The sequence below is a fragment of the Salvelinus sp. IW2-2015 genome, linkage group LG4q.1:29 (genome assembly GCF_002910315.2).
Source record: "Salvelinus sp. IW2-2015 linkage group LG4q.1:29, ASM291031v2, whole genome shotgun sequence".
NCBI classification, from domain to species: Eukaryota; Metazoa; Chordata; class Actinopteri; order Salmoniformes; family Salmonidae; genus Salvelinus; species Salvelinus sp. IW2-2015.
The window spans coordinates 75,413,022-75,484,767 of NC_036842.1; the positions used below are offsets into that span (position 1 = coordinate 75,413,022).

Genomic DNA, 71,746 nt, shown 5'->3' on the forward strand with positions numbered 1-71,746 from the left:
AATGGTCCACCCACACAGACAGCGTGGTGAAGAAGGCGCAGCAACAGCGAAGAAATTCGGCTTGTCACCTAAAACACTTACAAACTTTTACAGATGCACAATCGAGAGCATCCTGTCGGGCTGTATCACCGCCTGATACGGCAGCTGCTCCGCCCATAACCGTAAGGCTCTCCAGAGGGTAGTGAGGTTTGCACAACGCATCACCGGGGGCAAACTACCTGCCCTCCAGGACACCTACACCACCCGATGTCACAGGAACGCCAAAAAGATCATCAAGGACAACAACCACCCGAGCCACTGCCTGTTCACCCCGCTATCATCCAGAAGGCGAGGTCAGTACAGCTGCATCAAAGCGGGGACCGAGAGACTGAAAAACAGCTTCTATCTCAAGGCCATGAGACTGTTAAACAGCCATCACTAACATTGAGTGGCTGCTGCCAACATACTGACTCAACTCCAGCCACTTTAATAATGGAAATATTTATGTAATCAATTTACCACTAGCCACTTTATATTATATAATGTTTACTTACCCTACTCATCTCATATGTATATACTGTACGCTATACCATCTACTGCATCTTGCCATCTTGATGTAATTAAATGTATCACTAGCCACTTTAAATAATGTTCTCATACACTACATTACTCATCTCATATGTATATACTGTACTCTATACATCTACTGCATCTTGCCTATGCTGTTCGGCCATCACTCATTTATATATTTTTATGTACATATTCGTATTCATTCCTTTAAGGTAGTTGTTGTGAAATTGTTAGGTTATATGACTTGTTAGATATTACTGCATGGTCGGAACTAGAAGCACAAGCATTTCGCTACACTTGCATTAACGCCTGCTAACCATGTGTATGTGACAAATAAATTAGACTTGACCTTTGCATTGGATCATCGCAGATAGCCACTATAGCCACTCGGTAGCAGCTAGCTAACGCCCTTGTCTCGAAGCTAGCACCAGTTAGCCTCGAGCCAGGCGCATCTCCCGGATAGCAAACAAAATTTCTCCAGCTACAATACCTATTTTGCCAATTAGCCTGGACCCTTTGTCAACACGGAGCCCCGCCGATCCATCACGACTGGTCTGCCGACATAATTCCGTCCGTTGTGCCCTCAACCGGCCTTTGCCGGACGTCAATGAAGACACTTCTGCTAGCCCCGGCCTGCTATCTTTATGTACGCCGTGTCTCCCGCTTGCTAGCGTAGTAACGACTAACTAACGGCTTCCCTGTTTCATCTATTGCTGTTCACTGGACCCTATGATCACCTGGCTACATAACTGATGCCTGCTGGACTGTTCAATAATCACGGTACTCCATTTTGTTGATTTTGTTTATCTGTCTGCCCCAGCCTTGAACTCAGGCCCTGTGTGTAGTTAACTGACCCTCTCTGGCCATTCATCGCCATTTTACCCGTTGTTGTCTTAGCTAGCTCTCCCAATCAACCCCTGTGATTGCTTTATGCCTCGCTTTATGTCTCTCTAATGTCAATATGCCTTGTATACTGTTGTTTAGGGTAGTTATCATTGTTTTATTTTACAGCGGGGCCCCTAGCCCCATTCAACATGCCTTAGATACCTATTTTGTCCTACCTCCCACACATGCGGCGACCTCACCTAGCATAACTAGTGCCTACAGAGATGCAACCCCTCTCATCGTCACTCAATGCCTGGGTTTACCTCCACTGTACCCGCACCCTACCATGCCCCTGTCTGTACATTATGCCCTGAATCTATTCTACCATGCCCAGAAATCTGCTCCTTTTATTCTCTGTCCCCAACGCACTAGACGACCAGTTTTGATAGCCTTTAGCCGTACCCTCATCCTACTCTGTTCCTCGGGTGATGTGGAGGTTAACCCAGGCCCTGTGTGTCCCCAGGCGCTCTCATTTGTTGACTTCTGTAACCGTAAAAGCCTTGGTTTCACGCATGTTAACATCAGAAGCCTCCTCCCTAAGTTTGTTTTACTCACTGCTTTAGCACACTCCGCCAACCCTGATGTCCTTGCCATGTCTGAATCCTAGCTTAGGAAGGCCACCAAAAATTCTGAGATTTTCATCCCCTACTACAACATTTTCCATCAAGATAGAACTGCCAAAGGGGGAGGAGTTGCAATCTACTGCAGAGATAGCCTGCAAAGTTCTGTCATACTTTCCAGGTCTATGCCCAAACAGTTCAAGCTTCTAATTTTAAAAATGAATCTCTCCAGAAATAAGTCTCTCACTATTGCCGCCTGTTATAGACCCCCTCAGCTCCCTGCTGTGCCCTGGACACCATATGTGAATTGATTGCCGCCCATCTATCTTCAGAGTTCGTTCTGCTAGGTGACCTAAACTGGGATATGCTTAACACCCCGGCCGTCCTACAATCTAAGCTAGATGCCCTCAATCTCACACAAATTATCAAGGAACCCACCAGGTACAACTCTAAATCCGTAAACATGGGCACCCTCATAGATATCATCCTGACCACCTCTGCTGTCTTCAACCAGGATCTCAGCGATCACTGCCTCATTGCCTGCGTCCGTAATGGGTCCGCGGTCAAACGACCACCCCTCATCACTGAGCAGGCCTTTCTAATCGACCTGGCCCGAGTATCCTGGAAGGATATTGATATCATTCTGTCAGCAGAGGATGCCTGGTTATTCTTTAAAAGTGCTTTCCTCGCCATCTTAAATAAGCATGCCCCATTCAAAAATGTTAGAACTAAGAACAGATATAGCCCTTGGTTCACTTCAGACTTGACTGTGGCGTACTGCGTAAAACATCCTGTGGCGTACTGCATTAGCATCGAATAGCCCCCGCGATATGCAACTTTTCAGGGAAGTTAGGAACCAATATACACAGGCAGTTGGGAAAGCAAAGGCTAGCTTTTTCAAACAGAAATTTGCACCCTGTAGCTCAAACTCCCAAAAGTTCTGGGACACTGTAAAGTCCATGGAGAATAAGAGCACCTCCTCCCAGCGGCACTGAGGCTAGGAAACACTCACCACTGATAAATCTCCGATAATCGATCACATGACTAGAATTTGAAACATTGTGATTTGAGAGACACAAAGTAACAATAGCCTATTATCAAAGGGTTAGGCAATACTGGGCTCTCACCATCATCACAATCATTATTCACATCATTCCAATTTAATGAAGTCACAATTATCAGCTTTCGTATTGACATCAGTGAGCAGGCTATCTGGGTGAGGAAAGACATGGGTAGGCCTAACAAAAGAAAACATCTGAAAATGATGACATTTCAGACACAGAAATCCAATGTTTATATAAAATGCTTTCCCCCCTACATTTTAAACAGTCTAATAAGTCCATTTAATATAGGAAAACATCGGCAAATCCATTTGATCTATGTAATTTCATTTAGTCTCATTATGATACGGAAAATGTAGGCTATTTCATATTTTACCATTTGAGTTGACTCTATAGCCTATTATACAAAAAGATCTACCCAGCATCTTTTAAAACAATTTTTATATTCACCTCATGTCTAAATAATTATTAACTTGTGGTTCTCACCAACAGTGCAGAAGGCTACACATTGCACAAGACGAGTATAGGCTATTTTAAGAGATTTAAGAGAGAATGAATGCAAATGTATGCCACTAATGAACAATAACTAGGCCCAATCGATTACCTTTGAAACGATCCTCTTTGAACTACCAGATCTGAATAAATGGGTTAGATGGATGGCTTTGATAGTCCAGCAATCGAATTGCAAGTCGTTCATATGCTAATAGTAAAATTATTCTGCATTGCTACCCTCAGCATTCATTATTCTTAGAGGTCAGAACAAGCAACAGGGACTTCACCAGAGTTTCATAACCAGGAACGCAGCCCCGAAGACCAGGGGCTGACGGGGACATATACTGAGAAAAACATAGCCTTTTCTAAAATAATTACCTGAAATTATACATGACTGGATACATTACAATAATATTTTTTTATACCACACAAATGACCAAAATGACAAGACACTGCAAAATTAATCTGAGAAAAATGAGCACCTAGCCTACTTGGACACTTCTTCATGACACATCCATTTCAATAAAATGGATGTTGGTCTCAACGACAATCCGTATGAGACCAGAATGTTAAGCACATTCTTGAAAGATTTGGACCTGAACTAGTTTTTAATGGCGATTCATTGTCATGTAGCCTGGGTTATTTTAAAGAAAATGTTTTAGGCCCATTTCTTTTTTCCCCCCATATTTTTTTTGTATTTTGGTAAGCTTTTTTGTTGATTAAAGGTTTTATAGTGAATGGTTGATGTTAATGGACAGTGTAAAAAAAAAAAGATAAAACAAAAATACATTGTAGAAACTAGATATTGACATATGAACAAATCTATATAGGCCTGGGCTACAATACTTTGCCAATATGAAGGAATCTATGTACAATATTTGTAGCCATACATGATTTAATGAAAAGCAGTAAACATACACATTTAATAACAGACTCATAAACACAATCCTGCAATAGTCTACAGCTGGCTCCACAGCTTCCCGGTGAAACTCAACTTATGTAGCCTACGTATTGTGGCGGTGCAAGAGCAGCACTGAGTGTGAAAGACAGAGAGGAAGAGTAACAGAAAGACAGAATGTCTGTTTTAGACAGTGTGTGTGTGTGAGACCGTATGGTGTTTGGCCTCAAACTCATCAAGAATCTGATTTTAGAGTAGCAGTGTCTGTACTGTATGTCTCATATCACAGAGACTGAGGGAGGAAGATCTATCAGAAAGAATGCAGGCGTTTCTTGTCTGAGAGTAGCTGTGTGTGAAAGTCGAGGGGTTATTGACTCTTTCCACCCTAAATAACCGTGTGTATAATGTTGTGTTTTGGACTGCAAGTGGAACCCAACCACACCACTCACCTAAACTAAAGATAAACATTCTGTATTTGTGCTGGCTGCTGCTTGTGTGTGTGTGCGCGCCACACTCAAATAATTTCAGCACATTAAGCATTGACATTCAGAAGCCAGTATTGATGATTGACATATTTATTAGTTTGATATCTTAACGTACAGGCTAGGGTTTGACAACAGTAACATACCTATTACTTATACAGAAATGAACCACCAGCAGCCGCGCCCTTTACCAAATACTTCTGACCTCAGAAAGCACACACACACACACACGTATGGGTTAGATGCAGTGTGGTGTTGGGGTGAAGGTATGATGTAACCCTGTACACACAACTAGTTAGCTTTTCAGACCCTGACTCAGGGTGGATCCCTCTCCCAGTCCCAAATCTAGCCTATTTCATTGGTCTCTAGCCTTTACCACTTACACAACCCTTTTTAATCCCCTGGACACTTCTGAGGAAGAAGACTATCTCTTATAGGATTGAGACCCAGCCCACTCTGGAAGACACTTTGGCATCACGATCTGTGGATAAAAACCCATCATATAACATAGTTATTTAAAAATATTAATATGTCAAACAGATTCCTTTAAGTCAAACATCTCCTCAGCTGTGAGGAAAAACCTTGGTGGTTGTGACACCATCATGAAGTGCTTTAAAAACATAAAACCACATAACATTAAGGACATGCTCTGAGAGAAAGGAGGGAGAGAGAGAGAGAGCTCTTTTGATACTGATGGGATGATAGAGCATGATTGTAGCATAGATGCAGTAAAGAGATCAATCGAACTTGACCAAAATAATGGAATTGCCATGGAAATGCGTGGGGGAAAGATCACGAGTCTCTAAAAATCAGAGTATAATGCTGGTATGGATGTCAACCCCAACACATGTTCATGTCATCGTTCCCAATCAACTGCATTACAGTTAAAAACAAAATTTGACTACCTCTGATTTCTGTATGCTAGCCAGCTTATGTGAATGTGAGTTTGCTAAATCCTATCATCTGCGTCCCATGCAGCAAAATAACTCAAAATCGGACTTAAGCACCGACATTGTGGGCCTGTTACAATACAAAAATCATGATATTTGTAATTGATGAATATCCACTTCGTTAGATCAGATTTGTTGAATGTGCGCCAATCTGGTCAATGGAACATATGCATTCCATTAACTCCTTCACCAAAACTATGTGAAACTGTATGTATATGGAAGACATTTCCAATATATCAAACATGCGCACCCCCACACACACCCAGGTGAAAGCATGTAGCAGGGTTACAGGGTCTGATGCTGGGGTAAAAACCAAAACACAGCCGTCATTATTGCCTCATTTCAACACACACACAGCAAACCGCTTTCCGATACATCGGAATTGATACCAAAAATAGATAAGTGTTTATTTATATACTGTTTACATAATACGTTTACATTATACCACAACCTAATACAGGTTCAAATGTCACAATATTACATTTACACAGCTCTGTGGAGGGGTGATATGGAAGGGTGTGACTGTTTGTGTGTGTGCTCAGGTAGTGGTGTATGTCTGACGCTTTGTGTGTGTGTGTGTGTGTGTGTGTGTGTGCGCTCAGGTAGTGGTGTGTGTGTGTGTATGCCTCACGCTGTGTTTGTGTGTGTATATATAGTCTCATCTGTGTGTGTGTACTCATGCTGTGTGTTTGTGTGACGTCACACAGGTGTGCTTTCATCACATCCACAGGACTGCTCTTTTAACCTGAGAATATATCCCAAATCTCCCACACCCACACGCAAGCGAAGAGACAGCACAGACACAATCAATATCTTCACTACTTGTAATAGTCCACACAAAGAGAGAGAAAGATAGTGGTTGATTTTCATAATCATTCTGGATTTTCTATAATAAAATGATTGAGTCAAATAAATTAAACTAGGAACACATTTTGGCTTTGAGGATCTTACAGTCAGTACTGACTACCCATTCCCCTCCTCCCCAGGCCTCAGACTTTGCTCTGGGCTGAGGAAGACTACAGCGGGAGTAAAGTATCTCGTCTCTAAGTCTCAAGACTACATAAAGCTGGATCACCTGCGTGTGCTAGAGCTGCATGATAGCCCACAAAAATGAATAGCAATTTTTTTAAAGAATCCAACCAAATATTGCGATTTGACTCGTGATGAAGATCAAAACACTTGGGTGAACTGTTGGAATCATAGAAACACAATGACGTACAGTACCAGTCAAAAGTTTGGACATACCTACTCATTCAAGTGTTTTCACTATTTTCTACATTGTAGAATAACAGTGAAGACATCAAAACTATGAAATAACACATATGGAATCATGTAGTAACCAAAGAAGTGTTAAATCAAAATATATTTTAGATTCTTCAAAGTAGCCACCCTTTGCATTGATGACAGCGTTGCACACTCTTGGCATTCTCTCAACCAGCTTCATGGAGGTAGTCACTTGGAATACCTTTCCAACAATCTTGAAGGAGTACCCACATATGCGAAGCACCTGTTGGAGCTTTCCAGTGTAGAAAATAGTAAAAATAAAGAAAAACCCTTGAATGAGTAGGTATGTCCAAAATGTTGACTGGTACTGTATATTAGGAAGAAAAGTGGAAAGAAGCATCGTTCTTGTTTAGAACAATCTGTGGGCTGCATTTGACAGAGGAGGAGGAAATGCGCTGCTTGATTGACAGGGGTAGAGTCTTGGTGTGAGTGGGAATATGCCGCAAGAGGGACGACAGAGTAAACTATAAAAACTTTCCTTACGCGGCTTAGTGGCGTTTTAAAACTATTGTTGCAATTTTGGATGTTGAAACAAGGACATTACACATGTCAATATTGTGATGTGAATTTGATTAATTGTGTAGCACTAACGTACACACACACACACACACACACACACACACACACACACACACACACACACACACACACACACACACACACACACGTACGCCATGTCCCAGTGTGTAGTGTGGTGATAGGTGTGTAGGAGAGACTTTAGCAGAAGGGCAGGTACAAACATCACATTAATCTGTTTATTGGTTGTTGGTGTTTAGGAGCTGTGGTCTGGATTCTGAATGGGCTTTTCTCTTCTGCTTTTTGTCCCGCTCATCCACCATAGATGTCCTTGACACGGACCAATGACAGGGCAGCACTGCTCACAAATACAGGTTGTTGCATGGCATAGAGTGTTGTTGGGAAGTGGAGTGTGGTTGTGTTAGCTAGGGAATGGAGTGTGTATGTGTGTGAGTGTCGTGGTAGCGCAGTACTAGGCCGGTCCGTTTGCTGAGGAGGGTGTCTCTCTGTGGGGAGAGTGGAGGGGGTAGTGTCAGTGAAGAAGCAGGTACACAACACAGACAGACAGAAACACACTTACTTTGTGACGGTGGCAGGCCGATCTGTGAGAGGAGCAGCTGTGGCATTAAGCAGGTCTTCTCCACCCATCACCCTCTTTTTCTCCTTTTCCTTCTCTTTCATGTCAACCTCACTGTAAAAGTAGAAAGGCACAACTAAGAACATCTTGGTTGTGTCTCAAATAGCAGCCTATTTCTTGTACAGGGCACTATTATTAGACAGAGCACTATGTGGCAGGTCTATGTGGTTCTGGCCAAACGTAGTGCACTATTTGGGACTTTCTAGCCTTTTCAGATTTGCCCCTTGTAGACCTAGAGTAGAGAGGCATAGTAATAGGGTCAGAGAAGAACGGAGGGATGTCCAGCCAAAGGTCACACACACAAACAGTTAGTTATCATGCAGCTGCACACAACGTTCAATGCCTTTAATTAACCTGTGGCCAACACATACCATTGGTGTTTGGTCTGCAAAGTGTTGTACACTCTGTAACACACTCCCAACGCAACAAACTCCACAGGCAACACACTCAGTGGTTGGAGACCTCCTACACTACATAAGGAGGAGAGGGGAGGAAATGGGGGAGTGGAGGAAAGGGGAGTGGAATTGGAAGAGAGAGGAGACGAAATTAGAGTAGAGGAGAGAGGAGAGGAAGAGAATGAAAGGAAAAGAGGTGGGAGGGATGAGTATTGGGACAGTGGGAAGGAGAGAAGGTAAGATGAGATGAGATGAGTGGTGTAGACAGTAAGGCAGGGAGGGGAACATAGACCAGGCACCAGAACGAATCAGTTGGCAGGGGCCTTTGATTTCCATAGGAGGGCACGTTTTTTTTAACGGGACCTCCCATCTGTGCACGTGCATTCACAATTTTTTTGAATGGATGTAATAGTAAAGACCATAGGCAGCTGGTGAGTTTCAAGTCTGGGGAAGCTTACAATTTATCCTACCAATCTGCGAACCAGTTATGATTATTTTTACATGCGCATTTTTCGTGGAACAGTTTAATTTCGAAAATGTTTGTTTCTCAAAATCATTGTCACGTGGTTAATCATAAAAGTAAAATGATAAAAATCAGAAAATGTAAATGACACTATTGGGAGAGCACAAGCCTCTGCCATATTGACACATTGATACACTGTGATCCACTTGCGGCTAAAGAAATGAGAGCATAACTCAGATGCAGCAGTAGGCCTATAACTTCCATTGTCAATTAAGTCAAATACATAGGCCGACAAATAAAAAACAGCAGAAAATATCCTAATGAAAATTCTTGTTCTTTCAAATCACATTCATCTCTTTGTTCTGCCTCCCTTTCTATCTGTCTTGAACTATTGCTAGTGAAGTGCAACATTCTAGGAACCGAAAGGTTGCTGGTTCAAATCCCGAGCTGACTATGTGAAAAATCTGCCAATTGAGCAAGGCACTTATCCCTAACCGCAGAGTTGTGTGAGCTCGGGCAGGGACTGTAAGCTGTTTATGACGTTTCCACTTGGATCATCAGATCGTGATATTTAGCTCTTTCACGCGGCTTGGTGATAAGCGAGGCCAGGAGTGTTGGAAAGATATTTCAAATACTGAGGAACTATCATTCGCAATGGATGCTAAAAAACTTTGTTGACTTGTGTGAGGTGAAAAAATAAAATAAAGTGGTGCACATGGTGAGTTAAGACACTGCCAAATGAGTACTTTCCTACATACAGTGCATTTGGGAAGTATTCAGACCCCTTGACTTAACACATTTTGTTACAGCCTTATTCTAAATTGGATTCAATTATTCACCCCCCCCCCCCAATCAATCTACTCTTAAAAAAACAAATAAAAAACAGAAATACCTTACTTAATTATTCAGACCCTTTGCAATGAGACTAAATTGAGCTCAGGTGCATCCCGTTTCCATTGATCATCCTTGAGATGTGGTAAATTCAATTGATTGGGCATGATTTGGAAAGGTACACTCCTGTCTATATACAGTACAAGTCAGGTTTGGATACACCTACTCATTCAAGGGTTTTTCTTTAATTGTACTATTTTATACATCGTAGAATAATAGTGAAGACATCAAAACTATGAAATAACACATACGGAATCATGTAGTAACCAAAAAAGTGTTAAATCAAAATATGTTTTACATTTGAGATTCTTCTAAGTAGCCACCATTTGCCCTGACAGCTTTGCACACTCTTGGCACTCTCAACCTGCTTCACCTAGAATGCTTTTCCAACAGTCTTGAAGGAGTTCCCACATATGCTGAGCACCTGTTGGCTGCTTTTACTTCACTCTGCGGTCCAACTCCTCCCAAACCATCTCAATTGGGTTGAGGTTGGGTAATTGTGGAGGCCAGGTCATCTGATGCAGAACTCCATCACTCTCCTTCTTGGTCAAATAGCCATTACACAGCCTAGAGGTGTGTTGGGTCATTGTCCTGTTGAAAAACAAATTATAGTCCCACTACGCGCAAACCAGATGGGATGGCGTATAGCTGCAGAATGCTGTTGTAGCCATGCTGGTTAAGTGTGCCTTGAATTCTAAATAAATCACTGACAGTGTCACCAGCAAAGCACCCCCACACCATCTCACCACCTCCTCCATGCTTCACGGTGGGAACACACATGCAGAGATCATCCGTACACCTACTCTGCGTCTCACAAAGACATGGAGGTTGGAACCAAAAATCTCAAATTTGGACTCATCTGACCAAAGGACAGATTTCCACCAATCTAATGTCCATTGCTTGTGTTCCTTTGCCCAAGCAAGTCTCTTCTTATTGGTGTCCATTAGAAGTGGTTTCTTTGCAATGAAGGCCATGAAGGCCTGATTCATGCAGTCTCCTCTGAACAGTTGATGTTGAGATGTCTGAACATTTATTTGGGCTGCAATTTCTGAGGCTGGTAAGTCTAATGAACCTCTGCAGCAGAGGTAACTCTGGGTCTTCCTTTCCTGTGGCGGTCCTCATGAGAGCCAGTTTCATCATAAGCTTGATGGTTTTTATAACTGCACTTTAAGAAACTTTGAAAGTTCTTGACATTTTCTGGATTGACTGACCTTCATGTCTTAAAGTAATGGACTGTCATTTATCTTTGCTCATTTGAGCTGTTCTTGCCATAATATAGACCGGGTCTTTTACCAAATAGGGCTACCTTCTGTATATACGAACCCTACCTTGTTACAACACAAGTGATTGTCTCAAATGCATTGAGGAAAGAAATTCCACAATTGAACTTTTAACCGGTTGAGTTAACATGCACTAATGTGATTAGCATGACAATTGTAAGTAACAGCAAACTTTCCAGGACAGACCTGTCTTATATGGGCAGAAAGCTTAAATTCTTGTTAATCTAACTGCACTGTCCAATTTACAATAGAGAAAAAATACCATGCCATTGTTTGAGGAGAGTGCACAACAACAAAAATTATCACGCCAACTGGTTTGATACATTCACCTCTGAAGGTAAATAATGTACTTAAATTCAGTAATCTTGCTCTGATTTTTCATCCAGAGGGTCCCAGAGAGAAAATGTAGCATAGTTTTGTTTGATAAAATCCATTTTTATATTAAAACCTGTTGGGGACCAGGGGTGCTATTTTCACTTTTGGTGAAAATCGTATGATTTTTAAACGGCCTCGTACTCAATTCTTGCTAGTACAATATGCATGTTTTTAGTAGCATTGGATAGAAAACAACCTCTAGTTTCTAAAAACGTTTGAATTTTTTCTCTGAGTCCAACAGAAGTCATTTGGCAGCACTTTCCCTGAKCAGGAAGTAGAATGCAAGATGTCTATGCTCGCTTCAACGCTCTGCCTATACATGGTCATGCCACCTATGACCCGAAACACACCTCATACGCCTTCCTCTGTGTGTCAAGAGGACGTCAGAGGAGAAATTTTGTGTTTATCTTGTTCTGACGTGAAATAAGACCTATTTCTTTGACGTGACCGTCCATTTCCGGAAGTCTGAAGTGCGCGACTTTGAAGAGAGATTGTGTTTTGTTTTGCTGCCGTTTCGGATGTCAACTATCTCCGGCTCGGATTTGATTTGATAAATGAGACCATATCATCGTAATGTATGTTTTTTCAATATAGTTTAATCAGATTATTTGAATTTTTTCGGGAGTTTTGCCATGTTCCGTTGTGTGACTTTGTTTACTTGGAGAGATCCGTGCCACTCGACTAGTACCCATGCTAAATGAAGTGGGAAAGGTACCATTCTGAATGGAATGAACGACTCATCTGGACTAAGGACATCTTGATCAACATTCTGATGAAAGATCAGCCAAAGTAAGACCCAATTTATAATGTTATTTCATATATCGGTCGTGCATGTGAACTGGTCGTGGGCGCCCAGCTGGTTCTGGCTGGCGTGGCTATGCTAATTTAGCGCTACATTTTGTTTTCGCTATAAAACATTTAATAAATCTGAAATATTGTCTGGAATCACAAGAATCCTGTCTTTCAATTGCTGCACAGTATGTATTTCTCAGATATGTTTTATGATGAGTAATTAGTTATTTGACGTTGGTGTCTGTAAATGTTATGGCTGCTTTCGGTGCAATTTCTGATTGTAGCTGAAATGTAATTTATGATTTATACCATAAATATGCACATTTWWKAAAAKAAACATATGCTATACAATAAATATGTTATCAGACTGTCATCTTATGAAGTTGTTTCTTGGTTAGTGGCTATATATATATATCTTTATTTGGTCGAATTAGTGATAGCTAGTGACGGAGTAAAAAACTGGAGTTAGAAAAGTGCTCTCTTTTGCTGACGTGGTTAGCTAATAGATTTACATATTTTGTCTTCCCTGTAAAACATTTTAAAAATCGGACATGTTGGCTTGATTCACAAGATGTGTACCTTTCATATGCTGTATTGGACTTGTTAATGTGTGAAAGTTAAATATTTCTAAAAAACATTTTTTTGAATTTCGCGCTCTGCCTTTTCAGTGGAATGTGGGAGGAGTTCCGCTAGCGGAACGGGGGAGTGAGACAGGTTAAAATGTAGTAACTGGGTTCTACAGTTTGAACCCCTGCTGTCTCTGGCTCCACACCCACCCCACCCGGCCATCTAGGTGTGAGAAAGTTTGTGTATGAGCTAATGATCCATCATGTAGGACATTACCGGTAGTGTGTACACTTAAATGTTGTATTACCTTATCATTTTTGTATATTCTCTATAGTTATGTACTTGAAAATGTATCAATTGACCAATTCAGCACATTTGGGCAAACTTGATACAAAATATTGTCCAGTATTGCAATGCTTCACTGGATCAATCAGAAACTTTGCACACACTGCTGGCATCTAGTGGCCAAAATCTAAATTGTGCTTAAACTGCAATATTATGGCCTTTCTCGATGGAACAAAAACAATTTTGAAAACGCATGTTTTTTTGTTTGTATTATCTTTTACTAGATCTAATGTGTTATATTCTCCGACATTAATTTCACATTTCTAAACTTCAAAGGGTTTCCTTTCAAATGGTATCAAGAAAATACATATCCTTGCTTCAGGTTCTGAGCTGCAGGCAGTTAGATTTGAGTGTCATTTAAGGGGAAAATAAAAATATTTATTTTTATTTTTAAAAAGGGTCCGATCCTTAAGGGGTGTTAACAAGGCACACCTTTTATTTAAAATGCATTCCAGGTGACTACCTCATGAAGCTGGTTGAGAGAATGCCAAGAGTGTGCAAAGCACAAGAGTGTGCCAAGAGTGTGCAAAGGCAAAGGATGGCTACTTTGAAGAATATCAAATATATTTATAACACTTTTTTGGTTACTACATGATTCCATGTGTTATTTTATAGTTTTGATGTCTTCACTATTATTCTACAAATGAAGAAAATAGTCTAAATAAATAAAAAACCTGTGTCCAAACTTTTGACTGGTACTGTAGTTGACAGTGCATGTCAGAGCAAAAACCAAGTCATGAGGTCGAAGGAATTTTCTGTAGAGCTCCGAGACAAGATTGTGTCGAGGCACAGATCTGGGGAAGAGTACCAAAAAATGCCTGCAGCATTGAAGATCTGCAACAATGTGGCCTCCATCATTCTTAAATTGAAGAAGTTTGGAACCACCAAGACTCATCCTAGAGCTGGCCGCCTGGCCAAACTGAGCAATCGGGGGGAGAAGGGCCTTGGTCAGGGAGGTGACCTAGAACCCAATGGTCACTCTGACAGAGCTCCTCTGTGGAGATGGGAGAACCTTCCAGAAGGACAATCATCTCTGCAGCACTCCACCAATCAGGCATATATTGTAGCGTGGCCAGACAGAAGCCAACCCTCACTTTAATAACTCTACCTACATGTACATATTATCTCGACACTGGTGCCCCCGCACCGGTACCCCCTGTTTATAGCACCGCTACTATTATTTACTGCTGCTCTTTAATTATTTTTTATTCTTACTTTTTCTGGAGTGGGGTATTTTCTTAAATGCATTGTTGGTTAAGGGCTTGTAAGTAAGCATTTCACTGTAAGGTCTACACCTGTTATATTCGGCATGTGACAAATACAATTTGACATAACAGCCCACTTGGAGTTTGCTAATGAGAAACAAGAATCTCTGGTCTGAACTCTTCGGCCTGAATGCCAAGCGTCATGTCTGGAGGAAACCTGGCACCATCCCTACGGTGAAACATGGTGGTGGCAGCCTCCAACCTGACAGAGTTTGAGAGGATCTGCAGAGAAGGGAGAAACTCCCCAAATACAGGTGTGCCAAGTTTGTAGCGTCATACCCAAGAAGACAAAGCTGTAATCGCTGCCAAAAGGTGATTCAACAAAGTACTGAGTAAAAGGTCTGAATACTTATGTAATTGTTATCAGTTTAAAAAAAGATCTACTTGCAAAAATGTCTATAACCTGTTTTTGCTTTGTCATTATGGTCTATTGTGTGTAGATTAATGAGGGACTGTCACGTAACAAAATGCGGAAAAAGTGAAGGGGTCTGAATTCTTTCCAAATGCACTGTAAATACCTGGTGAAGCCAGCTCTCTCATTCTTGACATTCATGTTAAGTCTGATGGTCTCCAGTCTGGCGGTTGTGACGATGGGCTCTGTAGTGACCATTTCCTTGGATACTATCTCCATAGTAACAGATTCAGTCTTTTCCTCCTCTTCCTCACTGTCTGAGCCTCCTGATGAAGAGGTGTCTGATGCTACCAGGGGAGCCTTCCTCGCCACACACACACTCCACACACATGCTGCAGAGAAAACACACATGCTCTGCAAAGTGAACACACTTTGCATTAGGAACACCTGCGCTTTCCATGACAGACTGACCAGCTATGATCCCTCATTGATGTCACTTGTTAAATCCACTTCAAATCAGTGTAAATGAAGGGGAGGAGACAGGTTAAAGAAGGATTTTTACGTCTTGAGACAACTGAGACATAGATTGTGTACGTGTGCCATTCAGAGTGTGAATGGGCAAGACAAAAGATTAGTGCCTTTGAACTGGGTATGGTAGTAGGTGGCAGGCACACCGGTTTGAGTGTGTTAAGAACGGCAACACTGATGGGTTTTTCAACAATTCCTGTGTGTATCAAGAATGATCCACCACCCAAAGGACATCCATCAAACTTGACAACTGTGGGAAGCATTGGAGTCAACATGGGCCAGCATCCCTGTGGAACACTTTCGACACCTTGTAGAGTCCACGCCCCGACGAATTGAGGCGGTTCTGAGGACAAAAGGGGGTGCAACTCAGGAAGGTGTTTCTAATGTTTTGTACACTCAGTGTACACAAACACAACTCACAATGCAGGGAGAGCACACACAGACTTACGGTTCATTCCCTGGCTGGGTTTAGTTTTGTCTGACCCACAGATCTCCGAGTCCACTGGAGAAGTGCACCTCAAACCTGTCTCTGAACTGAACACACAAACACACGTGTCAGAATATAATCCTATACATGAGCAGCAGAAGGTTAAAAAAGATGGGCTGAAACGTGGCTGCACTCACCAGCAAAAGGGCTGAAAGTCAGTGAACTTGGCCCAGCCCTTCTCAGCCTCTGTAGTTACAGGCTGTGGGGCAGGGCTTCCCCATGCGTCTACGCCCACTCCGGGCATGGGCGCGTGGCTGTCCCACGGGTCTACGCCCACTCCAGACTTGGGAGCAGGGCTCTCCCACAGGTCTACGCCCACTCCAGGCTTGGGGGAGGGGCTACCCCATGGGTCAACGCCCACTCCAGGCTTGGGGGCGGTGCTCTCCCATGGGTCTACGCCCACTCCAGGCTTGGGGGAGGGGCTACCCCATGGGTCAACGCCCACTCCAGGCTTGGGGGCGGGGCTACCCCATGGGTCAACGCCCACTCCAGGCTTGGGGGCGGGGCTACCCCATGGGTCAACGCCCACTCCAGGCTTGGGGGCGGGGCTACCCCATGGGTCCACTCCAGATGAGTGGGAGTTAAAGTTCACCTCCCCGAAACTAGCTGCCCAGCCAGGGCCTGAGAGAAACGACAACTCAGAGTAAGCACCAGACACACAAACAAATCAGGCAGAAACTTATACTACCACAGCAACACACAACCCAAGAAAACTAGAACCACACACAACCACAAAAACACCCACAAACAAAAACACTCCGCAGCAAACCCATGAAATACCCCCACCCACACAAGCAGACCTGGGGTCAAATAGTCATCCTTACTCTGTGCAGTCTCCGTCTGGCTGATGTTCTTGCTGTGTTCAGTCTGACATGTGACCTCATTAGGCACCTCCCCCTCCTTTGTGTCAGAACCTGTTGACTTATCAGGAGTATCGCTCATTCCATCACTCTGAGCCGATCCAACAGACATCTGTGGCCCCCCAAACCTGAGAAACCAAGAGAGAGCATTACGTGTGTGTGTGTGTGTGTGTGTGTGTGTGTGTGTGTGTGTCTGTATGTAGATCTGCTGTCTAAATTTGATCACTCTGTTTTCACAAAGAATTTCCCTGAGCATCAGGAAAGGCAAATTTTAGTATATTCAAGGTTTAAAAAGGCTTCTAAAGTTTGTAACATTAAAATGTCAGATTTGAATTTTCCTAACAAAAAAAAATTATTAACCCACAATTATTTCCATTAACTATAATCCACATTTCCTGTTGAAGGATTATTTTCCTGCTGTGAGAAGCAGGCTCAAATTAAGATAGCATATACTGTATGTAGGCCTGTGTGTGTGTACACATAGTCCTGGTGTGTTGTATTGTTAATCTGAGTTTGTGTGTACCTGGTCCTAGACTTGGTGTGCATAGTATAGTTGATCTCTCTCTCCTCCCAGATGTCTTCTTCCTCGCTATCATCAAACAACTGGATCTTCTCCTTAGTGCAGGCCTCAAATGCTGCAGTCTTAGCCTGTGAGCGCACGCAAACACAGAAATGTATACTTATAGATTCTCTGCATGACTGTACTCCAAGACCATTTTAGGTAATGACAGACAGTAAATTTCAAAACTGGAAGCGCATATGAGGTAGAGGCTATTGACTCAGTCACTCACAGTGTCCTCTGTGTCCACGTTGAAGTTGATCTCTTTGATCCGGTCAAAGGTGGCGCTGCAGCACAGAACATACATAGATCAACCTCAGTCACAATCAAGTCAGAACCCCTTAGGGAACTTACTTGATATCGCGTTTGTGCGTCTTACCTGATGTTGTCGCCGTGTTCTGAGAACTCGTCGTCATTGAAGCCAAACTGATCCACAAAGTTAGCAGTCATCTGCTGGATCTGGTAGTCTGAGAATGTCTGTAAGATATCAGTCATATAAAACAGAACTAGATCATGTTAGCTACCAGGACAGAGTAGGAGCAGTAGATGGCTCTCTAAATTTGTGTACCTGTTGCAGTGACAGCTCTTTGGGGAAGGGACTCTGTCGGTCATCGTCTTCACTGGAGGAGCGCAGGTTGTGAGACACCTGGAACACACAGAAGCCAGGGGTTTTACATGTGTATGTATACTGAACAAAAAATAAAACATAAGTTGTAAAGTGTTGGTCCTATGTTTCATGAGCTGAAATGAAACATCCTAGAATTTTTATTTTATTTCTCAAATTTGGTGCAAAAATTTGTTTACATCCCTGTAAGTGAACATTTCTCCTTTACCAAGATAATCTATCCACCTGACAGGTGTGGCATATCAAGAAGCTGATTAAACAGCATGATCATTACACAGGTACATCTTGTGCTGGGGACAATAAAAAGCCATTAAAATGTGCAGTTTTGTCACACAATGCCACAGATGTTTCAAGTTTGGAGGGAGCGTGCAATTGGCATGCTTACTTCAGGAATGTTCCCCAGAGCTGTTTTCAGAGAATTGAATGATAATTTCTCTACCATAAGCCGCTTTCAACGTCATTTTAGAGAATCTGGTGAACCGGCCTCACAACCGCAGACCACGTGTAACCACGCCAGCCCAGGACCTCCACATCCGGCTTGTTCACCAGCTGGATCGTCTCAGACCAGCCACCCGGACAGCTGATGAAACTGAGGAGTATTTGTATGTAATAAAGCCGTTTTGTGGGGAAAAACTAATTCGGATTGGTTGGGCCTGGCTCCCCAGTGGGTGGGTCTATGCCCTCCCAGGCTGCGCTCCTGCCCAGTCATGTGAAATCCATCGATTAGGACCAAATGTATTTATTTAAATTGACTTATATGAACTGAAACTCAGTAAAATCTTAGAAATGGTTGCGTTTATATTTGTGGTATGCAGAGTTCCCCCTATATTAATTTAGCTGCTAAACGGTTGCAAAATAAATTATTATATATAAAAAACACAGCGTTCGGAAAGTATTCCGACCCCTTGACGTTTTCCAAATGTTACGTTACAGCCTTATTCTAAAATGAATTAAATGTTTTAAAAAACAATCTACACACAATATCCCATAATGACAAAGCGAAAACAGGTTAAATGTTTTTATAATTTATAAAAATACCTTATTTACATAAGTATTCAGACCCTTTGCTATGAGACTGGAAATTGAGCTCAGGTACATCCCGTTTCCATTGATCATCCTTGAGATGTTTCTACAACTTGATTGGAGTCCACCTCTGGTAAATTCAATTGATTGGACATGATTTGGAAAAGCACACACGTCTAAATAAAAAGGTCCACAGTTGACAGTGCATGTCAGAGCAAAAACCAAGCCATGAGGTCGAAGGAATTGACCGTAGAGCTCCGAGACAGGATTGTGTCAAGGCACAGATCTGGGGAACAGTACCAAAACATTTCGGCAGCATTGAAGGTCCCCAAGAAGACAGTGGCCTCCATCCTTAAATGGAAGAAGTTTGGAACCACCAAGACTCTTCCTAGAGCTGGACACCCAGCCAAACAGAGCAATCAGGGGAGGAAGGCCTTGGTCAGGGAGGTGAACAAGAACACGATGGTCACTGACAGAGCTCCAGAGTTCATCTGTGGAGATGGTAGAACCTTCCAGGACAACCATCTCTGCAGCACTCCACCACTCAGGCCTTTATGGTAGAGTGGCCAGACGGAAGCCACTCCTCAGTAACAGGCACTGCCGCCCACTTGGAGTTTGCCAAAAGGCACCTAAAGGGCTCTCAGACCATGCGAAACAAGGTTCTTTGGCCTGAATGCCAAACGTCACATCTGGAGGAAACTTGGCACCAACCCTACGATGAAGCATGGTGGTGGCAGCATCATGCTCGGGGGATGTTTTTCAGCGGCAGAGACTGGGGAAACTAGTCAGGATCGAGGGAAAGATGAATGGAGCAAAGTACAGAGATCCTTGATGAAAATATGCTACAGAACGCTCAGGACCTCAGACTGGGTTCACCTTCCAACAGGACAATGACACTATGCACACAGCCAAGACAACACAGGAGTGGCTTCGGGACAAGTCTCTGAATGTCCTTGAGTGACCCAGCCAGAGCCCGGACTTGAACCCGATCCAAGAGCCCTGAAAATAACTGTGCAGCGACGCTCCCCATCCAACCTGACAGAGCTTGACAGGATCTGCAAAGGGATAAACTCCCCAAATACAGGTGTGCCAAGCTTATACCCAAGAAGACTCAAGGCTATAATCACTGCCAAAGGTGCTTCAACAAAGTACTGAGTAAAGGGTCTGAATACTAATGTAAATGTCATATTTCAGAACATTTTTGCAAACATAAAAAAAAAAAACAGTGTTAGCTTTGTCATTATGGAGTATTGTGCGTCGATTGATAAACTATTTAATACATTTTGGAATAAGGCTGTAACATAACAAAATGTGGAAAAAGTCAAGGGGTCTGAATACTTTCCGAATGCACTGTATGCATGTACAATGCAGTCGGCAAGTATTCAGACCCCTTGACTTTTCCCACATTTTGTTACGCTACAGCCTTATACTAAAATGGATTAAGTTTGTTGTTGTTCCTCAATCTACACACAATATATATATATATATATATTTCTGCCGAGACGCGCTTTTAAATGGATAGTCGTTGGCTTATTGACAAAGTCCCCCGCTTGTAGCAATGCACCCCCCCCCCCGGCTACCCTTGCCACCACTCCTGAAAAAAATGCTAGGGGAAACACTGGTGTGCATTTGTGTGAGCAGGTATGTGTACCAGGTCTACAGTGTTCTTCCTGTTGGTCTCTGTCAGGTCCTGGTCTACAAAGCTCTCCCAGCGCCCCCTGCAATCCTTAGGCAGCTCTGCAACACAGACAGTAGAGCTTCACACATACATTTACTCTACGATAAGCTTGCTATGTCCGTAGGCCTAAGTAACACACACAGCCCTACCTGTAATAAGGCTGCTGATCTGGATGCGGACTGGTCCTTTCTCCATGTTACAGACTACAGTATTAGCGATTCTTGTCAGGTGACCCATGTAGCCTCTCCTCATACCCCCCTCCGCCCTGAGAACACACACGTTCATGAGAAAATGTAACATGCACAATTACATTTATAAACGTTTACAACCTACACTTGTGACACACTATTACACACCAATCACAGATGACAAAACAGGAGCAAAAACAGCTGAACTGTTGAATCTGTTTAACTTTAACAGTTTGAGGGCTCTATTAACAAACCTAACGCAGTGGTAAATCTAAGCGCTGGCAGAGCTTAATAGGTTCAGGGTGTCAGAAATATTTTTTATATTTTCAGAGGGAACTATGAGCGCAATAGCTGGCGGTGGCATGAAATGACTGGGTTTTGATGAATAAACAAGTTGTCGGTGTGATGAGGGCTTGGCCACTCACTGGCCAATCAACATGTTCCATGGCTTAATACTGAATGCGTTTAGTTTTAGGTTCTGTAGGTTGACGGTATTTGCATTGTCATCAACACCAATTCGTCTAGGAGCACAGAATATTCTCATCCTGGTCCATTGTGGATTGATCCTACAGAGTATTAAATAGCATAGGCTACAGTAACAATTAGCAACAGTAAAAAAAAGAAGTTATTTTTATTTTTTAAATCCAGTGTTTGCTCAATAGCCTGTTTGGAGTGTTGGTGGTCAACGTTGCAATTCTCTTCAACGAGCCTAACCAAGCCTACATGTCTTTACGCATTGCACTTCTCCTAAAATAAGAAAATACTAGGCTCCCATAAATTGTATGTGTGAGGCACGTTCTCAATATAGCCTAGGCCTACCATTGATAATGCATTATAGGACAGAATCATTTAATTAAGTCTAGAGGAGTGTGTCTTTGGTAACCAGATGAGGCACTTTTTGGAGATGGATACTTGAACAAGCAAAATGAACTCCGACGAATAGACCATTTAAACACCTTTAATGGAAGGCTACTTTGCAAGGCCAGGATAAAAAACACAACGCATTGCTGTTGAACCAGCCTTAGTAGCCTCGGGTAAGAGCAGGCTATGGAGGGCTTGATATCAAACAAAAAAAGCAATCTGTTTATTAAAACACCAACAATATTTCTAAATTGGACGGGGTCAGAAGCGTTATCATAAAATCACTTCTCTCGTTCCATGGCACCGAGTACACATGTAGCCTTAAATGTCTTTACTCATAACATTCGCATGTCTATACAAAATACAACTGTATCGTTGCTTATGTGCGAGGTAGATTCTCTAACAAATCTGCCGTTGATATGGCATTATAGGACTGAATAGTTTAGAGGCGCATGTCTTTGGTAATCAGATGAAGGGAGCTCTTAAAAAAATGGAGGGCAAAAACCTAAAATATTTCAACGCACTCTCAGTAGACCATTTAGAAGCCTTCATTCATAGGCTACTTGGCTAATGGCCAGGATAAAAAGATGCACCAATGCGATGCTGCTAAACCCAACTTTGATTAAGGGGAGGGTAGGCTATGCTTGGTTTTTAAATGAAATGAGGGGAAAGCAATAATTTTGTTATGTTTGTAAATACGAGATTCACCGGCACATCCCTCTTCCATGGGCACTGTGCATTATGGCTGCACTTCCACTCTCAAAATCCATGTCATTATTAACTGCATTACCCTTAAGACATGCTTTTTGTGGATCTTAAAACTTTTGCGCTTGTTTTTAATGACACGCCTCAAATATTGCCACCCCTCCTCGCGCTAATGTTAGACAGGTAAATTGCCAAACCTGGCGTTAGGGCTGGAAAATGTCACTGCACCAGTATTCACATTACAAAATTGCAAACTAATGTGCGTTTGACACTTGCGCCTCCTTAGGGCTCTATTTTCTCCGGCACTGAGTGTCTTACTGAGTCTTATCATTCTCCTCCCAGGCCTCCAATATCCTCTGAACCAGACGACAGTCCTGAAACAACTACAGATGGAGAGAGAAAGAAAGAGAGTGAGGGAGAGGGAGACCTTGAGAGAGAAATGTTACAGAGAAACACAGGCAGGCAGAGACACGTACATGGGTCACCAGTGGGTTATGTGTGGAGATGTCAGGAGGAACAGAGGGCAGTGGTGGTTTGGGGCCAGGCAAGGCCTGCTTTTCCTGGGGCATCTGCTGAAGCCTGGGCTTTTCCTGGGTTGAGAGGCTGCCCTGAGGATTCTCCGCCTGGGGAAACATGGGTTTTTCCTGGGCCACAAAGCTGGCCTGGGGAATGTCCTCCAGGGGAACCAAGGGCCTTTCCTGGATAACCAGGCCAACCTGGGGCCTCTCCTCCTGAGCAGAGTGGCTGAGGATGGCTGCCACACACAGTTCCACTTGGAAGTGCAGGAAGTTGTTCCAGGTGTACTTAAAGAACAGGTCCTGCAACACACAACACAAACAGGTTAACAGATAAAATATGTATACAAACCAGGACATGGTGTGTGTGAGTGCACTCACCAGTAGGAGGTTTATGGTCTGGAGTCTGCAGAGCTCCAGTGTGACGGTGTTGTTATAAATCGTGTCATCAAAACAGGTGTAATAACTCATGTTAGTGGTCTGTAGTAGGGAGGCCATTAGTCTGGCCACATGGAGACGACAGTTACCCAGTGGCACCTCCAACACACCTAGACTGGTCAGCATGGGGGTCCGCTAGAAACACACGCACATAGACACAGGTGTAATTTAGTTTTATGACGTGATGAATAGCTGACATTACAGCTCCAAGAATGTATAACACATAACACCGCAAGACTGGAAGGGTGACATAGTCAGAGAATACAGGATGTGTGTATGTTGAAGGTGTGCATGTGTGTGTAGGCTTGCACGGTATACTGAGGTACTTGGAAATAGCCACAGGATGGTTTTTCAATACCGTCAACAACAATTTATTTGAAGTTTTTCCAATACATTTTTATATTTGTATATACTTAAGTAAATACCTGCAGTCACCTTGTGCAATATGTTAAGAGATAAAGCAGATCGCGTTCTTCATGTCACCGGTCACATTACATTATGAAGCTTACCTTAGTTCCACAGAACAGTTGAGCCATCTCCTGTTTGTTTGTAAATAGCACAACGGGAGAAAGCGGGAGCAGGTTGAGTCCAGCTGTGTATTGACAGGGGTCGCGTTTTATATTGAAAGTTGTGTTTTTTTGCTTCAATAGAGTGATCAGGGACGTGCAACTAAAGTTACACATCACAGAAAATACATTAGTGCAACACATTCGGCAGAAAATAGCTTAATTTTCATCAGATGACAACAGAAGTGCTACTCCATTTGGCTGGCAGCCACATAAGTAAATGAGCTTACAATGAAAAAACATGGTATTTTCTTGCAAAAACAATGCATGGCTGCCATATTTCTAAAGTTTATTTATAGAAAGAATGTAGCCAGCTACATTTCCTAATGTTTTGTTTTAAGTTAATCTAGCATTTTACCTGAGAAAATTAAGCTGGCTACACAGAGAAAAGTACCGGTATAAGTAGCAACACATCAGTCAGAGCGCTGTCTGGTGATAGAATGCCGGTTCGTTCGTAAATTCTCATCCGAGTGAAGAAGTGCAACTGAAGCACAAAATGTGTTCAATCCCGAGCAGAAATTACAATAAGAAGCATTTTAGCTCTGCGTCGACAAAACGCAGCAAGATATTTCTGCGTTGTATCTTTTTTTCCTGCATGAAAAACACCCTATTTTACACTGCTGCTACTCTGTTATCATCTATGCATTGTCACTTTAACTATACACCTACATATTACCTCAATTAGCCCGACTAACCGGTGCCCCCGCACATTGACTTTGTACCGGTACCACCTGTATAAAGATTCTCTACTGTTATTTTCACTGTCTATTTCCTTTTTTTCTCTCCACTGATCTATTGTTTACCCAGCACCTATTTTTTACTTAAAAATTGCACTGTTGGTTAGGGCTTGTAAGTAAGCATTTCACTGTAATACCTGTTGTATTCAGCACACATGACAAATAAACTACGATTTGATAGCAACCCCTAAGTTTAAAGTGCTAGTTATGTAAGTAAGTGGATGAATTAATAAGATATTGGGGCATTATATCGTGTTAGCTTTCTGCCGTGTTTGAGAAGTCAAAGCCCTTTGGATGGGTTATCTGTACAGCTGCCAGTGCCATCTTAATTTCCTTGCATTTTTTCCTCCTCTCCATTCTAGGCCTGTCTGCTCCCCCCCCTCTTCACCGGGCAGAGCAGGCAGGCCCAGTTGCCCTAGCGACTCCAAATACCACACAAACACAGCTTGTTCACATGCTGCTCCAGAGCCAGTACTGTACTTCCTTCAGACACGCACGCATCAAAACTTTGTTCCTTTGCACAATGTCTCCTGTTCACATTCGCTTTGTAATATCCAAACTCACCAAAAAGGACATTCAGTAGCACCTACACACACACATCTATAACTTTATGAGCTGGATTGTCTGTCTTTACAATTTTTTTATTTTCATTTGCGCTCGTTCACTATTACTTGTGCTAATTTTGTTAGCATTCTGGTAATAGACACCCGATGGGCTTTTTTAAACGTTTTTTGGTGCCCCCTTGTGCAGTAATAGCGTAAATCACAGGATGAGAAAAGGACGGTATGACAATATGAAATTCTGGATACCGCCCAACCCTGTGTGTGTGTCTGTGTGTGTGCAAGTTTACCCCGGGAGGATCCAGCAGTAGTTGGTGGTAGTGTTTGAGGTGGGGTTGGACAGCATGCAGGATGCTGCTGACGACACACCTTTCATATCCCAGAACACACACATCCAGCACACCATCCACTCTGGAACACACACACCAAAGACACAGTTAGGATTTGTGAAAATCTGTTAGTCAAATGGGGGCTAGCCTATGACCAAATTCCTATACATCCTATTCGGTAGGCTTTATAGGGATGTGAGAATGGAACACCCACCCCGGCCTCCTGATCTCCAGTAAGGTGAGAAGGACTTGAGTTCCGTAGACGATGCAGCTCTCTGTGCTCTCTCCCACAAACATGTTGTCCAGCAGCTGACTCACACACTCCTGCCTGCAGGAACACACAGGACAGAGAACATTACAGGAAGGTGTGTGTGTGTGTGTGTGTGTGTGTGTGTGTGTGTGTGTGTGTGTGTGTGTGTGTGTGTGTGTGTGTGTGTGTGTGTGTGTGTGTGTGTGTGAGAGAGAGAGAGACTTACGACTCCAGCACGGCGAGCAGAGGGTCGGCCTCAGAGTTCTCTTGGAGCTGATTGGCCTGGTCTCTGCTCAGACGGATGATGTCACACACAGTCTGGGACGCATTCGACTGTCTCTGAAACACATTCGGCTACATTACTCCTCTGACAGTACTCTAGTCATCAGTAGATTTTGTGTGTGTGTGTGTGTGTGTGTGTGTGTGTGTGTGTGTGTGTGTGTGTGTGTGTGTGTGTGTGTGTGTGTGTGTGTGTCACCTCCTTGTCTTTCCCAGGGTGAATGAGTTCTATGAGCCTCTGGGCCAGCCGCTCTTCATTCAACCACTGCAGAGGGAACACAAACACAGCATTACATATTTTACATCACACAGAGGGTGTGTGTGTGTGTGTGTGTGTGACATACGTTGAGTGTGTCTTGTCGGAGAGGAGCAGGATCTACACAGCTGATGAGGCGTAGCAGGAGGTCCATCATGGCCGATGTGTTGATGTGTTTAAGAACCAGACCCAGGAAACCCTCCTTTCCCCGCAGGAAGAAGATCACCTACAGAGACCACAACACAACCACATCAACTGAAAACCTATATTTCAACAATATAGATTATTATAACCAAATGTATTAATCTACACTAGAGAGAAGAAATCTCCTTGCTCTGCAGGAAACGGAACACAACAACCAGATTAGAACCATTAAAGGGATTCTTCATGGTTTAGGCAATTAAGCCTTTTTCCCTACTTGCCGAGAGTCAGACGAACTCCCGGATACCATTTTTATGTCTCCGCATGCAGTTTGAACGAAGTTGAATGTAGTATATTGTTAGCATAGCGCAATTGCTGGAAGTCTCCAGGAACTACTAGCAAGCTCCTCTCAAAAGCAGGGTAATACACCTAACTACTCCAAAGCTGGGTGGTTGGTAATTTAGTCTTACAAAGCTATACAAGTCAATATTCTATAAATGTGTTAATTTGACTGATTATCATAAGAAACAAGATTCTATCCACTTCCTCATTCTACTCCATTGTCACAGAGATCGCAATGCTGTATCTGTCCCATTATTGCGTCTGTGAGCGCATGGGTAGTGCCACAGACAGATACAACATTGCAATCTCTATGTGACAAGGGGACAGAATGAGGAAGTGGATAGAACTTTGTTCCTTATGATTATCAGAAAAATTTACAAATTTATAAAATATTGATTACTATGTATAGCTTTGTAAGAATATAAATGACCAACCACCCAGCTTTGGAGTAGTTAGGTCCATTTCCCTGCTTTTGAAAGGAGCTGGCTAGTAGTTTGTGGAGACTTCCAACAAATGCACTAAGCTAACGATATACTACCTTGAAACTGCACACACAGACATAAAAATGGTATCCATGAGTTCGTCTGACTCTGGGTAAGTAGGAAATAAAATAATAAATAAGGCTTAATTGCCTAAACCCCGAAGTATCCCTTTAACTGTGTGCGAGATGTGTTTGTTACTGTACCTGTTCGGTCTTGCGTGTGATGAGGTTTCCAATGGTCTTGCTGAAGAAGGATGCGAGGAGGGGGTTGAGGGGAGGGGGCTGCTCCAGGAAGGTGTACAGGATGTCTAGAAGGGGCTTCTCTCCCCCCAGCTTATCATTTATCACCCCTACATCACTCGTCAGCAGCTCACATGCTATGTTAGGGTGCCTGGAACACACACACACAAACACACGCTCAGTGAAGCATCCCAGTGACTGACTGGATGTACGTGCATGTGTGTGTATCGACTCACTTGAAGCGTTTGATCTCTTCCAGACCAGCAGGGGGCTCTGTGGTGATGAGGTGCAGCAGCTCTTGCATGCAGGTGTCCTGGGACAGGAAGACAAGCAGCCTGGGGCGCAGAGAGGAGCCAACAGACACTTGTTAGCATTGGAAATGCTAATGCTAATAAAAAAGTGTGCATGGGCTAATGCTAAAGGCTAACCTGCGGTTCTGGGCCTTGCACTCCTGCAGTACGTCCTCCTCCTCCATAAGCTCAGTGAGCGTGACATCTTCCTTCTCAAGCAGGGCCTCCAGCTGGGATGACGTGTGCAGGTCAAACTTCCAGAACATGGCTGCTGCTGCTGGGAGGAGAGACACAGTGAATAGAAAGACACCAACTTCACTGTGTATCATAGGTTTTGCAACTTTCACTTTTCTGTTTGGTCTTGTGTTATGGGGTTTCCTATGGTCTTGCTAAAGACGGATGCAAGGAGGGGGTATGATCTGTGTGGTGGGGGTGACAGTCAGACACACACCCTCAGTTTACAGGGGAAGCACTTTAAACCTGAAGTGAACAGATAGTCTAGATTGTACCTTTAAGTGAGCATAATGTGTCACATGTGAGTGTGTTTTCTTCTTACCTTAGTAAAACGTGTATCCTAGGTCAGACCTCTTCAGACATTTATCTCAAATATGCAGGTAGGAATGGTCATGAATCTGTATGGATGATACACTTACACTCCATCACTACCTCTGCAACCTGAATGTGATAGAGAGAGATAACAGTAATTAGTGTGTTCCAGCACACACAGTTGGCTCTCCTTATCTTTTGGATGCAGTGCTGCTTAGCAAGGTGGCTAGCTATCCATGACTCTCAAATGTCTGAGCATATATTAGCTAGCTAGTAGGATCAGGATGTTGTTGCTAGCTTACGCGCTGCTAATTAACGTTAGACTGCGTATTTAGCCAGGCTGATTATTGCAATCTTGCCATGTCATAGCTACGACTATCTGAGAACTATCATCTCCACGATATCGTGGGGTTGAGAATTCTCAGCTAAGCTACGACAAGCACCTTGACTTTAGCTTCAGTGCGTCAGTGTTGTTAACCTGCTAACGTTAGCTGAGCATTTTGTTTATGTTCCAAACCAGTCAACTGGTGATGCACGTCCAGGTTATTTAACCAAATATGTCAGTAATCTGTCGAGTGTTTCCTTGTCAACTCACCAGAAGCTGCCTGACCCTTCCAACTGTGTATAGGACAATCCCAGGTTCAGTAAATTAGTTGTCGCTTTTATCCTGAAGATTGGAGCAAGACAGCGAACGATTCTCACATATTTTAAATCAAAATGGCGGACACTATTGCGGGAACGAGCAATCAAATCTACGCCGAGCATGTGTGGTTTATTGTTGTACCAAAGATACTGCGCATCTTGAATATTCTTGACAAGTCCCCCAAAAATGTGTAGCACCATTAAAACATAGCCCAGACTGCACGCCCCTAGTAAAAATAACAGGAGATTATTAAAATGCGAACTAGGCGGCCCAGTCAGAAGGGTAGGGAAACATTGACTAGCCGGCGTTATTCAAAACTGCTACTGCCTAGAGATAGGTTTATACAAATAAATATGAATGCTTCATGCCTCTGCTGCTCTCTGTAGCCTATCAGCTGACTGTCAGCACTGACCCATATTGACGCATTGCTTATGACGTTCCCACCCGGCTTGTTTATCTTCTCTCGTTTCCTTTCCTCGGCAGAAGGTGTTTCTGTCTGTAGTTGACTAACGTTAGCTAGCATTATGGCCAACGTTGTGGATACCAAGCTCTACGACATCCTCGGAGTTTCACCCTCCGCCTCAGAAAACGACCTAAAGAAGGTAAGTGACTGGTGTTATGTAAAGAAATAATACACAATCAGCGCCTACAGGAAATTATATGACCGCAAAACAGGGTTGATGTGGCCTTACCAACACTATTCAGATGCTAAGCTAATTTAGCTAGTTAAACTATCGCTAGTTAACGTTAGCTAGCTAATCATGCGAACAAGCCAGTGCATATTCTGGGGCAAATATCTAATGAAAAGCAAGTCTTTCTCTGATTTGAAAAGCGCGATTTAAAGCAGCTAGTTAACTAGTTAGTGAACTACCTGTTGGGAATTTGGGTATATGTATATGAAGTTAGGCCTACCGTCCTTACGCATAGAAACGTAGCACAGGCAGCGGCCGATCGTTGCTAGGCAGTGCAGACTGCTGCGCGAAGTTAGCTGCAGTAGCTAGCTAACGCTAGCGTAAGATGCTGCGCTAGCTGGCGTGAGTAAAACAAAGCTGGCAGAGTAAAACCATATAGAGGTACTAGGTATGTTATTTGCTAGTTATAGCCAGCTAGTACCTAATGAGCTCGGGATTTATCTAATTTGTCTGGTAATGTTAGCTAACTACATATATTATTGTTAGCTAATATAGTCTAAAGTTACTCACACTCTGTCGTCATGTTTTTGACAGATACTAATTTACAGATTGCTATTTTACTAGGGATTGTCATGAGGAGGATGATTATGTTAATCATGCTAGCTAGCTAACGTTAGAATATTTTCAGATTCACCAAGTGTTTCTCTTGCCGCAGCAGCAGGGTAAAGCTACGCAGTTAGAAAATGTTGGCCCCACAACAGCCCACTCCCAGACAGTGACTGATAATGTAGGTCTCTTTTGTGTTCAGGCATACCGCAAATTGGCCAAAGAATTTCACCCTGATAAGAACCCAGATGCCGGGGACAAGGTAAGAGACAGGCAGTTACACAAATAACACAATCACAACATGACACAGTACACACAACACGATTCATAGCAGCACATAACACTGATCAAGCCACATCATGACCACTAGTTATGGTAGTACCATCACATGGTATCTGTATTGTGCAGTAACAGAGACTGGTAATCAATCGCTTTTGGTATTACTCAAATGGCCTCCTCTCCAGAGCAAGAGTGCACCAGCTAATCTGTTGAGGCACCCTCTTTCCTGGTCTCCTTTGGTTCATCTGCAGCACTGCCCCAACCGGCATCTTCTTCTGCATCTCTATCATCTGACCTGTGTAACATCAGTGCAGATGAAGGAGAGGAAACCTAGACTATTGAGATGAGAGGATCTGTGAGACAACAACGTGATGATTGTTCATGTGGATTTAAAGTTAACAGTATGAAAAATGTCACCTGATGAAGTAGAATGTCTGTGGGGGGTAGTTATGATGGACAATTGCAGGTTCCTCCCTAATGATCCCCCCCCATCTCTCCCAGTTTAAGGAGATAAGTTTTGCGTATGAGGTGCTGACCAATCCAGAAAAGAAGGAGCTATATGACCGCTATGGAGAGCAGGGGTTGCGGGAGGGAGGTGGTGGAGGGGCTGGCATGGATGACATCTTCTCCCACATCTTTGGAGGGGGGCTGTTTGGCTTCATGGGGGGGCAGGGACGCGGAGGGGGAGGACGCAACGGAGGGCGCAGGAGAGGCGAGGACATGGTGCATCCCCTCAAGTGAGTGACAGTTATTCTCCCTTCACTTCTATGGTCCTCATCCAGACATATTATTTTAGTTATGCCTTACCCTGCCTACCTGTCTAACAGAGTTTCACTGGAAGACCTCTACAATGGTAAAACAACCAAACTACAACTCAGCAAGAATGTCCTGTGTGCTTCCTGCAATGGGTGAGTCTACACACACACTTTAAAATAATGTAATTCACATGGAGATCAATGTTGGTAGTTGCTGAGCTACTACACTTTTTGAAATACACTGAACAAAAATATAAATGCAACAATTTCTAATATTTTACTGAGTTACAGTTCATAAAAGGAAATCAGTCAATTGAAATGAATTCATTAGGACCTATCTATGGATTTTACATGTCTTGGAATACAGATAGAGTATGTGAGCGGAGCTGGAGCGTCGACCTTTTCGCCCGCACCAATTTTGCTCCAGTAGTGCTCACTTCACGAGGTCAGGGCATGCCGGGCTCACCATGCATTTGTAGTCTACTTGTGTTTTTATTCGAATTTTTTTAATTTCACGTTTATTTAACCATGTAGGCCAGTTGAGAACAAATTCTCATTTACAACTGCGACCTGGCCAACATAAAGCAAAGCAGTGCGACAAAAACAACACAGAGTTACACATAAACAAACGTACAGTCAATAACACAATAGAAAAATCAATGTACAGTGTGTGCAAATGTAGAGAGGTAGGCAATAAATAGGCCATAGAGGTGAAATAATTACTATTTATTATTAACACTTGAGTGATAGATGATGGGGATGAGGTAGTTGTGTGGGCTATTTACAGATGGGCTGTATAAAAGTGCAATGATCGGTAAGCTGCTCTGACAGCTTATGCTAAAAGTTAGAGAAGGAGATATAAGACTCCAGCTTCAGTGATTATTATTATTTTTTTTTTTTTACAATTCGTTCCAGTCATTGGCAGCAGAGAACTGGAAGGAAAGGCGGCCAAAGTAAGTGTTGGCTTTTGGGGATGACCAGTGAAATATACCTGCTGGAGCACGTGCTACGGGTGGCTGCTATGATGACCAGTGAGCTGAGATAAGGCAGGGCTTTACCTAGCAAAGACTTATAGATGACCTGGAGCCAGTGGGTTTGGCGACGAATATGTAGTGAGGGTCAGCCAACAAGTGCTGCTATAGCCCCTTTCTTTAACTACTGTCATTGAGTTTGCTAAATATTTTCATAAAGAAACGGATAAAAACACACACCTGCAAAATTAAGGTGACTTACAAAGATGAGGACCAAGAGCGACTGCGGTGATGTAGTGTCCACAACTAAAGAATCATTGTGGAATCTGAAAAGACATGCATCGCCGCTGGCCTGCTCTCTAGGCTCCATCGCATGAGCCTGAAGTCACAGACTGGCCAAACTCGTGTTTCTAAAAATGAATTCAAAGGCACTAATAAGGCATTTTTTGTTTAATTTGTATTTAATTCTATGTCACAGCCTATAGTGTATTCAGACCCCTTAATTTTTCCACTTTGTTACGTTACAGCCTTATTCTAAAATGGATTATAGTCCCCCCCCCCCCTCAATCTACACAAAATACCCCATAATGAAGCAAAAACTGGTTTTTAGAAATGTTGGCAAATATTAAAAATAAAAAACGGAAATATCGCAAGTATTCGACTCTTGACTCAGTACTTTGTTGAAGCACTTTGGAAATGATTACAGCCTCAAGCCTTCTTGGGTATGACGTTACAAGCTTGGCACACCTGTGTTTGGGGAGTTTCTCCCATTTCTTCTCTGCCTATCCTCTCAAGCTCTGTCAGGTTGGGTGGTGTCGCTGGTCACCTATTTTCAGGTCTCGCCAGAGATGTCCGAGCTCTGGCTGGACCACTTAAGGACATTCAGACGCTTGTCCCGAAGACACACCTGCATTGTCTTGGCTGTGTTCTTAAGGTTGTTGTCCTGTTGGAAGGTGAACATTCACCCCAGTCTGAGGTCCTGAGTGCTCTGGAGCATGTTTTCATCAAGGATCTCTCTGTACTTTGCTACGTTCATCTTTCCCTTGATCCTGACTAGTCTCCCAGTCCCTGCTGCTGAAAAACATCCCCACAGCATGATGCTGCCACCACCATGCTTCACCAAAGGGATGGTGCCGGGTTTCCTCCTGACGTGACGGTTGACATTCAGGCCAAAGAGTTCAATCTTGGTTTCATCAGAGTCCTTTAGGTGCCTTTTGGAAAATCTAAGTGGGCTGTCATGTGCCTTTTACTGGGGAGTGGCTTCTGTCTGGCCACTCTACCATAAAATATTGACTGGTGGTGTGCTGCAGAGATGGTTGTCCTCCTGGAAGGTTCTCCCATCTCCACAGAGGAACTCTAGAGCACTGTCAGTGACCATCGGGTTCTTGGTCACCTCCCTAACCAAGGCCCTTCTCTCCCGATTGCTCAGGTGGCCAGTTCTAGGAAGAGTCTTGGTGGTTCCAAACTTCTTCCATTTCAGAAGGATGGGGACCTTCAATGCTGCAGACATTTTTTGGTACCCGTCCCTAAATCTGTGCCTCGACACAATCCTGTCTCGGAGCTCTACGGACAATTCCTTCGACCTCATGACTTGGTTTTTGCTCTGACATGCACTGTCAACTGTGGGACTTTTTATATAGACGGGTGTGTGCTTTTCCAAATCATGTCCAATCAATTGAAATTTACCTCAGGTGGACTCCAATCAAGTTGTAGAAACATTCTCAAGGATGACCAATGGAAACGGGATTCACCTGAGCTCAATTGCAAGTCTCATACCAAAGGCTGAATGCTTTTAAATGAATAAGGTATTTCAGTTTTTTTATTTTTAATACATTTGCAAAAAATGTATGAACTGTTGGCTTTGTCATTATGAGGTAGTGTGTAGATTGAGGGAGAAAAAAAATATTTTATACATTTAGAAAAAGGCTGTAATGTAACAAAAGGTTGAAAAGGTCAAGGGGTCTGAATACTTCCCGAATGCACTTGTATAGCACAATTTAGACAAATTATTTAATACAACAAAATGTATAATTGCTGAACGCTTTATGTCCCTACCAGCCTGTTGTGTTGCACTCGCAAATGCATCAAATCGTATTAGCACATGCGCTGAATAAAACAGGTGTAACCTTACAGGGAAATGCTTACTACGTGCCCAAACCAACAATGCAGATGACATTTTCTTTGTAAAATAAGAATAAAGTAACAAGTAATTAAAGAGCCGCGGTAAAATAACAATGGTGTGACACTACGGTGTACCGGTACAGCATCAATGTGCGGGGCACCGGTAAGTTTGGGGTAATATGTAGAGTTATTCAAGTGACTGTGCATGGATGATAACAACAGAGAGTAGCAGCGGTTGTAAAGAGGCGGGGGAGGCAATGCAAATAGTCTGAGTAGCCATTTGATTAGATGTTCAGGAGTCTTATGGCTTGAGGGTAGAAGCTGTTTAGAAGCCTCTTGGACCTAGACTTGGCGCTCCGGTACTGCTTGCCGTGCAGTGGCAGAGAGAACAGTCTATGACTAGGGTGGCTGGAGTCCATGACAAATTTTCGGGCCTTCCTCTGACACCGCCTGGTAGAGGGCCTGGATGGCAGGAAGCTTGCCCCCAGTGATGTACTGGGCTGTACGCACTACCCTTTGTAGTGCCTTTGCGGTCGGATGCCGAGCAGTTGCCATACCAGGCAGTGACGCAAGCAGTCAGGATGCTCTCGATGGTGCAGCTGTTGAACCTTTTGAGGATCTGAGGACCCACGCCAAATCTTTTCAGTCTCCTGAGGGGAGAATAGGTTTTGTTGTGCCCTCCTCACGACTGTTTGGTGTGCTTGGACCATGTTAGTTTGTTGGTGATGTGGACACCAAGGAACTTGAAGCTCTCAGCTTGCTCCACTACAGTCCCATCGATGAGAATAGGGGTGTGCTCGGTCCTCCTTTTCCTGTAGTCCACAATCATCACATTGAGTGAGAGGTTGTTGTCCTGTCACTATACTGCCAGGTCTCTGACCTCCTCCCTATAGGCTGTCTCATTGTTGTCGGTGATCAGGCCGACCACTGTTGTCATCGGCAAACTTAATGATGGTGTTTGAGTCGTGCCTGGCTGTGCAGTCATGAGTGAATAGGGAGTACAGGAGGGGACTGAGCACTCACCCCTGAGGGGCCCCTGTGTTGAGGATCAGCCTGGAGCATGTGTTGTTACCTACCCTTACCACCTGGGGGCGGCCTGTCAGGAAGTCCAGGATCCAGTTGCAGAGGGAGGTGTTTATTCCCAGGGTCCTTAGCTTAGTGATGAGCTTTGAGGGCACTATGGTTTTGAACGCTGAACTGTAGTCAATGAATAGCATTCTCACGTAGGTGTTCCTTTTGTCCAGGTGGGAAAGGGCAGTGTGGAGTGCAATAGAGATTGCATCTGTGGATCTGTTTGGACGGTATGCAAATTGGAGTGTGTCTAGGGTTTCTGGGATAATGGTGTTGTGAGCCATGACCAGCCTTTCAAAGCACTTCATGGCTACAGACGTGAGTGCTACGGGTTGGTAGTCATTTAGGCAGGTTACCTTCGTGTTCTTGAGCACAGGGACTATGGTGGTCTGCTTGTAACATGTTGATATTACTGACTCAGTCAGGGATCGGTTGAAAATGTCAGTGAACACACTTTGCAGTTGACCAGAGCATGCTCGCAGTACACGTACTGGTAATCCGTCTGGCCCTGCAGCCTTGTGACTGTTGACCTGTTTAAAGGTCTTACTCACATCGGCTGCGGAAAGTGTGATCACATGGTCTTCTGGAACAGCTGGTGCTCTAATGCATGTTTCAGTGTTATTTGCCTCGAAGCGAGCATAGAAGTAGTTTAGCTCATCTGGTAGGCTCGTGTCACTTGGCAGCTCTCGGCTATGCTTCCCTTTGTAGTCTAATGGTTTGCAAGCCCTGCCACATCCGACGAGCATCAGAGCCGGTGTAGTACGATCCGATCTTAGTCCTGTATTGACGCTTTGCTTGTTTGATGGTTCGTCGGAGGGCATAGCGGGCATATTTCTTATAAGCTTCCGGGTTAGTGTCCCGCTCCTTGAAAGCGGCAGCTCTACCCTTTAGCTCAGTGCGGATGTTGCCTATAATCCATGGCTTCTGGTTGGGGATATGTACGTACGGTCACTGTGGGGACGACGTCATTGATGCACTTATTGATGGAGCCAATGAGTGATGTGGTGTACTCCTCAATGCCGTCAGAGGGATCCCGGAACATATTCCAGTCTGTGCTAGCAAAACAGTCATGTAGCTTAGCATCTGCTTCATCTGTACACAATTGATCACAATGTATTTTTTTGTAGGCTATAACCTAAATAATTCATTTTTGTTCCTTCTTAGGCTCCCTGTCTGGCTCCTGACCTATTTAGAGGGTTTTATATGCTCTTTTAATATGACATGTAGCCTATTTGAAGTTCTGAGCACTTACATTCACCTTTTCATGTTTATTAAAATACTTTTCATTCAAATCATATGGTTTGGTTTCAATACTTAAAAAATAAATGAAAGGTCCAGGTAGTCACACAAATAGATGGGTGTTGGATAAATTGTGATTGTAATGAAGGGATTGAATTTGGAGCTGCAATGAATTTTTTTTGAGCTCGGAGCGGTTTTTGTCAGAGCAGTTGGAAAGGACGTGGTGCGCCGTAGCAGTGCAGTGCTCCATGAGCGGGATTTCCATTTTCAATTCCGCTCACATACACTGACAGATACGTATCTGTTGGTCACAGATACCACGTGGGTTGGTAGGGGCGTGGATCAGAAAACCAGTCCGTATCTGGTGTGACCACCATTTGCCTCATGCAGCGCGACACATCTCCGTCGCATAGAGTTGATCAGGCTGTTGTTTGTGGCCTGTGGAACGTTGTCCCACTCCTCTTTAATGGTTGTGTGGATTTGATGGATATTGGCAGGAACTGGACACGCTGTCATACACGTCGATCTAGAGCATCCCAAACATGCTCAATGGGTGTGTATGCAGGCCTTGGAAGAACTGGGACATTTCCAGCTTCCAGGAATTGTGTGCAGATACTTGCGTCATGAGGCTGTGCATTATCATGCTGAAACATGAGGTGATGTTGGCGGGTGAATGGCATGACAATGGGCCTAAGGATTTTGTCACGATATCTGTGCATTCAAAATGTCATCAATAAAAAAGGCAATTGTGTTCGTTGTCCGTAGCTTATGCTTGACCATTCCATAAACCCACCGTCACCATGAGGCACTCTGTTCACAACGCTGACATCAGCAAACCGCTCGCCCACATGACATCGTACACGCTGTGTGCCATTTGCATGGTACCAGTTGAAACCGGGATTGATCTGTGAAGAGCACAGTTCTCCAGTGGCCATCGAAGGTGAGCATTTACCCATAGGTGTTGGTTACGACGGTGAACTGCAATCAGGTCAAGACCCTGGTGAGGACGATGAGCTTCCTTGAGACGGTTTCTGACCATTTGTGCAGAAATACTTTGGTTGTTCAAACACAGTTTCATCAGATGTCTGGTTGGCTGGTCTCAGACAATCCCGCAGGTGAAGAAGCCGGTTGTGGAAGTCCTGGGCTGGCGTGGTTACATGTGGTCTGCGGTTGTGAGGCCAGTTGGACGTACTGTCAAATTATCTAAAATGACGTTGGCAGCTTATGGTAAATAAATGAACATTAAATTATCTGGCAATAGCTCTGGTGGACATTCCTGCAGTAGCATGCCAATTGCAAGCTCCATCAACTTGAGACATCTGTGGCGTTGTGTGACAAAAATGCACATTTTTAGTGGCCTTTTATTGTACCCAGCACAAGGTGTAATGATCATGCTGTTTAATGATATGCCACACCTGTCAGGTGGATGGATTATCTTGGAAAAGGAGAAATGCTCACTAACAAGGATGTAAACACATTTTTTCACAATTTGAGAGAAGTAAGCTTTTTGTGCATATGGAAAGGTTTTGAAACATGGGACCAACACGTTGCGTTTTATTTTTGTTCTGTTTAAATATCTTTAGTGGACAGAGCTATGGATGCAGGACTAAACATTCATGATATAAAAATGTATAGTTTTTACCATGTTTTGAAGCTGTATACCGTTTGTTTGTTTACTTTGTTTGTAAAACAAGGTTATATTTTGGGTTGTGATGGGATACGACAATTGAACTAAGTTCATTTATAAGTTGTACCCATTGATTCAAAAAATATATATGTAAGTCAAAAAATGAATGTAGGTGTGATTGCTGATTCCCCCTTTAACATGAGATATATATATATTGCTTAATGTGATAATTGACTCTCCTCTCTCTCTGGTCCGTCTCCAGTGCCGGGGGTAAGGCGGGGGCGGTGCAGAAGTGCGTGGCCTGCAGAGGGAGAGGCATGAGGATCATGATCAGACAGCTGGCTCCTGGCATGGTCCAACAGATGCAGTCAGTCTGCACAGACTGCAACGGAGAGGGTAGGACCACACACACTGCAATAATGAACACACTATAAAAAGTAACATTTTTGTTAGGAAACTAATTTGTTTGTGTTTTGTATAGGGGAGGTGATCAGTGAGAAGGACCGCTGTAAGAAGTGTGAGGGTCGTAAGGTGAACAAGGAGACCAAGCTGTTGGAGGTCCATGTTGATAAAGGCATGAGGCATGGCCAGAAAATAAGCTTCACTGGAGAGGCTGACCAAGCCCCAGGCACTGAGCCTGGAGACATCCTACTGGTCCTACAGGAGAAGGAGCATGAGGTAAAACGCACACACACACTGTAGCAGAGAGTACTCAAAGACTTAAATAAACTGCTCAGGAAACCACTCGGTGTTCAGAAATTCTCAATCTAATTTTGTTGGTTGCAAACACATTTAGCAGATATTGCAGTTTCAGCTAAAGGCTTATGTGTCTAGTTCCAACAGTGCAGTAACAATACAAAACAATACACACATCCCCAAAATAAAGAAACATCAGTTCAAGCAATGTCAGAGTCCCAAAAAAGTATATATACACTGCTCAAAAAAATAAAGGGAACACTTAAACAACACAATGTAACTCCAAGTCAATCACACTTCTGTGAAATCAAACTGTCCACATTCCGGAAGCAACACGATTGACAATAAATTTCACATGCTGTTGTGCAAATGGAATAGACAACAGGTGGAAATTATAGGCAATTAGCAAGACACCCCCAATAAAGGAGTGGTTCCGCAGGTGGTAACCACAGACCACTTCTCAGTTCCTATGCTTCCTGGCTGATGTTTTGGTCACTTTTGAATGCTGGCGGGCTTTCACTCTAGTGGTAGCATGAGACGGAGTCTACAACCCACCAGGTGGCTCAGGTAGTGCAGCTCATCCAGGATGGCACATCAATATGCGAGCTGTGGCAAGAAGGTTTGCTGTGTCTGTCAGTGTAGTGTCCAGAGCATGGAGGCGCTACCAGGAGACAGGCCAGTACATCAGGAGACGTGGAGGAGGCCGTAGGAGGGCAACAACCCAGCAGCAGGACCGCTACCTCCGCCTTTGTGCAAGGAGGAGCAGGAGGAGCACTGCCAGAGCCCTGCAAAATGACCTCCAGCAGGCACAAATGTTGCATGTGTCTGCTCAACGGTCAGAAACAGACTCCATGAGGGTGGTATGAGGGCCCGACGTCCACAGGTGGGGGTTGTGCTTACAGCCCAACACGTGCAGGACGTTTTGGCATTTGCCAGAGAAACACCAAATTGGCAATTCGCCACTGGCGCCCTGTGCTCTTCACAGATGAAAGCAGGTTCCACTGAGCACATGAGCACATGTGACAGACGTGACAGAGTCTGGAGACGCGTGGAGAAGTTCTGGCTGCCTGCAACATCTCCAGCATGACCGGTTTGGCGCATGGGTAGCATGCCGTCATGGCTGGGTGGGCATGCAGTTGGGTCATTGGGTGGGGCATTTTTGGGGCCGCACAGCCCTCCATGTGCTCGCCAGAGGTAGCCTGACTGCCATTTAGGTACCGAGTGGATTCTCAGACCCTTGTGAGACATATGCTGTGCGGTTGGCCCTGGGTTCCTCCTAATGCAAGACAATGCTAGACCTCATGTGGCTGGAGTGTGTCAGCAGTTCCTGCAAGAGGAAGCATTGATGCTATGGACTGGCCTGCCCGTTCCCAGACCTGAATCCAATTGAGCACATCTGGGACATCATGTATCGCTCCATCCACCAACCCACGTTGCACCACAGACTGTCCAGGAGTTGGCGGATCTTTAGTCCAGGTCTGGGAGGAGATCCCTCAGGAACCATCCGCCACCTCATCAGGAGCATGCCCAGGCGTTGTAGGGAGGTCATACAGGCACGTGAGGCCACCACCACTACTGAGCCTCATTTTGACTTGTTTTAAGGACATTACATCAAAGTTGGATCAGCCTGTAGTGTGGTTTTCCACTTTAATTTTGAGTGTGAGCTCCAAATCCAGACCTCCATGGGTTGATAAATTTGATTCCATTGATAATTTTGTGTGATTTTGTTGTCAGCACATTCAACTATGTAAGAAAAAAAGTATCCATAAAGAATTTATATTCATTCAGATCTAGGATGTGTTATTTTATGTTTCCTTTATTTTTTTGAGCAGTGTATATATCTATATCTCAGCAAAAAAGAAATCCTCTCACTGTCAACTGTATTTTCAGCAAACTTAATATGTGTAATATTTTGATGAACATAACAAGATTCAACAACTAAGACATAAACTGAACAGGTTCCACAGATATATGACTAACAGAAATGGAAATGTGTCCCCTGAACAAAGGGGGGTCAAAAGTAAACAGCAGTATCTGGTGTGGCCACCCCTGCATTAAGTACTGCAGTGTATCTCCTCATGGACTGCACCAGATTTGACAGTTCTTGCTTGTAGATGTTACCCACTCTTCAACCAAGGCACCTGCATGTTCCTGGACATTTCTGGGGGGAATGGCCCTAGCCCTCCCCCTCCGATCGAACAGGTCCAGATGTGCTCAATGGATATTGGATCCGGGCTCTTCGCTGGCCATGGCAGAACACTGCAATTCCTGTCTTGCAGGAAATCACGCACAGAACGAGCAGTATGGCTGGTGGCATTGTCATGCTGGAGGGTCATGTCAGGATGAGCCTGCAGGAAGGGTACCACATGAGGGAGGAGATGTCTTCCCTGTAACGCACAGTGTTGATTGCCTTCAATGACAACAAGCCACGTCTGATGATCTGTGACACACCGCCCCAGACCATGACGGACCCTCCACCTCGATCCCGCTCCAGAGTAGAGGCCTCGGTGTAACGCTCATTCCTTTGACGATAAACACGAATCCGACTCACCCCTGGTGGAGCACAAAACCGAGACTCGTCAGTGAAGAGCACTTTTTGCCAGTCCTGTCTGGTCTAGTGACGGTGGGTTTGTGCTCATAGGCAACGTGTTTGCCAGTGATGTCTGGTGAGGACCTGCCTTACAACAGGCCTACAAGCCCTCAATCCAGCCTCTCTCAGCCTATTGCGGACAGTCTGAGCACTGATGAAGGGATTGTGCGTTCCTTGTGTAACTCGGGCAGTTGTTGGTTCCATCCTGTACCTGTCCCACTGGTGTGATGTTCGTATGTACCGATCCTGTGCAGGTGTTGTTACACGTGGTCTGCCACTGCGAGGACGATCAGTTGTCCGTCCTGTCGTGCTGTCTTAGGTGTCTCACAGTACAGACATTGCAATTTATTGCCCTGGCTACATCTGCAGTCCTCATGCCTCCTTGCAGCATGCCTAAGGCACGTTCACGCAGATGAGCAACAACCCTGGGCATCTTTCTTTTGGTGTTTTTCAGAGTCTGTAGAAAGGCCTCTTTTAGTGTCCTACGTTTTCATAACTGTGACCTTAATTGCCTACTGTCTGTAAGCTGTTAGTGTCTTAACGACTGTTCCACAGCTGCATGTTCATTAATTGTTTGGTTCATTGAACAAGTATGGGAAACAAGTGTTTAAACCCTTTACAATGAAAATCTGTGAAGTTATTTGGATTTTTACGAATTATCTTTGAAAGACAGGGTCCTGAAAAAGGGAAGTTTATTTTTTTGCTGTGTGTGTGTAGATACCTTCATGCATACATATACACATAATTCAAAAATCATGGGCGTTAATATGGAATTGGATCCCCCTTTGCTGCTATAACAGCCTCAACTCTTCTGGGAAGGCTTTCCACGAAATGTTGGAAAGTTGCTTCGGAGACTTGGTTCCATTCAGCCACAAGGGCATTAGTGAGGTCGGGCACTGATGTTGGGCGATTAGTCCTGGCGTTCTAATTCATCCCAAAGGAGTTTGATAGGGTTGAGGTCAGGGCTCTGCAGGCCAGTCAAGTTCTTCCACACCGATCTCGGCAAACCATTTCTGTATGGACATCGCTTTGTGCACGGGGGCATTGTCATGCTGAAACAGGAAAGGGCCTACCCCAAACTGTTGCTATAAAGTTGTCATTGTATGTTGGAGTGTTAAGATTTCCCTTCACTGGAACTCTGGGGCCTAGCCTGAAGAATGTAAAACAGGCCCAGACCATTATTCCTCCTACAACAAACTTTACAGTTGGCACTATGCATTCGGGCAGGTAGCGTTCTCCTGGCATCCGTCAAACCCAGTTTTGCCAGATGGTGAAGCGTGATTCATCACTCCAGAGAATGCGTTTCCACTACTCCTGAGTCCAATGGTGGCAAACTTTACACCACTTCAGCCGGAGCTTGTCATTGCGCATGGTGATCTGACTTGTTGGAAAGGTGGCATCCTATGACTGTGCCACGTTGAAAGTCACTGAGCTGATTTTAGACACCTATCAGCAACGGGTGTGGCTGAAATAGCCAAATTTGAAGCGGTGTCCTAATAGTTTTGGCCGTGTGTGTGTAATAAAATATATATATATATATAATATACAGTTACAGTATCAGTCAAAAGTTTGGACACCTACTCATTCAAGGGTTTTCTTTATTTTGTACAATTTTCTACATTGTTGAATTAATAGTGAAGACAAACTCTGAAATAACTCATATGGAGTCATGTAGTAACCCAAAAACTGTTAAACAAATCAAAATATATTTGCGATTGTTCAAAGTAGCCACCCTTTGCCTTGACCGCTTTGCACACTCTTGGCATTATCTCAACCACATATGCTGAGCACTTGTTGGCTGCTTTTCCTTCACTTTGCGGTCCAACTCATCCCAAACCATCTGTTGGGTTGAGGTCGAATAGCTCTTACATAGCTTGGAGGTGTGTTGGGTCATTGTCCTGTTGAAAAACAAATGATAGTCCCATTTAAGCAAAAACCAGATGGGATGGCATATCGCTGCAGAATGCTGTTGTAGCCATGCTGGTTAAGTGTGCCTTGAATTCTAAATAAATCCCTGACCGTGTCACCAGCAAAGCACCCCCCACACCATCACACCACCTCCTACATGCTTCACGGTGGGAACCACACATGCAGAGATCATCCGTTCACCTACTCTGCATCTCACAAAGACACGGCGGTTGGCTCCAAGAATCTCTAATTTGGACACATCAGACCAAAGGACAGATTTCCACCAATCTAATTTCTTGACCCAAGCAAGTCTCACACAGTATCCTCTGAAAAGTTGATGTCTGTTACTTGAACTCTGAAACATTTATTTGGGCTGCAATTTCTGAGGCTGGTAATTCTAATGAACTTATCCTCTGCAGCAGAGGTAACTGCTGCGATCCTCATGAGAGAGCCAGTTTCATCATAGTGCTTGATGGCTTTTGCGACTGCACTTGAAGAAACTTTCAAAGTTCTTAATTTTCCGCATTGACTGACCTACATGTCTTAAAGTAATGATGGACTGTTGTTTCTCTTTGCTTATTTGAGCTGTTCTTGCCATAATATGGACTTGGTCTTTAACCAAATAGGGCTATCTTCTGTATACCAACCCTACCTTGTCACAACACAACTGTCTCTAACACATTAAGAAGGAAAGAAATTCCACATGAACTTTTAACAAGGCACACCTGTTAATTGAAATGCATTCCAGGTGACTAACTCTTGATGCTGGTTGAGAGAATGCCAAGAGTGTGCTAAGCTGTCATCAAGGCAAAGGATGGCTACTTTGAAGAATCTCAAATATAAAATATATTTTGATTTGTTTAACCATTTTTGGGTTACCACAATGTTCCATGTGTTATTTCATAGAAAAATATAAATGCAACATGTAAAAGGTTGGTTTCATGAGCTGAAATAAAAGATCCCAGAAATTGTCCATATGCACAAAATATTATTTCTCTCAAATGTGGTGCCCAAATGTGTTTATGTCCCTGTTAGTGAGCATTTCTCCTTTGCCAGGATAGTCTAGCGACCTGACAGGTGGGGCATATCAAGAAGCTGATTAAACATCATGGTCGTAACACCTGTGCACCTTGTGCTGGGAACAATAGAAGGCACTCAACACTGCACATTTTAATCACCCAACACAATGCCACAGATGTCTCAAGTTGAGGGAGTGTGCAATTGGCATGTTTACTGCCAGAGAATCAATGACTATGTACATAGGACAGCAGTCTAAGGTGGAGGGTAGAGTCTGGGTGGTAGCTGGCCAGTGACAAAATGTTTTAGCTTCCTCTCTGAAGGTGGCCCTCAATTCCCATTTCCTGAGTTTGAGACAATCCTGAAACGCTCTCGCCGACTTGTCACCCAGAGAATTTGGGTCAAAGTACTGATAAAATGTTAATTATTGAGTGTGTTCTGCAGGAGTTCCGTCGTGATGGCCATGACCTCCACATGACCCAGCGTATTGGCCTGGTGGAAGCGCTGTGTGGCTTTCAGTTGGCGGTCACACACCTCGACGGACGCCAGCTCGCCGTCAAATATCCCCCTGGCAAGGTCATAGACCCAGGTAAACACACACCACTCCAACACACACACCGCTTCAAGTTTAAAGGGGGCCTGAACTTCCTGATTTTTGCCTAGTTTTTTTTGGCTTGGTCATTAAGAAATGCAGCAGCCATGAGTGAAGCCAAACGAGACTGGTTTAATGTGGGTGTCTATGTGTGTTCGGATGTGGCAAGTGTTTGTACAGTCACTCGTTTGTACAGCACACAGTATTCACTCACGCTTATAACTTGAAACAGTCTAACCAGGTCTTGTGTCTTGAAGTCGCTTAGGCTTGCTAGTGCTAGCCAACTTCTTTCGCCAATTAGCTTCAGCTGGCTGGTGTGCGACCGTGGCAAAGTTGGTTTGACATCAGATAGCCTAATTCTGGGGCTAGTTAGTGACCGTCAAGAAATAGCAAAATGGGACAATATTGTCATGTTGCACATCTTTTTAAATGCTTTTGATATTTCTACAATTTATAGATGGTTTGAGGTGTTTAAATAATTGAAATTGGGAGTTATTGACATTTTTAAAATATTGTCCCATGTACACTGTAATTTACTTATGTTCCCTAACTTGCCCCATAAGGATGTCAAATACAAATTGACCATGGTCATTACGATCAGGTCGCATGCAGCTGCGGTCCGAATTCATGATTACTTGTGTGCTGCCAGCTGTGGGCAGGATTGAAATATACCCAACCGAAGGAACACTTACGGTACCCTTCATTCCGTGACGTACCATTTTTTTGGGAGAATGACTTTATGATCATACTTCTACTTTGTAGTACATTTTGACATGATAATTCTGACTCCTATCGATGCCAAATAGGACGTTTTCAAAACGAGAAGTTGCTTTTTAGGGGCAGTCGCTCTTTAACTTTATCTATTTTGCTTGCCCTGTATCATTATGTGTGTGTCAGGTTGTATCCGGGTGGTGAAGGGAGAGGGTATGCCTCAGTACAGGAACCCATTTGAGAAGGGAGATCTGTTCATCAAGTTTGATGTCCAGTTCCCTGACAACAACTGGATCAGCCCTGAGAAACTCACCGTGAGTACCTCTGAGAACCAAATAGCCTGCCCAAGGTGTCTGGTGCATCACACATTGTCTTAACCTTTACTTTGTGTACGTAATTTACAGAATGTGTGTTTTTTTTAACCTGTGTGTGTTTAGGAGTTGGAGGACCTGCTGCCTGCGCGTGCAGATGGACCAGTCATCTCGTCGGAGGCAGAGGAGGTTGACCTCCAGGACTGTGAGGTCAGAGGTCAGGGGTCAGCGGGGGCCAGAAGGGAGGCCTACAATGATAGCTCTGATGAGGAGGGGGGGCCGCACGGCCCAGGGGTACAGTGTGCCCACCAGTAGACTGAATACACACACACCCCGACAACCCTTTCTCCATTCTGTGTGCCCATCTGTTGTGAGGGAAGGGCACCTCCCTACTGCACCCTGCCCCAGGTCCCATCAGGACCCTCCACCCTCTTCATTCCACAATCAGTGTGTGGGTGTGGTCAGCAGGCTGTGCTGGATGTGTGGTGGCCATTTGACATCCTAGGATTTTAGGCTCTACTGCTGTCTTTGGAAACGTCATTTGCGAACCTTTGTATAAAATGAAAATATTGTCTGGAAAAATACATTCACTTATCTTCTAACAGGCTTCAGTGTCGTAGTCTAGTCTGTCACATCAGCGCATGCTGAAAAGACATTTAACACAGGCCTACCATAGCCCCTGGCCTACACGGCAGCCTGCTGAGCCACACAGGAAGTGATTGCATCACTTTCTGTAAGCTCAAACTCCTCTCATCACTGAGTTACCTGGGAACTTCCTGGCTCAGATTTATCTCCACCAATCACATAGCTTGAATCTTTAGGCTTATTTACCTTTCAGTCAGAAAAAAATGATTATTCTGCGTGAGGATTGTGTGCTTTTGCACATCCGTGCGTGTGACCACAGAGTTTGTCTGAGTAGCATACTCTATTCCTCTTTCTAAACTCGGGCAAGGCTCTCTGTCTGTGTGTGTGTGTGTGAGCTGCTGGCTTCTCTACTCATAGCAGTTTGTACTCTGTGTGTAGTGGCAGTGTGAGTGATGACCTCATGTTTATGCTCAATTAAAGATAAAAACATCTTAATTTGTTGAACTTGTCCCACCTTGACCTTTTAACCCTCGACCCGAAACCTCTGTATTATACACAACTCTCCATGCCAGTAGAACTGTCACATGCCATCTCCAACTTCCATTCCCGTAGCTCTGTAAATACCAGCCACAACCCCATCCCCTGTGCACGGTTGCATCTCAGTACTCTTCAGCTGCCTCCTCCCTTCCTATCCAAATTCCTGTCCTTCATCTGCACTAATGGGACAAAACAGCAGGGTCATGTTCAGTTGGCACAAATTAGAAAATGTTTTGATCACAACCTAAAAAACACTTTCATTTCCAGTTTCAAAACATTTAGCTACAGTCTGCCTATTTCCTTTCTCCTGTCCAGTTCTGTGAGACCATTGCAGATGGAGAGGATAGGAGGCTACTTTAGACTGTAGAGATGTAGTCATGTGACTGTCACTGTAAATATGAAATAGGCCACTGGAGGGACACGCTTCAGACCAACAGACAGGCTTTATTTAGTAAGTGATATTATTGTTGATGCTCATGTTTGTCAGGATGACAATTGAACTGTATAATAAACTCTGTCACCATCAGCTCTCTGCCTCTGTTCATCCACTTACCAGCATGCTACAGTATTTAAGCCGATGACAGACAGTTTAATAAAAAAAAGTATAGCTCTTTGAAGTCCACTATTTAATTAAAGGAAATCTGAATCTTATACATACACAAACAATCATTACTGAACTGCAGCCAGGCAAGTGAACGGGGTGGGTAGTAGTATAGCAATTGACAGATTGAGGGGGAACAGCCAGAGCAGGACTTACCGATCAGAATTCTAGTGACAGAGATGTGTAGTAATGGCATCGCTATATGGGTAGTGATAGTATATTAGTGTTGGTGGCTAGCCTGAGTGAGTCAGCAGTGTCATCTGTCTGCGCTGTGGAGTTCCACTGGACCCAGCAGCTCCTTTATAGCCTGCTGTATTCCTGGGAAGGAGGGAGAATAAAGAATGAGTAAGAGGTGGAAATTGACACCAGTCTTGTTTACCTGTATGTCTTACATATTACTTGTGTGTGTTAACTGTCTCGTTTAGACTGCATGACATAGGAGTGTTCCCTCTTCAGCTGCTCCAGTCTCTGTCTGATCTTCTTATCCTCCTGAGAGAGACACATACAGCCCAGAATTATACACCACCCTCCAATGCCTAACAAAAGGGTATATTATATGTGGTAGGTTATGCGTGTGTGTTACCTGGGGCAGGTTGTGCGTGAGGTGTCAATCAGTCTCAGGCCCATTAGGTCCTCATGGGAATTCCTGTTCTGGATTATTGACAGCCGCTCCTGGACCTGACACAGGAAGTATCTCTTTATAACGAAGCTGCTCTCTTTTTTTTCCCCCCTTGTGCCTCTTCCTAAAAAAACACTGAGTATGTCTCTCTCCCACCCTCAGTAGTTGTCTCTCACCCCCCCCCCCCCCCCCTGTCTCACTCTCAGTACCCCCCCACTCCCCCTTTGTCTCACTCAGTAATATAAATTGTGTTCTCCTATTTTACACATGTACAAGTATTTATTAATATGTGTGAATTGGGAGAATGTTTTTTTTTTTTTTTTTTGCATATCCTGAGACACCCTCAGGATATGGGGTCACAGCCAGGGTCACTATTAACCTTAATTGCTCCAGGATTGCCATTAAGTGCCTTGCTCAAGGGCACAGACTTTTCACCTTGTCGGATTGGGGATTCGAACTAGTGACCTTTCAGGTACTGTCCCATACTCTTAATAGATAGGCTACCGGCCGCCCCAGTAGTCTCTCTGTCTCTTTTGTTTCCTCTGCAGGTCCAACAGGCTGCGCATCATTCGCTCTCCATTGCAGCTGTCTCTTATACACATCTAGATGTGTATAAGAGACAGCCGTTGCACAGAACGGCTCCAATGTCCTCTCTCCATCACACTCCGCATCGTTCTGTCTCCCTCTAGAGTAGCGTGTGGGGTTTTATGGGTCTCCTGGTCTGATGTAGGAGGAGCAAGTCCACTCATGGCACAGTGCTCTGTCTCTCACTTCCTCGTCCTCTCTCCATCACACTCCGCATCGTTCTGTCTCCCTCTAGAGTAGCGTGTGGGGTTTTATGGGTCTCCTGGTCTGATGTAGGAGGAGCAAGTCCACTCATGGCACAGTGCTCTGTCTCTCACTTCCTCCCTCTCCCCTCCCACAAACCCCAGGTAAGCGCTCTCATTGGCTCCCACAGAGCCCAGGTAAGCACTCTCATTTGCTCCCACAGCAGTGAAGTCATCAGTGTGTTCCTCATTGAAAGGAGGACTGCCCTGCCCTCTCAGCCTCCTGCTGGGCTATGCTCCATGTTGCTCTCGTTTTTGATCGAGATTGCGAGTGTACAATTATGTTCACGTCAGGGCCTGAAACGCCCTATAATTCAATTCGCGATGATTGTACATCTGCTAAGAAAAGTCAGCCAAAACCTCAACGTCAATATGGAGAAGTTAACATACACGTGTAAGTAAAAACAAATGTAAATAAGTTAGAAATGGTGCTGCTAATGCACACGACGGCACAAACACGTCTCGTAAAAGTAATGTTTTTTGTTTGGTTAGCTTTTGGAAATTGTATAAATAAAACATTTTCCTTCTTCAGAAGTTCCAGCTAGACAGGCTGTTAGTTAGCAAATTAATTTGCTACCTATTATATGGTAGGTGTATTTTATAGTTAATATAAGTAGACATGCAATCATAATGACTGACTGTAGCGCATATAAAGCACCCACAAGCTACCGGTGGCTGAAAACAATCCTCGTGGGATGAACGAGTGACGAATTTCCGGGCAAGTGCGGTCCATTTAAAATTCCTTCCTCCCTCGCCCCTTGCCCTGCAAGTGTAAACTCGTCAGACGTCATCAGAAGTGTCCACTTAATTTGAGGGCTGAGGGGAGAGGGTGTCTTAAGTGTTTGGAATGCAGCCAGAGTTATCACACCGTTACAGTATTATCAGACAAAACCTTAAGACAGCCAGGCCGAATCGGAAAGCCAGATGGAATCTTAGACAGCCAGACATAGTAGACGCCCTGGCCAGTGGTGGGGTGCTGGTCAACCTCAGAGCTGGACGGGAACAGAGACGAGTCCAAAACCTCCACCTGGTCTCTGTCTCTGACTGTATCCTCACAATGTCTGTCTCCAGCTGTGTCGTTGCAGTGTGTGTGTGTCACAGTGACCACTCTCATCCTACACACTGACTTCCTGTTCCTTTGCTGCAGTAGACATGACGTACAGAACCACAACACAAACACAAAGAATACAGAGTTCAGATCTGTGTGATTTTAGTGTTTCTGAGCCTAGATCTATGTGTGAGGTAGTGTTTCTAATCTTAGATTGGTGTGTGTGTGTGAGGTACTGTTTCTGATCCTAAATCTGTGTGTGAGGTACTGTTTCTGATCCTAGATCTGTGTGTGAGGTACTGTTTCTGATCCTAGATCTGTGTGTGAGGTACTGTTTCTGATCCTAGATCTGATGTGTTGAGGTTACTGTTTCTGATCCTAGATCTGTGTGTGAGGTACTGTTCTGATCCTAGATCTGTGTGTGAGGTTACTGTTTCTGATCCTAGACTCTGTGTGTGAGGTTTACTGTTTCTGATCCTGTAGGATCTGGATGTGTGAGGTACTGTTTCTGATCCTAGATCTGTGTGAGGTACTTTTTCTGATCCTAGATCTGTGTGTGAAGTAATTTAGGGTATCTGGTCGTTTGTTCCAGGCCAGAGTGATGAGAGAACCCTGCTTCTTGTAGATTTGAGGAATCTTTCTGGGACTGCCCTCCCTCGCCCCTCACACACCTCTCACTCTGCAGAGAGTCCATCGGAGGCAGTGTGTGTCGGAGGAGTCGAAAGTGTCAAACACACAGAATCTCCAGTAGGGCTGTGGGGGGGCTTTGCTGCAGTAGGGACTGGTGTACTTCACAAAATAGATGGCATCGTGAGGAAGGAAAATTATGTGGATATATTGAAGTAACATCTCAAGACATCAGTCGGGAAGTTAAAGCTTGGTTGCAAATGGGTCTTACAAATGGACAATGACCCCAAGCATACTTCCAAAGTTGTGGCAAAATGGCTTAAGGACAACAAAGTCAAGGTATTGGAGTGGCCATCACAAAGCCCTGACCTCAATCCTATAGAACATTTGTGGGCAGAACTGAAAAAGCGTGTGTGAGCAAGAGGCCTGCAAACCTGATTCAGTTACACCAGCTCTGTCAGGAGGAATGGGCCAAAATTCACCCAACTTAATGTGGGAAGCTTGTGGAAGATACTGGAAACGTTTGACCAAAGTTAAACAATTTAAAGGCAATGCTACCAAATACTAATTGAGTTTGTAAACTTCTGACCCACTGGGAATGTGATGAAAGAAATAAAAGCTGAAATAAATCATTCTCTCTACTATTATTCTGACAGTTCACATTCTTAAAATAAAGTGGTGTCCTAACTGATCTAAGACAGTTCATTTTTACTAGGAATTAAATGTCAGGAATTGTTCAAATTGGAGTTTAAATGTATTTGGCTAAGGTGTATGTAAACTTCCGACTTCAAAACCCACACACATTCACATACACTTCATTCACACACGCATACCGACACAACACACACACACACACACTTTACACATTAAATGCTGCTACATTCTTTGTTTTTGTTTCACTCATATTATAATTTATCCCGATGCCTAGTAACTTTACCCTGCCTTCATGTAGAGTGCATCGGAAAGTATTCAGACCGCTTGACTTTTTCCACCTTTTGTTACGTTACAGCTTTATTCGAAAAATTATGAAATTGTTATTTCCCTCATCAATCTCCACACAATACCCCATAATGACAAAGAAAAAACATTTACATTTTGGGAATTGATTGAACCCCCCCCCCCCCTCCTGGGAAATATAACATTTACATAGAGTATCAGTCTAAAGTTTGGACACACCTGTTCATTCCAGGGATTTTCTTTATTTTTTACTATATTTTACATTGTAGAATAATAGTGAAGACATCAAAACTATGAAATAACAAATATGGAATTATGTAGTAACCAAGAAAATGTTAAACAAATCAGAATATATTCTTCAAAGTAGACACCGTTTGCCTTGACAGCTTTGCACACTCTTGGCATTCTCAACCAGCTTCATGAGGTAATCACCTGGAATGCATTTTTAAACCAATGTGTTGTGTTCGATCGGGTTCAAGTCCGGGCTCTGACTGGGCCACTCAAGGATATTGAGATTTTTCTCGAAGCCACTGCAGCATTATCTTGGCTGCGTGCTTAGGGTCATTGTCCTGTTGGAAGGTGAACCTTCGCCCCAGGTTTTCATCAACGATCTCTGTACTTTGCTCCGTTAATCTTTCCCTCGATCCTGACTAGTCTCCCAGTCCCTGTTGCTGAAAACCATCACCACAGCATGATTCTGACACCACCATGCTTCACCGTAGGGTTGGTGCCAGGTTTCCTCCAGACGTGGAGCTTGGCATTCAGGCCAAAGAGTTCAATCTTGGTTTCATCAGACCAGAGAATCTTGTTTATCATGGTCTGAGAGTTCTTTAGGTGCCTTTTAACAAACTCCAAGTGGGCTGTCATGTGCCTTTTACTGAGGAGCGGCTTCCGTCTGGCCACTATACCATAAAGGCCTGATTGGTGGAGTGTTGCAGAGATGGTTGTCCTTCTGGAAGGTTCTCCCATTCCACAGAGGAACTCTGGAGCTCTGTCAGAGTGACCTTTGGGTTCTTGGTCACCTCCCTGACCAAGGTCCTTCTCCCCCGATTACTCAGTTTGGCCGGGCAGCCAGCTCTAGGAAGAGTCTTGGTGGTTCCAAACTTCTTCCATTGAAGAATGATGGAGGCCACTGTGTTCTTGGGGACCTTCAATACTGCAGAAATTTGATGGTACCCTTCCCCAGATCTGTGCCTCGACACAATCCTACGGACAATTCCTTTGACCTCATGACTTGATTTTTGCTCTGACATGCACTGTCAACTGTGGAACCTTATATAGACAGGTGTGTGCCTTTTCGAATCATGTCCCATCAATCGAATTTACCACAGGTGGACTCCAATCAAGTTGTAGAAACATCTCAAGGATGATCAATGGAAACAGGGTGCACCTGAGCTCAATTTCCAGTCTCATAGCAAAGGGTCTGGAAGCTTACTGTACATACACAAAAGTATGTGGACTACTCGTCAAACATCTCATTCCAAAATCATGGGCTTTAATATGGAGTTGATCCCCCTTTGCTGCTATAACAACCTCCACTCTTCTGGGAAGGCTTATGTTAAAGTATTTTTACTTAAGTACTTCACACCACTGCAATGGAACTAAGGGGCCTAGCCTGAACCATGAAAAACAGCCCCACATCATTATTCCTCCTCCACCAAACTTTGCAGTTGGGCCTATGCATTCGGCTAGATAGCGTTCTCCTTGTATCCGCCAAACCCAGATGGTGAAGTGTGATTCATCACTCCAGAGATCGCGTTTCCACTGCTCCAGAGTCCAATGGCTGCGAGCTTTACACTACTCCAGCCAACTCTTGGTATTGCGCACGGTGATCTTAGGCTTGTGTGCGGCTGCTCGCCCATTGAAACCCATTTCATGACGAACAGTTCTTGTGCTGACGTTGCTTCCAAAGGCAGTTTGGAACTCGGTGGTAAGTGTTGCTACCGAAGACAGACAATTTTACACATTACTGCGCTTCAGCACTCGGCGTGCCCGTTCTGTGAGCTTGTGTGGCCTACCACTTCGCAGCTGAGACGTTTTAGCTCCTAGACATTTCCACTTCACAGCAACAGCACTTACAGTTGACCGGGCAGCTCTAGCAGGGCAGAAATTTTACGGACTGACTTGTTGGAAAGGCGGCACCCTATGACAGTGCCATGTTGAAAGTCATTGAGCTCTTCAGTAAGGTCATTCTACTGCCAATGTTTGTCTATGGAGTGTGCATGACTGTGTGCTCGATTTTCTACACCTGTCAGCAATGGGTGTGGCTGAAATAGCCAAATCTACTAATTTGAATGGGTGTCCACATACTTTCGTGTATATATAGTGTATTGATACGATACAGGTACTCCCTGTATATAGCTCCATTCTTATTATTTTTTCCCTTGTAATTTTTTTCTTCAATTTTTTATTTATTTTTTACTCTGCATTGTTGGGAAGTTGCTCGCAGGCAAGCATTTCACGGTAAAGTCTACACTCGTTGTATTCTGCGCATTTGATAAAGTTTGATTATTATATTTTTATTATAGATAATAGGACACGTTAGAGATCAAGATGGGAAAAAGCAGTAATTTAGCTATATCAAATAGACAGGCAGACATACTGACCTTCTGTAGGTGAATTCTGTTCTCCTGGCCCCTGCAGCTCATCTGGGGAGATCCCATGCAGGAGCCTCAACAGGCGCTTTCCTTTCCACTCCTGACTCAGTATCAGACACTTCAGGACCAACTGGTCCAAGGTCAGAGGCTAGGGGTCAAACTCCAGGAGCAGGGGGGTATAACACAGTATAGCAAAGAGACAACAGCAGTGTTCCTGACAGATCCGATGACAAAACCTGTTGTTGAGAGATAGGGGGTTCTTCATCCTCCTGCAGGTAGAGCAGGGCTTGATCTCTACTGCAGGAGCCGCTAGTACTGGGTCTGGAAACAAGGCAGATATCACATTTTATTTGTCACATACACATGGTTAGCAGATGTTAATGCAAGTGTAGCGAAATGCTTGTGCTTCTAGTTACATTTACATTTACATTTAAGTCATTTAGCAGACGCTCTTATCCAGAGCGACTTACAAATTGATGCATTCACCTTATGATATCCAGTGGAACAACCACTTTACAATAGTGCATCTAACTCTTTTAAGGGGGAGGGGGGGGTTAGGAGGATTACTTTATCCTATCCTAGGTATTCCTTAAAGAGGTGGGGTTTCAGGTGTCTCCGGAAGGTGGTGATTGACTCCGCTGACCTGGCGTCGTGAAGGGAGTTTGTTTCACCATTTGGCGGTGGCCAGCAAGCAAGCGAAACAGTCGTTTTTTGACTGCGCTGAGCGGGAACTGACTTCTCTCAGAGGTAGGGAGGCGAAGACGGCAGGCCCAGAGATGGATGAACGCAGTTGCCCTTGTTTGGTGGTAGCAGGCCTGATCAGAGCCTGTAAGGTACGAGGTTGCCGTTACCCCTCACAGCTCCGTCAAGGCAAGCAACCATGTCTAGATTTGGCCTTCCTTACCATCATGTAGCGGATGCGAGCCTTTCAACTGGAAGCCATGGAGAGAGAGAAGGAAGACGGACGGACGAAGAACGTTGCGCTTTGCAACGCGAGTGACGAGAAAAACTGGGGGAGCGCGGGCATATAAAGTAGCCTGGATATCTCGTTTCGCTGCATTATGTACGGCTGCCTGTATGACCTCCTTCCGATTCTACGATTCTATTCTGCTGCGCCGCTCTCAACGTCGAGGGATGTTACCTGGTTCGTTATACCTTTCGACACGCTGTGTCTCAACACACACAGCTCCATTGAACTGCAGGTTTGCCTTCGTCCTTAGGTTTTACAGGAAGCACCAGACGGGCATGCTTCGCGTCGCCGTTTCTGCGATGATAGTTCCATGTGTGTTGGTAGAGAGGTTAACTGGCACTAGGCAGGGAGCCCACGCCAACAGCGAGTTGCAGTTAATCCAGCACCGGGACGATGACAAAGGTGCCTGGATTGGGAACCTGCGCCGCTTCCTGTGTGAGGCAGGGTCGTACTCTGCGAATGTTGTAGAGCATGAACCTACAGGAACGGTCACCCGCCTTGATGTGAGTTGAGAACGACAGGGTGTTGCTCCAGGATCACGCAAGGTTCTTAGCGCTCTGGGAGGAGGACACAATGGAGTTGTCAACCGTGATGGCGATCATATGATCATGTGCAACTGAGGCAGTCCGGGAGGTTGCCTCCGACCACAAAGTCTATCTGGGGCAAGAGAGTGCCACGTCTGAAGCCAAGACGTAGGACACTGTGCCGGAGGTTCAGCTTGAAAGGTGAGGGATGCACGAACCAATCATCTACCACACTAAGACTATGTCTGCAGACATGCATGTAGTCCGACAATGCAGTAATAACCAACGAGTAATCTAACCTAACAATTCCACAACTACTACCTTATACACACAAGTGTAAAGGGAATAAAGAATATGTACATAAAGATATATGAATGAGTGATGGTACAGAACGGCATAGGCAAGATGCAGTAAATGTATAGAGTACAGTATATACAGTGGGGAGACAAGTATTTGATACACTGCCGATTTTGCAGGTTCCTACTTACAAAGCATGTAGAGGTCTGTAATTTTACATAGGTACACTTCAACATGAGAGACGGAATCTAAAAATCCAGAAAACCACATGTATGATTTTAAGTAATTAATTTGCATTTTATTGCATGACATAAGTATTTGATACATCAGAAAAGCAAAACTTAATATTTGGTACAGAAACCTTTGTTTGCAATTACAGAGATCATACGTTTCCTGTAGTTCTTGACTAGGTTTGCACACACTGCAGCAGGGATTTTGGCCCACTCCTCCCTACAGATCTTCTCCAGATCCTTCAGGTTTCGGGGCTGTCGCTGGGCAATACGGAGTTTCAGCTCCCTCCAAAGATTTTCTATTGGGTTCAGGTCTGGAGACTGGCTAGGCCACTCCAGGACCTTGAGATGCTTCTTACGAGCCACTCCTTAGTTGCCATGGCTGTGTGCTTCTGTCGTTGCATGCTGGAAGACCCAGCCACGACCCATCTTCAATGCTCTTACTGAGGGAAGGAGGTTGTTGGCCAAGATCTCGCGATACATGCCCCATCCATCCTCCCCTCAATACGGTGCAGTCGTCCTGTCCCCTTGCAGAAAAAGCATCCCCAAAGAATATGTTTCCACCTCCATGCTTCACGGTTGGATGGTGTTCTTGGGGTTTACTCATACTTCTTCTTCCTCCAAACACGGCCGAGTGGAGTTAGCACCAAAAAAGCTCTTATTTTTGTCTCATCAGACACATGACCTTCTCCCATTCCTCCTCTGGATCATCCAGATGGTCATTGGCAAACTTCAGACAGGCCTGGACATGCCACTGGCTTAAGCAGGGGGACCTGCGTGCGCTGCAGGATTTTAATCCATGACGGCGTAGTGTGTTACTAATGGTTTTCTTTGAGACTGTGGTCCCAGCTCTCTTCAGGTCATTGACCAGGTCCTGCCGTGTAGTTCTGGGCTGATCCCTCACCTTCCTCATGATCCATTGATGCCCCACGAGGTGAAATCTTGCATGGAGCCCCAGACCGAGGTGATTGACCGTCATCTTGAACTTCTTCCATTTTCTAATAATTGCGCCAACAGTTGTTTCCTTCTCACCAAGCTGCTTGCCTATTGTCCTGTAGCCCATCCCAGCCTTGTGCAGGTCTACAATTTTATCCCTGATGTCCTTACACAGCTCTCTGGTCTTGGCCATTGTGGAGAGGTTGGGAATCTGTTTGATTGAGTGTGTGGACAGGTGTTTTTATACAGGTAACGAGTTTCAAACAGGTGCAGTTTAATACAGTAATGAGTGGAGAACAGGAGGGCTTCTTAAAGAAAAACTAACAGGTCTGTGAGAGCCGGAATTCTTACTGGTTGGTAGGTGATCAAATACTTATGTCATGCAAATTAATTATTTAAAAATCATACAATGTGATTTTCTGGATTTTTTGTTTTAGATTCCGTCTCTCACAGTTGAAGTGTACCTATAATAAAAATTACAGACCTCTACATGCTTTGTAAGTAGGAAAACCTGCAAAATCGGCAGTGTATCAAATACTTGTTCTCCCCACTGTACATATGAGATGAGTAATGTAGGGTATATAAACATAAAGTGGCATAGTTTAAAGTGGCTAGTGATACATGTATTACATAAAGATGGCAAGATGCAGTAGATGATATAGAGTACAGTATATACATATACATATGAGATGAGTAATGTAGGGTATGTAAACATTATATTAAGTTGCATTGTTTAAAGTGGCTAGTGATACATTTTTACATACATTTCCATCAATTCCCATTATTAAAGTGGCTGGAGTTGAGTCAGTATGTTGGCAGCAGCTATATGAAATTGACACAGTAAAGTCAGAGACTTATTCCCATTGTGGTTGCCATGAAGCCCTCACCATGTCTCCCAGTCCTGTCTGGCTGCCAGCAAGCAGTGCACCATGGGACAGTTTCTCCCTCTGAGCACTGATGGTGGCCAGGCTGGCGTACAGACCCATCAGCCGCAGGGTCTCCCTGTCCAGCCTGCAGGGGCAGAGGGACACATTCTCACAGTCATGGTTGTGATTGGCAAAATGTGTTTGCCTCTTGGTAAGGGCAGTTATTGTGGATTTGAGGTGTGCATGTTTCTTTGTGTGTACCTCTTGGCCAGGGCAGTGAGTGTATTTGTCTGGTGCTCAAGGCTGGTGTGTATCCGAGTGAGGAGGGAGATGGCTGACCAAGATTCCTCACTGGGTTTCTCTCAATCAGGACAGCCCCTCAGAGACACGCCCTCATTGCGCCTGTTAATCATGTCATCACATGATCAGAGAGGTAGCCATCTGCTGCACACACACTGGCTCATCCGTAGGTTTCCCACTCAATTAAATTACTCCTCTATATCAACTCATTGTGTATAATTGTTATGCACAAACTAAAACCATCTTAAGCGTGTGTGTTACCTGTATATTTTGAAGGCTCCAGGTAGGTCAGACTGATTCAGCATGTCTCCTGACTTTCCTCCCATAGCAAACCTAGCTCCACACCCCTCACCTCACCCTCCCACGGCAACAGCGTCTCCCAGGCAACCAGCCCTGGGATATCAGAAACATGATGGGATGTTCTGCGTATACACATGTGATGTACTGTGTTTGTGTGTGTGTTTGTCTCACCATGGTGTTCATACAGCATCTCTGTGTAGAGTGTGTGTGTGTGTGACGGCGTCATACTTTACTCCCACCAGTAGGAGGCGCTCTGAAAGAGCGACACACCCAACACCTGACCTCTCTCCCATGACGTCTGACCACAGCTCATAGATGGCAGGGCTCCGCACACACCCTCCTGCACCAGCCTGGGGACAGGGACAGACACACACACACAGTGTGATTATGGGTGAGAGAGGGATAGAGAGAGAGAGAGAGTGAGACAGTCTTACAAACGAACAGCTTAAATGGCCCAGCGCTGTCTAGCTGCTCTCCTCAGTCTCCATCTCCCTTTTCTTTCTCTGTGGGTATGGTCTGTGCATCTCTGTCATACTGAGCATGACCGGCGGTGCAGTACAGGGCTTGGTTGAGGTGTGCGATGTGGGTCTTGTGTCTGTGGGGTACAGTTTTCCTGTGTTCAGCAACTGTAAGTCCTTGTAGATCTGTAGAATCAAGGTTCAGAAACACACCCCAGTCAAGGTTTTTTACTCTCAAATGTCTGAAATATATGCACAACTTTTGAAAACATGGCAGAGGTTTGAACTGAGAACCTTGTGAATAAAATGTTGAGTTACAAGTTGTAATGTTTTTAAATCATTATTGTGTTACAGTAGTCAGACAAATGTGTCAATATCTCTTAAGATACGGCCCAGTACATCCCTGGGGCCAAGCTTCCTGCCATCCAGGACCTATATAATAGGTCGGTGTCAGAGGAAAGCCCCAAAAACTGTCAGACTTCAGTCACCCAAGTCATAGATTGTTTTCTCTGCTACCGCACGGCAAGCGGTACCGGAGCACCAAGTCTAGGACCAAATGGCTCCTTAACAGCTTCTACCCCCAAGTCATAAGACTACTGAACAATTAATAAAATAGCCACTGGATTATTTACATTGACCCCCCCCCCCCKCCCATTTGTTATTTTACACTGCTGCTACTCGCTGTTTATTATCTATGCATAGTCACTTCACCCCTACCTACATGTACAAATTACCTCGACTAACCTGTACCCCCGCACATTGACTCAGTACCGGTACCCCCTGTATATAGCCTCGTTATTGTTATTTTATTGTGTTACTTTTTATAATTTTTTACTTTAGTTTATTTGGTAAATATTTTCTTAACTCTTTCTTGAACTGCACTGTTGGTTAAGGGCTTGTAAGTAAGCATTTCACGGTCTACACATGTTGTATTCGGCGCATGTGACAAAGTTTGATTTGAACTGGTCTGCTGACTTGAAGCAAAGAATCAAATGTAGCAAGATAGCAGCAACATGCTGAGCTAATCAGAGCATGCTAGCTAAGCATTTATTAACCTCTTAGCTACTCATGTTGAATGAATAAATAGAGCTAGATAGGTGTGAAATATACAAGTGAGTGAGCTAACGTTTGCTTTATTTAAATTTTAAGTTGAATAAGCTATATGAACTTAAGAAAACGTGATGGACAGTTATACTTTTCTTATTTACTGGCCTATTTGAGACCTAGCTAGCTAACTCTATTTTATGATTAAGCATTAGTAAGAGGTAACGTTAGCGTTCTGCTTAGTCAGCTAGTTCAGTTTAGCGTAGCTTTTTATGTTTCTGCCTCCAGGAAAGGATAACAGTCAACAAAAAAGAGGGAGGGGAAGAGGTTTTTAACAATACAGCTTGGCAATAATAACAGATTTGCCTGTCAAACCTATTGAATTGAAACAGAAAAAGAGTGGACTATACACAACCTAACTTTATTATACCTTTTTGTGTTTGTGTCAAATTCTCTATAGCTGTGTGTGCGGCCTCCATGCCAGTGTGTTCATTCAACAGCTTGTGGAACAGAACACACACATCCTGAGAAAGCTGTCCTCCCAGAGAACAACCTAAAAACTGGTGAAGCCTACCTACCCACTGCTCCATCACACCCTGGAGAACACACTGGCTTACACATCAAACATTGCACACATGGATACACACACACACAATACGAATAAGACAGTACTGAGGAAAATAAACATTCTCAGCCAGTGTCTTAGCTGTTCCATGTTTACGCCATAGACTGATGAATTATACACACTATTGGCATGGTTACGTCAGTCGCCCCGACAACAGACGGATTTGTTTACCAGGAAACAGTGAGGCTGACAGACAACTTTCAATCAGACAGTTGACACCTGACCATGTTGCTGGTCTCACCTAGGAGCAATTAGTTCCCCTGGCCTGTACAATGTATTAAAACACGCCCAAAAACCACACGTTGGATAGTTATCTTTATTTGTTGTGAAATGGCAGAGGGAATGTGTCCAATATTGTAAGTCTGTGTAGTCTGGCATAACACATAATACCTACATTAAGGGACAAAGAAACATAATATATTCAAATAATTCCCTGTGGATACAACAGAGAATGAGGTTTATACAGTAAAAGCACCTGGGATGTAGTGGAGTGTAACAACATGTTAACCCTGTTAACCCACCTTTTTATTTTCTCAACAGTGTTTTCCCACTACATCCCTGCAGAGCACAATAGTGTATCAGCAGCCCTACCCTGAGCGTTAGAGGCACAGAGTGGTCACATCACAAACACTTAACAGTACAGTCATAAAATACAGAGCATTCATTACAATGTTGATCAAAATGAATTCAGCTTCACAGAATGTTAATAAAAAACAACAAAGTCCACAGGTGAGTGAGATACCTCTTCAGACAGTTCATTCACACTGTCAGAGTTGCGAGAGGTCCATGCAGTCCTTAGGAATGTGTGTGTGTTAGGACTTGCCATGTATGATCTTGGGGCATGTCTCTGGTGGTACACAGTGGTTGTTGTGTAATACCAGTCCAGCAGGACACTGGCAGCCGGGCACACAGGGTTTAAAACAGTGGCTCTCTATCACCCCTAGTGGCACGTCACGGTTAACACAGGTCACTGGACATGGGGGACCACATTCATCAAACACGAAACCACGCTCCACTGGACAGCCCACCGCTAGATCGAGAGAGAGAAATGGGCAGGGACAGATGTCAACACAGAGAGATGGGTCCCTTTACTGTGGTAAAATAATGTTTTATACTGTGGTTTTGTGTTTGTATTTACCACACAGTGAGGAGCTCCTCCAGGACAGTCTAGCCCCAGCCTCTCTGCACTGCGCTGCGTAGGCCTCCAGGGCATCACACAGACACTCGTCAGCGTTGGCTCCGCAGGCACACAGGTCATAGACACATGCTGCATACCAGGGCTCTGGAGCCACCAAGTGGTGGCAGGTATGGAACACTGCAGACTTCAGAACCCTGAGGAACAAAGGTCAATCAATCAATCTAGCAGGCAAGCTCAAGCGCTGCTAATGTTTTTGAAAAGTCTGGTGTGTGTGTTACCTGCAGCGTGCATTAGCCGACTTCCTGGCCTGGTAGCCTGCTGCCTTACAGGGGTCAATATCCTCCCCAGGCTGACATGACAGGCTGCTGTTACCACTACCCACCTACAGGGGGAGATAGCGATACCAGGGTCTGTGTATGGCTGCTCTGACAAATCAAATTTTATAAGTCACATGTGCCGAATACAACAGGTGTAGACCTTACAGTGAAATGCTTACCTAAGAGCCCCTAACCAACAATGCAGTTTTAAAAAATACAGATAAGAATAAGAAATAAAATTAACAAGTAATTAAGAACAGCAGTAAAATAACAATAGCGAGACTATATACAGGGGGGTACCGGTGCAGAGTCAATGTGCGGGGGCACCGGTTAGTTGAGGTAGTATGCACATGTAGGTAGAGTTATTAAAGTGACTGCATAGATGATAACAGAGTAGCAGCGTTGAAAAAAGGGGGGTGGCAATGAAAATAGTCTGGGTAGCCATTTGATTAGATGTTCAGGAGTCTTCTGGCTTAGAGGTAGAAGCTATTAAGAAGCCTTTTTGACCTAGACTTGGTGCTCCGGTACCGCTTGCCGTGCGTAAGCTGACAAAACAGTCTATGACTAGGGTGGTTGGAGTCTGACAATTTTTAGGGCCTTCCTCTGACACAGCCTGGTATAAAGGTCCTGGATGGCAGGAAGCTTGGCCCCAGTGATGTACTGGGCCGTTCGCACTACCCTCTGTAGTGCCTTGCGGTCGGAGGCCGAGCAGTTGCCATACCAGGCAGTGATGCAACCAGTCAGGATGCTCTCGATGATGCAGCTGTAGAACTTTTTCAGGATCTGAGGACCCATGCCAATTTTTTTTCGTTTCCTGAGGGGCAATAGGTTTTGTCGTGCCCTCTTCATGACTGTCTTGGTGTGCTTGGACTATGATAGTTTGTTGGTGATGTGGACACCAAGGAACTTGAAGCTCCCAACCTGCTCCACTGCAGCCCTGTCGATGAGAAATGGGGCGTGCTCGGTTCTCTTTTTCCTGTAGGCCACAATCATCTCATTGTCTTGATCACGTTGAGGGAGAGGTTGTTGTCCTGGCACCACACGGCCAGGTATCTGACCACCTCCCTGTAGGCTGTCTCGTCGTTGATCAGGCCTACCACTGTTGTGTCATCGGCAAAATGAATGATGGTGTTGGAGTCATGCCTGACCATGAACAGGGAGTACAGGAGGGGACTGAGCACGCACCCTTGAGGGGCCCGTGTTGAGGATCAGCATGGCGGATGTGTTGTTACCTACCCTTACCACCTGGGGGCGGCCCGTCAGGAGGTCCAGGATCCAGTTGCAGAAGGAGGTGTTTAGTCCCAGGGTGCTTAGCTTATTGATGAGCTTTGAGGGCACTATGGTGTTGAACGCTGAGCTGTAGTCAATGAATAGCATTCTCACATAGGTGTTCCTTTTGTCCAGGTGGGAAAGGGTAGTGTGGAGTGCAATAGAGATGGCATCATCGTAGATCTGTTGGGGCGGTATGCAAATTGGAGTGGGTCTAGGGTATCTGGGATGATGGTGTTGATGTGAGCCATGACCAGCCTTTCAAAGCCCTTCATGGCTACAGACGTGAGTGCTACGGGTCTGTAGTCATTTAGGCAGGTTACCTTAGTGTTCGTGGGCACAGGGACTATGATGGTCTGCTTGAAACATGTTTGTATTACAGACTCAAACAGGGAGAGGTTGAAAATGTCAGTGAAGACACTTGTCAGTTGGTCTGCGCATGCTCGCAGTACACGTCCTGGTAATCCATCTGGCCCTGCGGCCTTGTGAATGTTGACCTGTTTAAAGGTCCCGTGTGGCTCAGTTGGTAGAGCATGGCGCTTGCAACGCCAGGGTTGTGGGTTCATTCCCCACGGGGGGACCAGGATGAATATGTATGAACTTTCCAATTTGTAAGTCGCTCTGGATAAGAGCGTCTGCTAAATGACTTAAATGTAAAAAATGTAAAAAATGTCTTACTCACATCGGCTGCGGAGAGCGTGATCACACAGTCTCCCGGAACAGATGGTGCTCCCATGCATGTTTCAGTGTCATTTGCCTCGAATCGATCATCAAAGTAGTTTAGCTTGTCTGGTAGGCTTGTGTCACTGGGCAGCTCTCGGCTGTGCTTCCCTTTGTAGTCTGTAATGGTTTGCAAGCTCTGCCACATCCAACGAATGTCAGAGCCGGTGTAGTATGATTCGATCTTTGTCCTGTATTGATCCTTTGCCTGTTTGATGGTTCGTCGGAGGGCATAGCGGGAATTCTTATAAGCTTCCGGGTTAGAGTCCCGCTCCTTGAAAGTGGCAGCCTTAGCCTTTAGCTCAGTGCCGATGCTGCCTGTAATCCATGGCTTCTGGTTGGGGTATGTACGTACGGTCACTTTGGGGGTGACGTCATTGATGCATTTATCGATGAAGCCAATGACTGATGTGGTGTACTCCTCAATGCCATCGGAGGAATCCAGGAACATATTCCAGTCTGTGCTAGCAAAACAGTCCTTTAGCTTAGCATCTGCTTCATTTGACCACTTCTTTATTGATCTAGTCACTGGTGCCTCCTGCTTTTAATTTGTAAGCAGGAATCAGAAAGATAGAATTATGGTCAGATTTGCCAAATGGAGGGAGAGCTTTGTATTCGTCTCTGTGTGTGGGGTAGAGGTGGTCCACAATTTTTTCCCCTCTGGTTGCACATTTAACATGCTGATAGAAATTTGGCAAAACGGATTTAAGTTACCCTGTATTAAAGTCCCTGGCTACTAGGATTTCTTGTTTGCTTATGGCGGAATACAGCTCATTAAATGCTGACTTAGTGCCAGCCTCTGACTGTGGTGGTATGTAAACAGCTACGAAAAATACAGATAAACTCTCTAGGTAGGTAGTGTGGTCTACAGCTTATCATGAGATACTCTACCTCAGGCTAGCAATAGCTCGAGACTTCCTTAGATATCGTGCACCAGCTGTTATTTACAAAAATACATAGTCCGCCGCCCCTTGTCTTACCAGATGCCGCTGTTCTATCCTGCTGGTACAGCGTATCACCAGCCAGCTGTATGTTGATAGTGTCGTCGTTCAGCCACGACTCCGTGAAGCATAAGATATTACAGTTTTTAATGTCCCGTTGGTAGTTTAATCTTCCGCGTAGGTCATCGATTTTATTCTCGAAAGATTGCACGTTTGCTAGCAGAATGGAAGGAAGTGGGGGTTTATTCGATCGCCTACCAATTCTCAGAAGGCAGCCCGCCCTCCGGCCCCTTTTTCTCCACCTCCTCTTCACGCAGATCATTGGGGTCTGTTCCCGAGAAAGCAGTATATCCTTCTCGTTGGGCTCTTCAGACTCGTGAAAGGAAAAAAAGGATTCTGCTAGTCCGTGGTGAATAATCACAGTCCTGATGTCTAGAAGTTATCTTCGGTTATAAGAGACGGTAGCGGCAACATTATGTACAAAATTAGTAAAAAAATAAGTTACAAACAAAAAAACACAATCGGTTGGGGACACGTAAAACATCTGCATTCCTCTCCGGTGTCATTTTACACAACTACAGGAGTTGTGGTTAACACTCTACCTACAAAGTAGACAGACACACACTCACTCACCTTCCAGCTGTTTCCAAAGTCGGCCTCTGATTGACTGACTTTTCCTGCAGGGGTTCGTAGGTCGTCCTGGGGGTAGTTGTTGAAGTTGCCACAGAGACCACAGGTGTGACCTTTATACGACCCCGGAATACTCACTTCCAGGTGGGATCGCCCACTCCACAACACCTGAGGAGTTCAGACATGTAAGAGTTATCACAGGTAAGGGTTTAGACAACTTAGAGTAAATAGATAGTAGTTTTCATACCTTTAGTCCTATATTAGTGTTGAGTAGGATGGTATTTGTCTGGCGCTCCAGGTAGATGTATGGTTCTTTGAGGAAAGGCAGGGTGACAACCTTGTAGTCCACCTGGAATAAAAAACACCTCAGCTCAGATTGGCTCTCACCTCTTATACACATGTTCTGATTGGCTCGCTGCTAGAACATCCACAACCAGAAACCCACTCACCCTAACGACCCAGTCCTGGAGTAGCTGCACTACCACATCTCCTATGAAAACAGTTACTTCTTTGGTCCAGGACACTCCCTTTCGACCACGGTCATCATTGGTCGCATGGATACTGGACACGCACAGGTGTACACAAATTAGTTCAAATCAACCAAATACCAAACCTTGCATGAATCTTGTTAACAGAAAATGCATTCCTTTGTACCTGAAGTCCCCTCCGTCACAGTCCTGAGACAGTATGTAAGTGCAGGCCCCCTGGAAGTGGAGCATGCGGCCATCGAAGGTCCTGTAGTGGGGATCCCCAAACGCTACGCAGGTGGCTGGCCGTGGTATACAGTGGGGACAACACACACCTGGGATCACAGCAGGAGTCTCATCCTGTTACACACAAGAGTCAAACGGAACACATAGTTAGACAGAACACAGAGTCAGATGGAACACTGACAGACCAGACAGAACACTGAGAGGCCAGACAGAACACTAAAAGCCAAAAAGAACACTAAGAGACCAGACGGAACACCGAAAGAACATACGGAACACCGAAAGAACATATGAAACACTGAGTCAGAGACAACACTGAGAGACCATACAGAACACTGAGAGACCAAACAGAACACTGAGAGACTAGACAGTACACAGAGAGACAAGTGTGTGTTATATTGACCGCTGCACAGCCTAGTGGAGGACAGCGTTGGCTGTAACAGTGTACGTCTCCAAACACACAGGTACAGCTGGTACACTCATCCACTTCCCACTGTTCATTAGACTGGTACACAGAGCCCTGGTACACACACTGCACCCCCGAGTCTGAAACACACACACACACACACATTATGTAGTGGTATATTAACAGTTTAGCTGTGTAGTGGGGATATTGCATAGTTTTTTTACCCCTTTTTCTCCCCAATTTCGTGGTATCCAATTGGTAGTTACAGTCTTGTCTCATCGCTGCAACTCCCGTATGGACTTGGGAGAGGTGAAGGTCGGGAGCCTGCGTCCTCCGAAACACAACCCAACCAAGCCGCACTGCTTCTTCACACAATGCCCACTTAACCCGGAAGCCAGCCGCACCAACGTGTCGGAGAAAACATCGTACACCTGGCGACCGTGTCAGCGTGCACAGGAGTTGCTAGTGCGTGATGGGAAAAGGACATCCCTGCTGGCCAAACCCTCCCCTAACCCAGACGACGCTAGGCCAATTGTGCGTCGCCCCATGTGTCTCCCGGTCGCAGCCGGCTGCAACAGGCCCTGGACTCGAACCCAGAATCTCTAGCGGCACAGCTAGCAATGCGATGCAGTGCCTTAGACCACTGCGCCACTCGGGAGGCCATTGCATAGTTATATATATATTAGTGGTTAGCGAGTACTGTAGAAGTGGTACCTTGACACTCGTAACAGCATTTTCCAGGAGTCTTCATTCTGACCAGGCCCTGCTCACACTCCACAGGAACACACTCCTCTATACTGCACTCAATGTAACCCAGCTAGAATACACACACAAAAAACAATGGAAATTTGTGCCATTTGTGCGATTCTGTGAGTGCGTTAGCGCACGTTTGTGTGTGTGCTTGTGTGTTTGTGTAACTTACATTACAGGTGCATGTGACGCACTCATCCTCACTGTCTGTCCAGCTCTCACCATTAGACACATGCCTCTTCTCACCCTCGATAACACATTCTGAAAGAAACACACACACACTTGACCACACAGGGTTTCGAGGTTAAGGTTTGGTGTTTAAGAGATGGGGTTTAGGGTGTACAAAAAGGGGGTAGGGTTGAGCGTGTACCGTCACAGACGGGGCAGCAGGAATCAGGGGGTGTGTAGTGTTCTTCAGGGCGGCAGCTGAGAGGGGGGCAGCTCTGGTGTAGACACGTCCACGTCAGGTCCTGATCAACGCAACAACACACAGGGATACAGGTTATATATCACTAGTCCAACACACAGCTTTATATTATTATACCACTACTCCTACAGACAATATACAGCTTTAAACAGACAAACAAACACAGGTCAGGGGTTGTTGCCATGGTACCTTGCACTGGCAGGTGAAGCAGGGGTCGTCTGTAGCCAGGACCTCGTTACCGATCAGAGTGGCCGTGCAGTTACTGAGGGGCTCTACACACATGCGTGCACACACACACAGGTTAGTGTTGCGCGGGTCATCTGTTTGTTCACCCGCACCCGCCCGCAATTGCTAATAACCCATCCGCAACTGCCCAACTATATGTGATAAAGTGAAATTCTGAGGCCCGAACCCAACCCTAACTCGTTAATATAGAAACATGTCCTGTAGGCTACAGTCAGAGACGGCGGAACAATATTTTGACAGAGGGTGGAGGATTTTTTTGGACTGCTTATAATTTACAACATATTGGTAGGCTATTTGTTAGTCAACTTAATTAGATACATGCAGCTTCTCTTCTGTCATTATATAAGTATGTTGCCCTTGTAGACTAAATAAACCTTTGCTCACCAGAATAATGTCATGAATTGATAGAATGAATGCTAGTTGACATCGGTAAAGTTCTCTATCATCTCTGCTTCTTTTGTGGAGCAAAGACGTTTAGGGACCGGGGAGAACATGCAATAACAAAAATATATATAATAATTAGGTGGAAAATTCAGGTCAAAATCAGTTTGACCGGTTGTCAGGAAATAGAAAGCTGTGAAAACGACCCAACATGTTTTGGATAAGATATCAGTTCGGCTTGGATGCATATTTTCTGTGGTTGAAATACTATCAGCTTTTATGATGCTGATAAAAATAGCATCTCTACAGAAGGTATCTAAATGTGCATTCACATTCTCTCAAGACGCTGAAATAAATAAATAATAATTCTCCACTCCTGTTCCTGAGTAAAAATTGCCTTGATAGTGTATAATTTTACAGCAAGAAATGCTTAATTCTGCAGAAGTTAATATTAAGGCTATGTGAGAGGTTATAGACCCACAGTCAGTGTCCAGATTTCAGTTTCCATTTAACCCATCAGTAGGCAGTTCCCTTGATGTGCCATAGGCCTATTTAAAGTCCCCTTCTTCAGACTGTCAAATTTGTATATCGCCTCACAATCATCACATATAACATACTGTAGCCCGGCACTGCCATCATCCTCTTTTACCATTTCACCAAATCTTTCTCAAACAATACTTTTCTGGCCCTTCCTTTATTTTCATCTCTTCATTTCACAGCTTTTCTCTTATTGAACTCTGACATTATCCTTTGGCGCTCGTACAGTTAGGCCTAAAGCTTAGGCTTACGTCCTAATGCCAGAAACCTAAAATAATGAAAGAAAAACCTCAATGTAGTCTATACAGTATATACATTTGATAAATGTTTAGATTTTTTTAAGTACTGTTTCTCTTTATTCAACCAGCCCGCCATCCACCCTTCATCCACACAATATTTCATGATCCTAAATCCGTTATAAGTCAACCCCCGCCTCATTAATACAGGTTACTGGAAGTTTTAGAGTGAGGGAGAGAGAGAGAGAAAAAGAGTGTGTCTGCATGTTTGTGTGCGTGTGTTAAACTGGTGTGTATGTGTACTGACGTGCGCAGACAGGGCAGCAGGAGTCTGGTCCAGAGAACAGGATGTTGCTTTTAACACAGTCCACCAGGCTGGGACACTGCTTACGGTAACACCTCAGGTGCTGCTCTCCATCGGCATCACCTGGACACAGGAAACAATGACATCACCTGCTACAATACTGTATCTAAGACACGCTGGTGTGTGTGTGTGTGTGTGTGTGTGTGTGTGGTGTGTGTGTGTGTGTGTGTGTGTGTGTGTGTGTGTGTGTGTGTGTGTGTGTTGTGTGTGTGTGTGTGTGTGTGTGTGTGTGTTGTGTGTGTTGTGTGTGTGTGGTGTGTGTGTAGTACCTCGCAGGTGCAGATTGTGACAGGGGTCATCTGCAGGGTGGAAGCTGTCTCCTGGACCGTACACTCTGCCCTCAAACACACAGTCTGACCAACACAAAGAGAGACACTGATCACAGTCTGACCAACACACACAGAGACACTGATCACAGTCTGACCAAACACAAAGAGAGACACTGATCACAGTCTGACCAAACACACACAAGACACTGATCACAGCTGACCAAACACAAAGAGAGACACTGATCACAGTCTGACCAACACAAGAGAGACTGATACAGTCTGACCAAACACACACACAGAGACACTGATCACAGTCTGACCAAACACAAAGAGAGACACTGATCACAGTCTGACCAAACACCACACAGAGACACTGATCACAGTCTGACCAAAACACACACGAGACACTGGTCACAGTCTGACCAAACACACACAGAGACACTGATCACAGTCTGACCAAACACAAAGAGAGAACACTGATCACAGTCTGACCAAACACAAAGAGAGACACTGATCACAGTCTGACCAAACACACACAGAGACACTGATCACAGTCTGACCAAACACAAGAGAGACACTGATCCAGTCTGACCAAACACACAGAGACACTGATCACAGTCTGACCAAACACAAAGAGACACTGATCACAGTCTGACCAAACACACACAGAGACACTGATCACAGTCTGACCAAACACAAAGAGAGACACTGATCACAGTCTGACCAAAACACAAAGAGACACTGATCACAGTCTGACCAAACACAAAGAGAGACACTGATCACAGTCTGACAAACACAAAGATGACACTGACTCACAGTCTGACAAACACAAAGAGACACTGATCACAGTCTGACCAAAACACAAAGAGACACTGATCACAGTCTGACCAAACACAAAGAGACACTGATCACAGTCGGACCAAACACACACAAGAGACACATGATCACAGTCTGACCAAACACAAAGAGAGACCACTGATCACAGTCTGACCAAACACAAAGAGACACACTGATCACAGTCTGACCAAACACAAGAGACACTGATCACAGTCTGACCAAAACACAAAGAGACACTGATCACAGTCTGACCAAACACAAAAGAGACACTGATCACAGTCTGACCAAACACAAAGAGAGAGACTGATCACAGTCTGACCAAAAACAA

The 71,746-nt window shown here is 44.4% G+C and overlaps 3 protein-coding genes across 9 annotated transcripts in view; 1 reads left to right on the plus strand and 2 right to left on the minus strand.

Annotated features, from left to right (window-relative positions):
- Positions 1-5,202: 5,202 nt before the first annotated feature.
- LOC111962542 (serine/threonine-protein phosphatase 6 regulatory subunit 2) lies at positions 5,203-28,243 on the minus strand. 6 transcript variants are annotated; one of them, XM_023985696.2, is made up of 24 exons: positions 28,116-28,243; positions 27,924-28,022; positions 27,652-27,838; positions 26,572-26,709; positions 26,427-26,492; positions 26,175-26,287; positions 25,913-26,026; positions 25,660-25,780; positions 23,450-23,641; positions 23,030-23,371; positions 22,872-22,936; positions 20,949-21,064; positions 20,773-20,858; positions 18,042-18,119; positions 17,853-17,950; positions 17,706-17,760; positions 17,438-17,562; positions 16,879-17,042; positions 16,192-16,675; positions 16,016-16,101; positions 15,206-15,431; positions 8,686-8,784; positions 8,258-8,368; positions 5,316-5,408 (listed from the first exon to the last, which is right to left on the minus strand). In XM_023985696.2, exons 1-24 carry the CDS (start codon positions 28,241-28,243, stop codon positions 5,402-5,404), a joined length of 3,300 nt encoding a protein of 1,099 aa, XP_023841464.1. In that variant the 3' UTR covers positions 5,316-5,401. The 6 variants fall into 6 exon arrangements, with proteins under 6 accessions (XP_070299220.1, XP_023841464.1, XP_023841461.1 ...); XM_023985693.2 differs by lacking the exon at positions 5,316-5,408 and adding an exon at positions 7,903-8,183; XM_070443119.1 differs by lacking the exon at positions 8,686-8,784 and having other exon boundaries at positions 5,203-5,408.
- LOC111962545 (dnaJ homolog subfamily A member 2) lies at positions 28,218-46,952 on the plus strand. 2 transcript variants are annotated; one of them, XM_023985701.2, is made up of 10 exons: positions 28,218-28,308; positions 29,650-29,768; positions 30,607-30,666; positions 31,185-31,420; positions 31,511-31,591; positions 38,730-38,863; positions 38,949-39,145; positions 45,123-45,267; positions 46,168-46,295; positions 46,419-46,952. In XM_023985701.2, exons 2-10 carry the CDS (start codon positions 29,691-29,693, stop codon positions 46,605-46,607), a joined length of 1,248 nt encoding a protein of 415 aa, XP_023841469.1. In that variant the 5' UTR covers positions 28,218-28,308; positions 29,650-29,690; the 3' UTR covers positions 46,608-46,952. The 2 variants fall into 2 exon arrangements, with proteins under 2 accessions (XP_023841469.1, XP_070299221.1); XM_070443120.1 differs by lacking the exon at positions 28,218-28,308 and having other exon boundaries at positions 29,610-29,768.
- Positions 46,953-61,542: 14,590 nt separating this feature from the next.
- The window catches only part of kcp (kielin cysteine rich BMP regulator), a 46,184-nt gene continuing 35,980 nt past the window's right edge, over positions 61,543-71,746 (minus strand). The window contains 15 exon segments of the mRNA XM_070443124.1: positions 61,543-62,270; positions 62,379-62,572; positions 62,657-62,760; positions 66,259-66,423; positions 66,503-66,604; positions 66,705-66,816; positions 66,910-67,082; positions 67,369-67,511; positions 68,086-68,188; positions 68,294-68,382; positions 68,492-68,591; positions 68,738-68,820; positions 70,256-70,369; positions 70,575-70,596; positions 70,598-70,665. Of these exon segments, the coding sequence (XP_070299225.1) occupies positions 62,053-62,270; positions 62,379-62,572; positions 62,657-62,760; positions 66,259-66,423; positions 66,503-66,604; positions 66,705-66,816; positions 66,910-67,082; positions 67,369-67,511; positions 68,086-68,188; positions 68,294-68,382; positions 68,492-68,591; positions 68,738-68,820; positions 70,256-70,369; positions 70,575-70,596; positions 70,598-70,665 (1,790 nt within the window). The 3' untranslated portion in view covers positions 61,543-62,052.

Bases quoted from the DNA above. Each gene is read 5' to 3' on its own strand.
- LOC111962542 (XM_023985693.2), bottom strand. From the start codon at position 28,243: ATGTTCTGGAAGTTTGACCTGCACACGTCATCCCAGCTGGAGGCCCTG. The intron at 23,642-25,659 runs GTAAACTTGCAC...GTGTGTTTCTAG, and splicing joins TACTGCTGGATCCTCCCGGG to CGGACCCCCATGCTGACCAG. The intron at 17,563-17,705 runs GTGAGTGACTGA...GTGCGCTCACAG, and splicing joins ACGTGGACACAGAGGACACT to GCTAAGACTGCAGCATTTGA.
- LOC111962545 (XM_023985701.2), top strand. From the start codon at position 29,691: ATGGCCAACGTTGTGGATACCAAGCTCTACGACATCCTCGGAGTTTCA. The intron at 30,667-31,184 runs GTAAGAGACAGG...CATCTCTCCCAG, and splicing joins ACCCAGATGCCGGGGACAAG to TTTAAGGAGATAAGTTTTGC. The intron at 38,864-38,948 runs GTAGGACCACAC...TGTTTTGTATAG, and splicing joins CACAGACTGCAACGGAGAGG to GGGAGGTGATCAGTGAGAAG.